The sequence below is a fragment of the Gossypium raimondii genome, chromosome 1 (genome assembly GCF_025698545.1).
Source record: "Gossypium raimondii isolate GPD5lz chromosome 1, ASM2569854v1, whole genome shotgun sequence".
Classification (NCBI taxonomy): domain Eukaryota; kingdom Viridiplantae; phylum Streptophyta; class Magnoliopsida; order Malvales; family Malvaceae; genus Gossypium; species Gossypium raimondii.
The window spans coordinates 23,809,753-23,881,841 of record NC_068565.1 but is presented as its reverse complement, the minus strand read 5'-3'; the positions used below and the strand labels follow the sequence as shown (position 1 = coordinate 23,881,841).

General features: G+C 32.8%; 1 non-coding gene across 1 annotated transcript; it reads right to left on the bottom strand.

Annotated features, from left to right (window-relative positions):
* Positions 1–18,077: 18,077 nt before the first annotated feature.
* LOC128032776 (small nucleolar RNA R71) lies at positions 18,078–18,184 on the bottom strand. Its single transcript, XR_008189096.1, has one exon. It is a non-coding gene; the product is annotated as a small nucleolar RNA R71 (small nucleolar RNA).
* Positions 18,185–72,089: the final 53,905 nt, after the last annotated feature.

The following is a 72,089-nucleotide window of genomic DNA, read 5'->3' as shown; positions in this document are numbered from 1 at the left end:
AAATATTTTTTTTTTGCTCATCAATAATCTATCAAGTCATGAGTTTTGACTTGACAAAACATTTCTAATGTTAATCAAAATGTTATGGTTGCTTATATATTTTACTTAAGCTCAGAGGTGAGGGTAGAGGTGATCATGCGTTGGGTAGGATTTGTGTTGGCTTGAATATGAGTTTAAAAATTTGTTTAAACTCGATCCAAAATATAATAATTAAGTCCAAGCTCGACCCAGTCCAACCTATATTAATTTTTTAAATTATTTTATTAAATAAACAATTTTAAAATATAATATATCAAATACACTTTAAAACATAAAAATATAACTTCTTTTGTTGATCAATAATCTATCAAGTCGTGAGTTTTGACTTGACAAAACATTATTCTAATGTTAATGAAAATGTTATGATTCATTATATATTTACTGAAGCTCAAATGTGAGGGAAAGTGGGAAATTCGATGTTGGAGGAGCCAAAAATAATATTTTAAAAGTTTGAACGAATAAATGTAAAAAGAAAAATTTAAAGACAGCTTAAATTGAATACTTTATAATAGAAATGAACTAAAATTGCAATTATATCACTTCACTTAAAGGGCCCATGCTCGCTGTGTATCCCTTCTAGTTATGCTCCAGCTCGAAGGTGTAGAATTATAGAAACATAAAAAATATTATTTATTGATGTGTTTAGTAGAAATAATAAAAATAAATAAAAAATTCATTCTATTTATTATTTGGTATATATTAAGGATCGGCCCGTATTAATAACTAAGTAGTAAAAGTGAAGAGGAATGGATATAAATATTTTACGTGGAAAATCTTCAAAGAGGGAAAAACCATGAGCAAATGAGGTATCGACTTTTCGCTAAATGAGTAAAAAAATGAGACTACAATATGGAGAAAATTAACATAAATGTACTAAAGATACATTACCCAAAACCCCAAATACAAAGCTCAAAATCTCAGAGAAGAAACTGGTAAACAAAACCCTAAATCTCATAAAACATTCACAAAAGGGATATAAAATTATCTCCATAATTACCATGAAACTCTCACCAAAACTCATATGCGATTACATCTTGTCGCCCTCAAAGAAAATCCCTTTAAATAGGTTTAGATTTCTAATCATACTAAAATATCCTTAAAATAATTAGAGTCCAACTAGGAGAAGTAGTCTTACTTGAAGTCTAAAACGCGATTGCCAAATGGGAGACCACGTCATGACATCATGATGTCTTTTTCTCCTCATGGTGACGTCCCGAGTCGTGTTGTCACGATGTCTCCATCTGTTTATTCGGAAACACTAGGCACACCCCACAAATCTCCACCTTGACTCTATTTATCACGCCTCCTTTTCCATGCCTCGTTATGGGTATAACTCGATTTTTTTAAAATGTCGAACAAGCCTAAACTGTGCTCGAACTTGGAAACTAAAAGACTCCTAGTCTTCAAATCAAACTTGTATAACGCAACAAGGGCCAGTAATATCCGAACAGGAGAGACTCTCTCACCTGATTGTAACCCCTCTGCGGCCAGCATTGCCTCAAACGCTCTGTGAACAACTCAAGTCTTAAAGAAAAAAGTGAATGAGGTTCTTCTCTAAATCAGACACATGTTTGATATCTGACACGACTCCACCTTCAGTCGGATTATATGTGGAGAACAATGAATCATCACCCTTGTCCTTAGGCACATCAACTACCTCTGTAATCATCTGAAACTACCAAAATTGAAATTTTTGATCCAATCGAACTTCTCGATATATAAATTCTTTGTTGTGTCACCGAACGAGTTGATCTACAAAAGCTAAATCCAACTCAGATACCAATTTGTTGGGGATCAACTAGTATAAGTAATAAGCAAGAAAAGGTAGAGAAGATAGAACACAAATACTTACGTGGAAAACTACTCTGAAAAGGATAAAAACCACGAGCAAAGAAGGTATCGAATTTTCACTAAATGAGTAAATAAACGAGAGTACAATACGGACAAAATAAACCTAAATGTACTAAACGTATAATACCACCAAATTGTTTAAAATAATTTCTATGCAAAACTTTTAACCCAAAAAAAATAGCCTGAGTTTTGAACCTGGCTTTGATACCACCAAATGTAACACCCCACAGCTAGCCTAGACATTACGATCGAATTTTGAGAAATTACATTAATTTATTGAAGACCCGAAATTGATTTCAAAACATAACATTACTTTTGGCAAATCACTTTCCATTTCTTTAAGAAAATACTCGTTTAAACAATTTATTTTATTTCAAAAAAACACTTGAGTGGTTACCTCATTTTGTAGTAGAATCAGTTATAAATATTGAAAACCATGACTTGGTTTGTAAACAAATACTTTTCTAGTTTAAAAGTATAATGATAACTTTTGAAAAGAGTTATATTTCAAGCTTTTAAACCTAGCTAATTGTTTGTACTTACGTACATTTTGTTGCATTTTAGGATATTTTAGTTAGCATTTTTAATATTGCATTAGGACTTGGACTGTGTTGGAATTAGGTGCTTTTAATCACATACGGTGGAGTTTTTTGTGTGTTAGTGTGGCAGGAATAGGCTTTGAACAAGGAAATAAAGGAGTGAAGTTTTGTCGGGGGAAAGTGCAGACAGTTTGCCAGCACGGATGTCATGGCAATACCGGGAAGGCTAAGTTAACACTCAACACATACCAGTTTCAGCCCAAATATACATGTACCAAAAAAATCTACCTAAAAAAGAGGAGAAGATAATCCTGGGTTGTTGGTTTTTATCCCAGAAAAAATAATTTAAAAAGAAGATAATCTTAGGTTGTTGAAAAAATAATTTAAAAAGAGGAGAATATAAACATGGGTTGTTGGATTTACCATGGGGAAAAAGGTTATAAAAGGAAAAAGGAGGAAACCCAAAAAGATGAACAAAACAAGACGAAGAGATCCTTAGGCAAAAATAGAGGCTAGCGATAGGAAGAAGAAGAAGAAAAAGGCAGTCCCTCTAAGCTATTGCTACTAGAGTGTGAACTGGACACGCAGAAGATGTCTTCCCGAAGTTTTTCGTATTTCTTACTTTGTTCTTTCGTGAATTGAATTATGAAAATGGTGTTGGATGTTATTGGTTTTGAATTTTATGTGCTAACCTATGAGGTAAATCTCATCGGGTTGGGATTACATGATGACGCTTTTGTTTTCTTTAATGGTTGAAGCATATATCTGATTCACTTTACTGTTTCACTCAATTGTTTTATTTCTAAATTATATGCGTGCAAAATCCCTAGACATAGATGACTATTCGACATGCCCATAAACTAAATCTAATTTTGAAAAGCTTGGATTAGTTGGGTCACTATTGATTGATATGAGCAAGTACTCGACTGATACTTGCAGTAGACTCTAGACATAAAACAATGTTCATACAGAAGGAAAATAATGCAAGGTACCAAATTAAGGCCTATGGACACTAGCAAGGTAACTTGAGGTTTTTACTCTTGAGAGAAGCAAACCATTTTAGAACTCTTCTGAGTAGTAAACTGAGTATGATTTTGCCCAAGCATTATTGATAGTAAGGGTAGATTCTTAGTAATCTCGAGCTTCCAAATCAACATCATATATCCTTTATTCTTTGCCAGCGTATCTTTACCATATCATTCTTAGTTATTTACTTGATTATTTACATAATATTCTCATAGTAATTCTCATAATTTCTATTACATTTCTACTCTCGTTTTGTCATAGCATTTCTAAGTATTCATTAATTCCACATATTGCATACATCATTATTCCTTTTAATTGCCATTGCACACTTACCATAGCTTTATCATAGCATTAATCGTATTTTATTATAATAACTTGACCACTGTTGTGCCTCAATTCGATCCTCGTGGGAACGATACTCACTCATCACTTTATTACTTGATTTGACATGTATACTTTCAAAAATTGCATGTCATTTCACACGCGACAAGTTTTTGGTGCCGTTGCCGCGGATCGACAATTTGTTGCTAATTGGTTTTGTTATTTACTTAGTTATATTAGTTTTATTTAACTTAGTTATATTTTTCTATAGGTTTGCCATCAATGCATGATAAGAGGCATCTTTGCTAATAAAAATATCCTTTTGTAATTCAATTAAAGTTAGTTGAGTATTAGGACTAAATTGAATTAAGTGTGAAAGTTAATTATAGAATAGAGAAAGGTGAAAGGAATAAACTAATAATTAAACCATAAAAAGTGACAAGTGTGTGGTAACTGTAAATACATATGTAATAAATATATGTATACATTTGTAATTAATATATATACATACTTATTAATTAAGTAAAAGATATTTATATATTATATTATTATATTTTAAATAAACCAAAAAGTTGACAAATGTATGGTGCATATGAAGACATGTGAAAAATAAAATACATAAATTAGTAATTATTACATATTTACTTATTATCAAGTAAATAATATTATTTTATTATTTTATTGTTATTATTAATTAAACAAAAGAAAGAAATGAAAACAAATAGAAACAGAGAAGTTAGAAACAAAATTGAGGAAAGAAGCAGAAGGCCATTCGAAAGTGGGAAAAAGAAAGGAGAAATGGAAAAATAAAAGGAAAAACTAGGGTTTAAGGTTTTAAAGCTTTAAAAGACAAGTCAATTAAGCCCTTCTTACTAATTTACATGTTTTAGAAGTTTTAGAACAAAGTTTTGATGAAATTAAGTTGAGATTTTGGAACTTTATTGGTTTTTAAGTATAGTTCATGTTCAACAAATGTTTGAATTAGGGGTTTAATTGATAGAATTATTGATTAGAATTGACTAAAGGATTAAATTGTAAACTAGGCTATAAGTTTTGTGTTGTAGGGGTTAAATTGAAAGAAGTTTTAAATTGGGGTTTTATTATGAGCATTAGATAGTTAAGTAGAATATGGAAGGAAGTTGAATAGAAATAAAGTATGAATTGAATTAGAAAAGTAAATGAGCTAATTAGGATTAAATTGGAATTAAGGTATAAATGAATAGAAATTCAATTATTATTATTATTATTTAGTGTTGTAATTAATAGTGTAAGTAATTATTATTATTTTCGTAGCTAGCAAAGAACCTGAGGCATCGGCACAAAAAGGAAAGAAGAAAGTTATCGAGGAGTAATTACGAAATCCGGGTTAGTATTACCATAACTCGAATTTAATTATTAATTGTTAAAATTTAAATTAATATACATGATAAGTAAATTGAGGTAAGTATCGCGATTGAATTGAATGATAAATACGTATTGATATTGAATTTATTAATAGCAATTGTTGAATTTTGAATAATATGTTTAGTAAATAAAAATAAGGTGAATATTGATATTTAATTAAATGATATTAAATTGTATGTAAATTGAATGAAAATTACTAGTGATAGGATTTGAATTAAAAGAATTAATGTGGTATTGAAATGCATATTGGATTGAATAATTGATTTGAATTGTGAACATGAGAAATTGTGAATTGAATGAAATTGAAATGAAGTATGAATATGTATGAGCATTTGATGGTATATTGTTTGGAAAGTGGAAAATGTATTGAATTGAATTGTGATTAAATTGGAATGATTTGAATTGAAAGTATGAGAAAGTGATTGAATTGAAATGTGATTCGGAAGCCCTATTAACTAGTCGGGCTAAGTCGGATATAGTTGGCATGCCATAGGTTTTGGAAGAGTACGAGATTTATCAGCTCTGCCGATCAGGTACTTTATGTGTCGTATTTCAGGTAGCTCGTGTGCCGTATCAGGCACCTCGTGTGTCGTTTCAGGCACTTATGTGTCATATATTGATCAGGTATTGAGTACCGTTTGAGGCACAATGTGCCGTACTGATGTGTTTGGTTGGATCCGTGTATCCGCCAAGGTCCGAGTCTTGTTAACAGGGGTAAATAATTGAAATGAGAAAATTTGAATAATTTTGATTGATTGAGATATGGAAAGAAATGAGAAAGTGAAATTGTGAATTGATATGTGAATTGGAAATCGAGATATGAGATTTGAAGACATGAACCCAAAGTTCATGATTTGATTAAGAGTAAATTTTTGTTATATGATATTAATGAGTACAAATTGCAATAGAATTGATATTGAATATATTGATAAATTGAATGAATTGTATATGAATTGAAATGAACTATTGGAATAAGATGTGGAAAATCTAATGAAATTGAGATAGTGAAAATTTGCCTATTGATATTAATGATCAAGTTGATTTAAAGTATGAGATAATTAATGAATAATTGTAGGCATAAATTGAATGTATATAATTTATTGATTAATGTTATAAATTTGAATTATGGCAATACCACTGAGTATACCCATACTCAGCGTACGGTTGTTTTCATGCGTAGGTTAGTAGAAAGCTAGTGTCTGGTCCAATATCCAGAGCAATCCCGACCTCAGATAAATTTTAGTGATGTATCTTTGCTTTGATAATGTGGCATGTACCTAGGTGATGTATAGGTTATGGATATGAGTTTTGTGATTATGGTTGTAGAATGATGTTTAAATTGGTTATAAATATGAAATGGAACTAATATGACATTTGATACAGGTATGAAATGATAATAACCCGATCCACTTTTGAAACGAAGTTTGGGCCTTGAGAGTCTAATAAACTGACTTAATGATTAAAGTATGCTATGTCTGTTATTTATTTGTGAATTAGTTATAAGTTATCCGATATGTCTGGTAATGCTTTGTAACCCTGTTTCGGCGACGGTTTAGGGTTAGGGGATGTTACACCTTCGAAATAGATCAAGAATGTAGTTCTTTTGATTGAGGAAAAGACCATCATAAGGATAATTAACTTTAGTTCCCAAGAATTAACCCAGCTTTCCTTAGTCCTTTAATGGAAGCTGAACATCGAGCTTCTTAACAAACTGATCAATTGGACTAAAGTCATTCCCAGTGACAATAATGTCATCCACATATACCAGAACATAAAGCAACTGGGACCCCTCATGATGAAAAAATAGAGAATTATCAGCCTTTGACACTTCAAATTTAGCAGCAACAAGAAACTCTTTTAGCTTATGAAACCAAGCTCGAGGTGCTTACTTAAGGCCATACAGAGCCTTTTTTTAACCTGTATACCAACTGCTTACCATTACTCCCTTGGTGCTCAAAACTTGGTGGTTGCACCATGTAAATTTCTTCATGTAGATCACCATTTAAAAATACATTGTTGATGTCCACTTGCCTGAGAGACCATCACATGGAAACAACAAGTGCAAGAACCACCCTAATCATTGTTCGTTTGACCACAAGACTAAATGTCTCCTGGAAATCAATACCTGCCTCTTTAAGGTAACCCTTAACCACCAGCCTGTCTTTCTATCTAGCCACTGAGCCATCATCATTCCTCTTTACTTTAAATATCCATTTACAACCTACTACCTATGGTCTTCAGGCAAGGGCATCATATTCTGTCTGTGCAGCTGCCTTCCAAGTAGTACTTTTGAACGTTTCTTCAATAGACACTAGCTCATTCTCAGTTAAAATTGACGAGAACACCTTAGGTTTGAAGATTCCATTCTTCCATCAAGTTTGCATGGGATGTGAATTCAAAACCATACGTAACGGTGAGCCAAACCTTTTAATACTGTCAAGACTAGCAAGTTGGTCACATAGAGAAGGAACATGAACACAAGTTGATGGTTTTGGATGATGACCCTCAAGAGGAGACCTAGCTACATTAGTTGGTGTGGAAGGAGAACTTGCTATACAAGAAACTCGAGGTGAAGGTGCCAAAGGGAAAGCTCTAGTTGATCTCAATGAGGAATTGGAGGTACGAGTACACAGCTGAGGTACAATCATAGGGACATGTGACTGTTGGTGCAATTGCACAATAGAACCCAATTTAGAATGTTAAGTGAAGCCATTCTGAAAACGAAATTTAAACTCATCAAACATTATATGCCGAGACACGAAATTTCAACCGCCTTCAGCAAGACACTTATAGCCTTTTTGATTGGCACCAAATCCAAGAAAAATACACTGTTGGGATCGAAACTAAAGTTTGTGGTGATTGAAATGCATCAAATAAGGGAAACAAGCACACCCAAAGATTTTTTGTTGGGAATAAACAGTTTTAACTTTGTAAAGCTTCTTACAAGGATTACTTCCTTGTAAGACAGTGGTAGGCAACCTGTTGATCAGATGAACTGCATGAGAAAAGGCCTGTGACCAAAATTCTAGAGGCATAGATACCTGAGCCAAGAGAGTGAGTCGCATGTCAATAATCTGTCTATGTTAACTTTCAGCGACTCCATTCTATTCAGATGTATGAGGACACGTGACCCTCTGCTAAATACTAACTTGAGAGAGACCAATACCCTTCTCCCAAATCCCTTTAAAGAATTTTGATGGAACAACCAAATTGAACCTAAACAAGTTTCTATAAATGAGAAAAGCAGTTGAAAACCTAAGACTTACTCTTGATAAAGTACAACCAGGTATACCTGTTATACATGTCCACAAAGAAAACATAATATAGGAAATCATTCGATCACATATGTGCAGGTCCCCAAACATCGACCACAACTAATTCAAAAGGTAATGAATACATTGTTTTTGAAGAACCAAAAGGTAATTTGCGAGCTTTGCCTAATTGACAAGCTGAACACATATAAAGTAAGTTGTTGTTTCTAAAAGAAATGTTACAATCACACAAAACATGAATAAGAGTGCTAATGCAGAGATGGCCAAGTCTGTCATGCCATAACTCTACAGAAGATACATGGTGAGCATTGCACACAAGCTTCAATCCCAGTCCTCGAACATCAGTATTTGAGTTGAAAGTGGCACGAGAATTATCAAACCTACATGTGGCCCACTAGCAGAGTTTTCCTTGTCTGAATATCATTCACAAAGCAAAGAAATGGATGAAACTCAAAAAAAAAACTCCATTTTCTCTTGCAAACTGACCTATAGATAGCAACTTCTTATACACAGTAGGAACATGAATCACATTCTTAAGGTGCAAAATCCTAGGACAAGTTAATAAAGCAGAAGACCCTATGTTAGCTATAGATACAGACTCACCATTTCCCATAGAAATCTGACTTGTACCTGTATAGGGTGATGCATTGGTGAGATTAGCCATGTTAGGAGTAATGTGATTAGTTGCTCCTGAGTCAGGATGCCATGTCTGATCACCTGTGATAGAAGAAGGATCTTGAGGAGTGTTCTAAGTGGATAGTGAGTGAGTCTGTGAAGATGAAGGATTTGAGCCATAACAATGAGACATGGTAGAGAAAGGAGGTGCTTGAGTATGAAAACCTTACCCATTAAGGTGATGATAATTTATTGTCATCGAATAGCCCTGATCAAAACCAGAGAAATTTTCATCAAACTTGTAATAATAGTTTTGAACCACATGACCAATTTTTCCTCACAATTGGCACTATGGTTAAGAATGAGACCAACCACGACCATTACCATAAGGTCTGCATGAGACTAGCTCATTCCTTATCTTCTATGTCCATGCCTAAACTCCTGAGAATAGCTTTTGGAGTCCTCAGTATGTTTTGGTCTAGTCAGTTCATATTATTTCTAGCGAGATGCCAAATTTGCCAGTAAAAGGACTACTGTTAGGAGAGCCAACTGTCTTGCTTCTCAATCAAGAAGCATCTTACTCAGTAAGTTAAGTGACACAGGAGTTACTGAAGCTATCACACGGATAGATTCATATTCCATCGAAAGACCTGCTAGAATGATGCTGACTTGTTCCTAGTCAGTTACCATACTTCTAACTGCAATGAGACTATCACTCATATCCTTTACTTTGAGCAATACTCTTTGATAGTAAGATTTGCTTTCTTAAAAGAATATAAAGCATGACACATGCTCGAGATTTTGACATTGGACTTTGCATCAAACCTTATTTCAATGGTTGTCCAGACTTCAAAGCTAGTTTTACCCTTTGTGAAATACACCAATACATCATCTTTGACTGTAGACAACAACCAAGAAGCTAGAAGACAACAACCAAGAAGCTAGAAACTTATCTTGTTTCATGTGGACGAGAAAAGCTGGATTTTCAATTAACTGGCCCTCGTTCCAGGTACAAATTGAAAAGGAACAACAACCGTGCCCAACATGTACCCCTCAAGATCATATCCTTCAATAATCAATAAAATTTGATGCTTCCATAAAAAAAATTATTTTCACCGAGTTTGATTGTGTCATGTTTTGAGAAATAGCGAATCGTCTGCAAAGCCATACCACCATTATCTTGAGAACGAATTGCTTCCCCAGTGTTAGAGGAATGACGAGGAGTATCAACAACTGGAACATCCTCTGTAGCCATGAAATCAGGAAAGAAGAAAAAAAACTGTTAGATTGAGAGAAACCTAACTCTTTACACCATGTTAGAGTTGGAAAACAGAGAAGAAAAGAAGAATTCTTTATTATATCAAAAAAAGTTTCTACTTCAAATGTAGTATTATGGGTATTTAATGCAATCACGTACTCAGACTAGAAGTAACAACTTCAACTAACGATTAATTGCTTTACTTAACAGCTAGCTAACTTCTTTAACAAACTGTATACTCATAACACATCAAAATATTTATAAGGGAAAAAAATTGCATCACCTTTGAAATGGTCAACATCGTGTCTCAACACCATACATTAAAACTCCTGAACAAAAATAATAGCGTATTTTATATTATATGGTTAATTATTTGATACATCACATATGGAGTTTAAATACAAGCGAGTTGAGAGTGTGACAAGTGTCATATTTATTTATATATTTTATTTATTTATTTCTTATTATACCGATAATACACTTGTCAAACACTTAACCCATTTATGATGTCCAAAAACTCCATAGGGTCCTTATTATATTATGTAATAGTACATAATCTATTCTATTAAAACCAACTTAATCAACCAAATCAAGCTAATTCAAGCAAATCAGTTGATAAATTTAGTTCCAATTTTGGACCAATTAATTGTTATATATGTATTAATAGTTTTCAATTATATTATTACATTATGTAATATTATATCACATACTATAATAGTAATATATAATATATTAATTATTATGTATTATTGCTCATTATTATATTGGTTGAAATATGTTATAAGTTTTATAATCTTTTAAATTTGAAAGTTACCCTTCTTTCTATATTATATAATGCTATATCATATCATATCTTATAATATATAATATGTTAATAGTTTATATATATGCATTAATGATTAAACATTACAATATTATGTAATATTATATCTTTTATTATAATTTATAGCATAATAATAGTTATATATATTAATAGTTTTAGTAATAATTATATACTATAGGAGGAATCCACTTACATCGATTTAAAGGTTTAAAGCTAAAATAGTTTTACACCATTTTCTATCTATTTGTACGATTAATATTTTAACGAACGATCCAACCATTCATATAGATCATTCATGTCAAATTTGAGGCAAATTAAAATTTCTAACAATTTATTTTATGTAAAAAAATTTAACCGTTCAATATGATAGAGATATCAGATCAATTTGAAAACTTACATGCACAATAGGTACAATTATATCGATAAATTCATCGGTTGCATTGTACAAATATTAATCGTACAAAGAGATATGAAAGCACATAGTTTAGCGTCGATGTAAGTAGATCCCTCACTGTATACTATATTATTATGTAACAGTGTATCATCTATTATTGTTGGCAATTAAAATCGAATTAACGGACCAAGTCGACACAATTCAAGCTAATCAATTGGTAAATTTGGTTTTGGATCAGTTAATATTTATGTGTGTGTGTTGAGGTAAGATGAGATGATTGTTGCCGATTGACACTCAACAGTGCCCATTGTAGGCTTCCACTGAGGCAATTTATTACTTGTCTTATTTGATTTAACAATTTAATGAAGAAAATCTTTTAACTATTAATGTGTTGTTATATTGAAGATTCTATGGTCCATATTTGGAAACCAATCTTTGGATTTTGAAGGTTAGATTGGATATGAGTGAATCAATTCAACACTTAGAATGTGAAGAATCGATCAAGATTGAGTTGTTGATTTGGAGATCATATCTTCGATTCATTGCACTTTGATTGTTAATGATGTAATAATTATTTTCAAGGAGTTACTTGGTATTCACTTAAAGGCTTTGTCAGCAAGTCAAAATTGATATATGCTTTGAGGTTACTACCCAAGTTCTTAGGGGGAGGATTTTGAGGTGAGTGTTCTAGTCTTTAGGTACAAATGTGAGAACTCTATACTTGGGGAGTAATAGAGTTTGAGTCACTTGTTGCATTTGTGATTAAGGATAGTAGAATTACTCACTGAGCTAGGCTTCACATAGAGAAATTGAACTACAAAAATAAACCTTGGTATTCATTGTGTTTTTATTTGCACAATTTTTGCTGAGTCAAGCCGTAGTGGTCATTGCAGTTTAGCACTTCAATTAAAGTTTTTGATCTTAGCAAACAAGAAACTTAAGGTAGCAACAATATGTATTAATAGTTTTAAAATATATGATTACATTATGTAATACTATTTCACATATTGGAATAATAAAACATAATATATTAATTATCATTATATATTATCGTTGATTATTATATTGGTTGAAATATGCTCTAGGTCCTTATCTTTGTACATTTGAAAGTTAGCACTACTACCATATAATATAATATAATATAATATATAATATATAATATATAATATATTAATAGTTTATATATATGCATTATTGACTAAATATTATAATATTATGTAATACTATATCTTTTACTATAATCTATAATATAATATTAGTAATATATATGTATTAAAGATTTAGTAATAGTTATGTACTTGTAACACCCACACCCGACCTAGAAGTTATGACCCGAGTGTGAATGTGGGATTGATAAATTTTAAAACTTAAACCATTTGTTCTCATACCACATCTTATTTTGGAAAACGAAGATGCAAAAAACGAATGGTCAAAAAATAATAATATTTAGCTAAATCTTTTGTGTATTGTTTAGAAAATCTCATACTGAAAAACTCCTATTTTATAGTAAAATCACTTAATCACTTTCTTAGTTTAGCAGCGAAAAATTTTCAGAGTTTTAGTTGAAAACTAATTTCAATTTGTTAACACTCATATGTGTTGCAGTTTTATGTTAAAAATACCAAAAATCGACGAACAAAACAAAAACCAAAAACAAAGTCTAAAAACATATTTACAGTCCAAAAGTCCAAAAAAGTTAATAACGTAAACCACCATATTTTAATTAACCGAGAAAACAGTCAGAACTCCTACACGCTGTTCGATCCTAAATTTGTTGATTACTTGATAAGTCTAGAAAACTAAGTGAGTTTACAAGCTCAGCGTGTAACACAACCTATACAAACAGATCAGATACAGATATAGATACAATTTCAGATTCAGATACAGATACAATTTTAAATACAAATACAGATACAGATACAAATTCAGATACAAATGTAGACACATAAAAATATAAATTAATTTATTAAAAATTTTACGGAACTTAAATAAAAAATTTTCATTTTAAGAATTTTGAGCCCATGCCAACCCTTTGAATTCGCAACGTTAAAGCATATGCTACCTTAACCACGCTGATCACATTAACCAAATAATATTCATATGGTATCTTGGTCAAGCTTAGATTAATTTAAAAAGATTAGATTCATCTAAATGTCATCTTAGATATGATTTTAAATTTAAGATGCTAAATTCCGACTTCGTATTTTATAATAAATATTATTATACAATTTCATTTTTGCATGTGCCATGATTACATAATACTCCTTTAAATTCTATATTTATAGAGATAAATTAAAAATCTTAGTCGTAAAAGATTTAATAACTATTCGTCATCGATGACGACTTTCATATAAAAAAAATTGTCAAACCACATGCTGACAACTTTTATGGTTAGAAAATAGATTGGTAATCAAGCACGTTTTTCACAGGCATTAGTTTTGCTTGGGAAATTACTTGCCGTAGTTCTTTTTCATTCATCAACTTCGACTATTTAATTGGATAATTATCAAATTACATACATCATTACGTATTCAAATAATTACATATTATACTATTTTTGTTTCATCAATAATCTATCAAGTCATGAGTTTTGAATAGACAAAACATTATTCTAATGTTAATGAAAATGTTATGGTTCATTATATATTTACTTAAGCTCAAAGGTGAGGGTAGAGGTCACGTGTCGGGTCAGATTTGGGTTGGTCTGACCCATATTAATTTGTTTGGATTATTTTATTAAATAAATAATTTTAAAATACAATATATGGAATACACTTTAAAAACATAAAAATGTATTTTCTTTTGTTTATCAATAATCTATCAAGTCATGAGTTTTGACCTGACAAAACATTATTCTAATGTTAATCAAAACATTATTCTAAACATACATTTCCCAAAACCCCAAATACAAAGCTCAAAATTGCAAAGAACAAACTAGTAAACAAAACCTTAAATCTCATAAAGCATTCACAAAAAGGGATATAAAATTATCTACATAATTACCACGAAACTCTCACCAAAACTCATATGCGACTCATAGTTCTAATCATACTAAAATATCCCTAAAATAATTAGAGTCCAACTGGGAGAAGTAGTCTTACTTGAAGTCGAAAACGTGATTGCCAAATGGGAGAACACGTCATGACATCGTGATGTCTTTTTCTCCTCGTGGTGACGTCTCGAGTCGTGTTGTCACGATATCTCCATCTATTTTATTCGGAAATACTAGGCACACCCCACAAGTCTCCACTTGGACTAGTTTCCATGCCCCGTCATGGGCATAACTCGATTTTGCAAAATGTCAAACAAGCCTAAACCGTTCTCGAACTTGGAAACTAAAAGACTCCTAGTCTTCAAATCAAAGTTGTATAATGCAACAAGGGCCAGTAATATCCGAACAGGAGAGACTCTCTCCACCTGATTGTAACCCTCTATGACCAACATTGCCTCAAGCACTCTGTGAACAACTCAACTCTTAAAGACAAAAACTGAATGAGTTTCTTCTTTAAATCAACACATGTTTGACATCTGACACAACTTCACCTTCAGTCGGATTATATGTGGAGAACAACGAATCATCACCCTTCTCCTTAGCCACATCAACTATTTCCGTAATTATTCAAAACTACCAAAATTGAATTTTGTGATCCAGTCGAACTTCTCGATATATAAATTCTTTGTTGTGTCTCCGAATGAGTTGATCTGCGAAAGTTGAACCTAACTCTGATACCAATTTTTTAGGGATCAACTCGTATAAACAATAAGCAGGAAAAGGTGGAGAAGATAGAACACAAATACTTACGTGGAAAATTACTCTAAAAATGATAAAAGCCACGGGCAAATGAGGTATCGATTTTTCACTAAATGAGTAAACAAATGAGAGTACAATACAGATTAAATAAACCTAAATGTACTAAACGTACAATACCACCAAATTATGTAAAACAATTTCCATGAAAAACTTTTAACCCAAAAATCATAGCCTGAGTTTTGAACCTAGCTCTGATACCACCAAATGTAACACCCCACACCTAGCCTAGACGTTACGATCAAATTTTGAGAAATTACAATAATTTGTTCAAGACCCGAAATTGATTTCAAAAATCATGTGTTATGTTAAATTACTTTTGGCAAATCACTTTCCATTTCTTTAAGAAAATACTCGTTTAAACAATTTATTTTATTTCAGAAAAACACTTGAGTGGTTATTTCATTTTGCAACAGAATCAGTTATAAATATTGAAAATCATGAGTTGGTTTGTAAACAAATACTTTTATAGTTTAGAAGTATAGTGATAACCATTGAAAAGAGTTATATTTCATGCTTTTAAACGTAGCTAATTGTTTGTACTTACGTACATTTTGTTGCATTTTGGATATTTTAGTTAGCATTTTTAATATTGCATTAGGACTTGGACTGTGTTGGAATTAGGTGCTTTTAATCGCTTAAGTGGAGTTTTTTTTGTGTTGGCGTGGCAGAAACAGGCTTTAGAAAGAAAAAAATAAAGGAGTGAAGTTTTGTCAGGGCAAAGTGCAGGCAAATTATACCGTGGCAATACCGGGAAGACTTAGTTAACACTCAACGCGTACCAGTTTCAGCCCAACTATACTTGTACCAATAAAATCTGCCTAAAAAAGAGGAGAAGATAATCCTAAGTTATTGGTTTTTATCCTAGAAAAATAATTTAAAAAGAAGATAATCTTAGGTTGTTAAAAAAAAGAATTTAAAAAGAGGAGAAGATAAACATGGGTTGTTGGATTTACCTTAGGGAAAAGGGTTATAAAAGGCCAAAGGAGGAAACCCAAAAAAACCAACAGAACAAGAGGAAGTGATCTTTAGGCAAAAATAGAGGCTAGCGGCTGAGCAGTGACAAGAAGAAGAAGAAAAAGGCAGTCCCTCTAAGCCGTTGCAGGACATTGTGCTACTGGAGTGTGAACTGGACACGAGGAAGATGTTTTCCCGAAGTCTTCCGTATTTATTAATTTGTTTTTTCGTGAATTGAATGATGAAAATGGTGTTGGATGTTATTGGTTTTGAATTTTATGTGCTAACCTATGAGCTAAATGTCATCGGGTTGGGATTACATGATGACGCTTTTATTTTCTTTAATGGTGGAAGCATATATCTGATTCACTTTATTGTTTCATTCAATTGTTTTATTTCTAAATTATATGCATGAAAAATCCCTAGACATAGTTCGACATGCCCATAAACTAAATCTAATTCTGAAAAGCTTGGATTAGTTGGATCGTTATTGAATGATATCAGCAAGTACTCGACCGATACTTTCAGTAGACTCTAGACATATAGAAACGTTCATACAGAAGGAAAGCAATGCAGGGTACCATATTAAGGCCTATAGACACTAGTACGGTAACTTGAGGTTTTTACTCTCGAGAGAAGCAAACTATTTTAGAACTCTTCTGAGTAGTAAACTGAGTATGATTTTGCTCAAGCATTATTGACAGTAAGGGTAGATTCTTAGTAATCCCGAGCTTCCAAATCAACATCATATATCCTTTGTTCTTTGCAGTTGTATCTTTACCATATCATTCTTAGTTATTTACTAGATTATTTACATAATATTCTCATAGTAATTCTCATAATTTCTATTACATTTCTACTCTCGTTTTGCTATAGCATTTCTAAGTATTCATTAATTCCACATATTGCATACATCATTATTCCTTTTAATTGTCATTACACACTTACCATAGCTTTATAATAGCATTAATTGTATTTTATTATAATAGCTTGACCACTTTTGTGCCTCAACCCGATCCTCGTGGGAACGATACTCACTCATAACTTTATTACTTGATTTGACATGTATTCTTTCAAAAATCGCATATCATTTCACACGCGACAAGTTTTTGGCACCATTGCCAAGGATCGACAATTTGTTGCAAATTGGTTTTGTTATTACTTAGTTTTATTAGTTTTATTTAACTTAGTTATATTTTTCTATAGGTTTGCCATCAATGCATGATAAGAGGCATCTTTGCTAATAAAAAATATCCTTTTGTCCTAGAGATCGAAAGAAATTTACAAGGAAGGTAGAAAGAATTACGAAAAATAGCTAGGAACGGGAATGATCTTGGTCTCACTGATAATCTGAATGGTCAAGATGTTAATCCTCCTATTCATCAGGTGATAGAGGACCAAGACAAACCTATTCGAGAGCATGTTGAGCCAATTTTGGATGATTTGGATCCAGGGATAGTTAGGCCACAAATACAAGCTCAACAATTCGAGTTGAAATAGGTAATGTTTCATATGTTACAAATAGTAAAACAGTTTAGTGGATTACCTACAAAAGATCCAAGACTGCATTTAAGACTTTCTCCTAGAGGTTTGTGACTCGTTTAGATAGTAGGGTGTTCCTGAAAGTGTTCTGCGACTTAAACTATTTTCATATTCTTTAAGAGATCGTGCAAGAGCATGGTTCAATGCTTTGCCTTGGGAATAGTGGTATCATGGAACGATCTTTGCCAAAGGTTTTTGCTACGGTATAATCCACCGAACATGAATTCCAAGCTTAGAAATGACATCACATCCTTTTGGAAATTAGAGGATGAAACACTATATGAAGCTTGTGAACGATTTAAAGACTTAATTTGGAAATGCTCAATGCATGGATTTCAACATTAGACTCTGATGGAAATATTCTATAATGGGATGAATGCATATACAAGGATGGTAGTTGATGCGTCCACCAATGGCCATTTGTTTGATAAAACTTGTAATGAAGCATATTAGATTTTGGAAGAATTTCCAAATGTGATTATCAATATCCGACAACGAGAGTTGGGGTGAGTAAGAGAGCTTTTAGTACCATAGAGCTTCAAGTAATCACTTCATTGACAACTTAGGTATCTTCTCTAAATAATATGATTAAAACAATGAAAAATCTAATTGCAGTCCATAAGATGAAATTAGTTGAGTTATCATGTGTTTATTATAGTGAAGACCATATATTTGATGAATGTGCATCAAACCCAATATAGTGTACTATATGGGTAATTTTAACTGGAATAATAACCCCTATTCCAACACTTAAAATTTAGGGTGGAACCAGCATGAGATTTTTATTTGGAATAATCAAGGTGCGGAGAGTTCACACAATGTTGCAAGACAGAATATCCATAATTCATCTTCTGATTATAATCATCCTATGTAGAGGAAAAATGCTTAACAAGGTCAAGTATCATCTTCAAATTCTATTAAATCTTTGCTAAATAATTATATGCCCAAAAATGATATTGTAATCCTACATCTTTACGAGCTCTTCAGAATCAATTGGGGAAAATAGGGAATGCTTTAAATTTGATCCATATGGAGCATTGCCAAGCGATATCGAGAATTAAAGAATACAAGGAAAGAGCATTGCAAAGTGATCGATCTCAAAGGTGGAACTCAATTGAATGGTGTTGTTAAAGATGCCATGACAGAAAAGGACAACTCAAGACTCGATCATGAAAAGATCTCAAAATCAACTAAAAACCATACAACATATGAAAAGGATAAGTAGAAAAATGTTATGGTAAAATCAGATCATGTTGCCAACAAAAATGCTACAACAAAAGAACATCAGCAACCTGAAGGAAGACCACTTTTACTTTTTTTTCTTAGTGATTCCATAATTCCTAACAGAATGTTTAGTTCAAAAGATTTTTGGAGGTTTTGAAGAAACTCCATATCAATATACCACTAGTAGAAGCTTTGGAGCAAATGCCCAATTACGTAAATTTTATGAATGATATACTGACAAAGAAGCACATATTGGGAGAATTTGAAACCGTTGCTCTCACTGAAGGGTGCACCAAAATATTGATGAATAAACTACCTCCGAAGCTGAAGGATCCAGAGAGTTTCACTATCCCTTGTTCAATTGGAAATCATTATATTAATAAGGCGTTATGTGATTTAGGAGCAAGTATAAATCTAATGCCTATGTCTATTTTCAGAAAGTTGCGAAGTGGGAATGCAAGACCTACTACAGTTATGTTGCAACTAGCTGATCAATCCTACGCTCATCCGAAAGGTAAAATTGAAAACATGCTGGCAAGAGTAGATAAATTTGTTTTTCCTGTGGGTTCCCTTATTTTAGAATTTGAAGTTGGTCTGGATGTATCGGTTATCCTTGGAAGACCTTTTCTTGCTACAAGTAGAACTGTAATCGATTTGTATAAAGGTGAACTGGCCATGAGTATGAATGATCAGTAGTAGAAGAGTTCATGAGATTTTGCCACAACAATTCTAATAGTGATGAAGATTCATTTCAGCAAAGACCCTTGGGCACTTTGCTGGAGAAAAATAGACCTTTCAATTTTGATGAAAAATGTTTGGTAGCTCATGTATATCCACATAAAGCTATTGATGTCAAGGAAATGAAAACGGGGGACACATTTAAAGTTAATGGACAACACTTAAAGCACTCTGGGGTGCTCATTTAGAGCAAGACAAATAGGCCATTGATCTTCGAGATGTTTAACTTCAACATCTTGAAAATTCTTTTTATTTTTATTTCATTTTGTCGATTTAAAATTCTCTTAGTTATTTCATTTCCCTTGTTTAATAAACTGCAGGAAGGGAAGGGGTCGGTGACTGATGCGATCTGGCTCGGTGATGTGAGTCGAGTTGTTAATGTGCCCGATCGTTAAAATGAGAAGTATCGCTCGATTTAAAATAAATGGGTTAAATTATGCTAAGTGTGGTATTTAGCTTCCAAAATAGGTTCAAGATGGCTAAGTAAGGTATGTAATGGATTTGGTTAAGTGAATAGGCTAAAGGTTATTTGAAGATGGATCTGCGGATGGCTCGAATAGCTTTAAGGTCAAGAACGAACCAGTACTAAAATGGAGTACCAACCCGATTCTTATAAGACACTTAAAGGTGGTGAAAAGGACCTTGACCTGCTAACTATAAGAGTTAGGAACCAAATGTATCAAATGGTTGAACACCACACTCGGGATTGAGTGATAAGTTTGAAGAAACAAGGACGACGCCACTAGCAAGCTAGATAAGTCTACTTGAGTCTAAAACGAAATAAGAGAGTTGAAAAAACTCACAAAATGTATAAACATTAATCAAAAGGTTCAAAAGTCCTTTACAAATTGAGATAACATCTATTTATAGACCAACTTTAAGCTAGCCGAATAGTCAACTAAATGCTTAAGAACTCAGTAAATAAAATCATTGAATAGTCTTAGCAAGATTCGGCTAAATGAGGCAAAGCCTAATGGTCAGCTTAAGGCTTAACCAAATGTATTTGAGAAGATGAATGTATGGAGAAGACCATTAGCCATGTCTAGGTTCGGCTGGACATTGATGGAGGGCTTTATGGACTAGTCTACATTCGGCCTAGGTACTTTAAAGTAGCTTAAATGCTTCTTTGGAGAGTGGAACGTTTAGCCTTGAAGAAAGGAAGCACCAAACATGCTTGTGGCCGAATGTTCACTTGGAAATACCAAACAGCAACCCTTTGATGTTCACGAAGCAGCATCAGCTGCAATTTAATTCTTTGTGCTTTGATCTCCACGAAAAAAGATGTCAAGGAGGATTCAACAACGTTTAGATGCTGTTCTTGCATTCTCTCTTCAACAGCTCATTAAATGGACGTCCATTGCATGCAGAACAACTCCTTAAATACTTTTTTTCTGCACATTTAATCTGGCCAGCATGTTTCCATTAATGCTGCTATTGTTCACGAAAAAAATGTCTTTAATGGCTGCACATTTTTCATGCCGTCCAAGGGAATTAAACCTACATCAAAGAATTCAGCTCATTAATCATTTTTTAGGATAAAGTAAAACAAGACATTTAAGCACATTAAATTCGGCAGCCTCTTTTAGCACATAGTTAACTCATACATGAACCAAGACAAATTAATTAACCATATTAATTTCGGCTGGAGTAGGACACATTAAAAACATGCAATAGACTTAGACAAATTAAAGCATGTATTAAAAATAAATAAAACACATTTAACATAAAAATTAATATGTCTAGATTTTAACAAAATAAATACTCAACATTTATTTGAGCTGAACACTAATTAATTAAACTAACTTAATTAATTAATTCCAGCAGCTGTAGAAATTTCATAAATTAAATAAATTAAAATTCAAGCTCAATGAGCTAGAATTAACTCGAATTAAGCTCCATGGAGCTGGAACAAGCTAGTTCAGCTTGCAAAATTTTGCAAATGGCGCCTAATGAACTGAACCAAGGACATTTCCAGGACGGGGTCATATCAGTGACGCCGTGCTCGTTGAGATGAATCCTGCTAATGAAGTGATTGCACTCAAAGCACCAAAGGAAGAACCAGAGAAAATAGAGTTTGTCAGCATTGAGACTGACCATGAGGACGAAAAGGAAGCAAATTCCTCAGTTGCACCACCAATGGACAACACTGTACCGTCACATATATCGATTGATTGATAAGCTCACAGAGACCAACAAGGATGGGGCTGAATTGACCCCAATGAAGAGGAAGCAGAGGTACAAGGTTTCTACTCGTAAATCAACCCGCCAGATAGAATGAAGTATCTACAATACAGTCCAAGTAACAAAAGTTTTATTTTTCTTTCATACATATTGCATTGCATATATTTTGCCATGACATTGTCTGTATATAAATAGTTTGCATATATCTATTCACGCATTAAGGACAATGCATCCCTTAGGTTTGGGGGTGTATTGTGCATTTAGGTTGCATTTTATAGAATATGGATGTTTTGCCACTGCATTGTAACCATTGAAGTATTGTTTTGTCTATAAGAAGTACAATTTATACTTATGATGTTCGATGATGAGTTTATATTTTTTAATATACATAGAACTTGTGACAGTGGATTGGTGAATTTAGCTTAGGTTAAGATGCTTGAAAATTAATTCCTAAAAATATGATGTTTTATATTTAGTGTGTTTGCTTTTTTGGGGGGGATATAGTAGCTATATTTTAATGAACTTAGGGATTTCTAAAGCCAAGCATTAGTTATATTGCCACAACATTATTTAAATAAAGGACAATAGACACTCCACTATTTAGAATTGCTAAGTAGATCAGCATCACTTGGTTTAAATTGTGACATGATTGAGTACTCAGCAATTCCGTGTATTCTCCACTGTGATTATCAAGCCAAAGAATTTTGTGACATGCTAAATCCCCTAATAATAATACTACTGATTCAAAAAAAGAAGAAGCATAAATATGATTAATATATTCCTAAGTAGGCTTAAAGCAAGTAACTTATGTTTAGGTAATAAATGAACTAAGTAAATTAGAATATGATTGTTATAGGCCAAAATAAAAAATACATGAGTACTTAGGAGATTCTATTTCTAGGGACAAATTTTATGCACTGCCTTTGTTAAAACGAACCTTTGACATTCAACCAAGTTTTTAGAGAAAGAAGATTGTTGAGAACTGATGTATATGTTGTTCTTTTAATAGATTAACAGTACAAGATAGTTATATGCAAGGGCAAAAAAATTGTGCATTCATGCATTCATATGTATTTTGCTTAAGGGCAAGCAATAACTCAGGTTTGAGGGTCTCATTAATTTTTAAAAGAGTTATATTTCATCTCTTTAGACCTAGCTAATTGATTGTACTTAAGTACATTTTGTTACATTTTAGGACATTTTGGTTAGCATTTTTAATATTGCATTAGGACTTGAACTGTGATAGAATTAGGTGTTTTTAATCGCTTACAATGGAGTTTCTTGTGTGTTGGTGTGACAAGAACAGGTTTTGGAATGAGAAATAAACGAGTGAAGTTTTGTCAGGGTAAAGTGCAGACAGCTTGCCAGCACGGATGTCATGGAAATGCTGGTAAGACCGAGTCAACACTCAACGCATACTAGTTTTAGCCCAACTATACTTGTACGAAATAAATTTGCCTAAAAAAGGAGGAGAAGATAATCCTAGGTTGTTGGTTTTTATCCTAAAAAAAAGTTTTTAAAAAGAGGAGAAGATAAACATGGGTTGTTGGATTTATCCTAGAGGAAAATCTATAAAAAGCCAAAGGAGGAAACCTTAAAAGAGAAATAGAACAAGAGGGAGAGATTCTTAGGAAAGAATAAAGGCTAGCTGCTGAGCAGTGACGGGAAGAGGAAGATGAAGGTAGTCCATCTCAGCCATCAAAGGATATTGTGCTGTTGGAGAGTGAACTGGACACACGAAATATATCTTCCCGAAGTCTCCCGTATTTCTTACTTTGTTCTTCTATGAATTGAATGATGAAAATGGTGTTGGATGTTATTTTGGTTTTAATTTTATATGCCAACCCATGAGCTAAATCTCATCGGGCTGGGATTACATGATGATGCTTTTATTTTCTTTAATGGTTGAAGCATATATTTGATTGACTTTACTATTTCATTCAATTTTTTTATTTCTAAATTGTATGTGTGCAATCCCTAGACATAGATGACTGTTCAATAGGTCCATAAACTAAACCTAATTTTTAAAAAGTTGGATTAGTTGGATCGATATTGAATTATATGAGCAAGTACTCGATCAATACTTGCAGTAGACTCTAGACATAGAGCAGCATTCATACAGAAGGAAAAAATGTAAGGTACCATATTAAGGCCTATAGGCATGGGCAAGGTAACTTGAGGCTTTTGCTCTCGAGAGAAGCAAACCATTTTAGAACTCTTTTGAGCAGTAAACTGAGTATGATTTTTCTGAGGCATTATTGACAGTAAGGGTAGACTCTTAGTAATCTAAAGCTTCCAAATCAACATCATATATCCTTTATTCTTTGCCATCGTATCTTTACCATATCATTCTTAGTTATTTACTTTACCGTTTACATAATATTCCCATAGGAATTCTCATATTACATTTCTACTCTTGTTTTGCCATAGCATTTCCAAGTATTCATTAATTCCACATATTGCATACATCATTATTCATTTTAATTGCCACTGCAGACTAACCATAATTTTACCATAGCATTAATCGCATTTTATTATAATAACTTGACCCCTTTTGTGCCTCAATCTGATCATCATGGGAACGATACTCACTTATCACTTAATTATTTGATTCGACGTGTATACTTTATAAAATCACATATAATCTCACATGTGACATATAGCAGTTGTTAAAACTGTTAAAGTAAATAAAAAATGGAAATTAAAATCCTAGAATAATTTACAGTCCAAAAAGTCCGAAAAGTCAATAATAAACACGTAGCCTTTTATTAACCATTTTATTTCAGAGAAACCAACTTGAGCTCTTGTACACCATTCCATTCTATGTTTGTTGATTACCTGAGAGGATAAAAGTAAAGGGTGAGCTAACAAGCTCAATGTACAACTCAGTGTGCCTAATCTTAAATCGCACCTTGAATACGACCTTAAAAAAATTTACAGAAAATGGGCCCACATGACTATCTGGCCCAAACGACTTATCACGCGGTCGTGTGGCTCACACGGTCTGGCACACGACCCTATGGCATTGGCAATGAATTTTCGGCATCGTGTCGTTCATTATTTTTTTGAGATTTTCGTTACACACCTGATCATTTTTAACCACGATTGTATGAAAGACTTCTAGACCCTAAATGATATTAAAATTAATTAATTAATAAGGATTTACAAATCCCAAACCACTAATTTGACTTTAAACATCGACAAAATGACTTAACATGGAAAAACTAGCCCCTAGCAATGACATTTAGTCACTTACCCTTAAAAGAAGTAGCGACCTAATAACCCCTAATTCGTCGAAGTTCACCTGCTCCACAATCGTCACCTATTAAAAACACAAAATCAATCAGAACCGATACTAAACCATCAACCAAAAGTTCTCCCTTACAACCATGAGAGCCATAAAAATACCACAACCTTACTAAAAGATAAACAAGCCATACTTACTGAGAAAGACAACGCCATAGAGTTTGGAACGACAAAAAGAGAAAGAACAAAATAGTTGAGAAAAAAAGATGGAAAGGAAAAAACTAAGCATAAAACACATTAGAGAAAGTTTAGTAAACAAACCAAGTGGAAAATAAAGAGAAAAAGGTAATGGGAGAAGTGGGAGGAATTGACCACAGAATTGGGGAGAACACTTTGGGGATTTTTCTGTTATTACTATTATTTTCTTAAAAATATATATTAAAAATCTTAACTCACCAGATTTATTGTTATCCTATCAGCTTAACTAAAGTTTCAATTCCACCCAAATCCAACCACATGGTCGTACAAGTAGGGAATTGGAAAATTATTTTTGTTTTACACGACTAGCGGGCTCATTCTTGTCACAATTGGGTGAAAATAATGTATAAGCCTAATGTTCACAGATAAGGGTTGAAATAAAAATGACAAATATTTAAGAGAAAGGATTTGAACATAGGTGTAATGCCCCCAAAATCCCTTATATATTTATTTTTGTATGATAGTGATACAAATATTTGTTTGCTTTAGTGGTTATATGTTCTGGGAGTGTTTGGGAGGTCCCAAGTTCAAGCTTTAGCTTGGGCAAAATTTTTGTTTTCATGAATAAATCCCTACCTCTAGTCAGTAGGTTCTTAATTAGTTGTTGGTAAATTATTGTCAGAATGGGTCTGCTGGTCTGATGGCTATGGTGTTAGTTGGCGTGTGGGAGGTCTAGAGTTCAAGTCCTTGCACTAGCAAAGGGGATATATTTTTGCTAGTGGCGTCGTGGAGAGTTTGAGTGGAGCTAAAATACCGATGTGGCAGAGGTGTAGTGGGAAGTGAGGACAGAAAATTAAGGGATTTTGGATAGGGAGAGGAGTGGTGGACGGTTTTGAGGTGTTTGAGTTGTAGTGGGGGAGTGTGGGAGCAGATTGAGGGATTGAGGGGTTATCTGATTTTGGAAAATTTGTTTTTTCTCTCCCCAATTCCAAATTCTAATTTTTTTTATGTGTCACCTTGTATATTGCCGAAATTCTCTGATTTCCCTCTTCAGTCTTGATTTTCTTTTCTTTCACTCTTGTCGAAATTCTCATTCAATCCTCTTTTGCCGACTTTTATTTTCTTTTTTTTTGTTTGTTGTCGACTGCTTGTTGAATTTTTTCTTCTCTTCTCTCTGCTTTGGTTTCTCCATTAGTCCATTCCTTCTTTAACATTTGTTGCCGCATTTTGTCATCCTCATTTTGCTTTCGTGCGTTGGTGGTAAGTTTCGTAACTCTGGTGTATTTTGATTTATGGATTCTTGTTAAATCGATCGACCGTTTCTTTGTTGAAGTTAAGGGCTGGAGCAATTCGGTTAGCGTTGGAGCAGAGTGGTTCTACTATTACTCGTTTAGTAGGTAAGGTGGTTATGTTTTGTGAATTAGGGGAATTTTTTCTATTCTCTTGATTATGAAGATGTAAATTGTTGTTAACATTGGGTCTTTTAGAATCATCAGTAGTGAATTGTGAGAGTGGTGACCTATCTTGCTCGGATTTGTAGTTGGGGGTTGCTCGGTTTTGAAGGTGCTAGTGATCTCGGATGTACATTTTCATCAGGAACAAATCATGTGTGTAAACACAACTCTGGAAATGAAAATCAGTGAAAAGCTAAAAAATGTTATTGCCAATGCTACACGGGCGTATGGCCGCCTATGTGGTAGGCCGTGTGATTGACGAGGTTGGCCATATGGGATTCATAGGCCCGGCCGAATTGGGTCGTGTGGGCCACACGGATGCGTGGGCCCTACATGGGTGAACCATACGGACGTGTGGGAATATTGGGCCAGCCATAAGATCCAGACGACCAAGACCATTTTGGGTAGTGTGGGCCCACATGGGCCGTGGGCCCATTTTCACTGTTTGACTGCTAATGTTGCACGGGTCGCCTGAGTCGACTATGGACCTACTGTAGGGTCGGTAAGTTTACCTAAACCCCTAATTGACTGAAATGATTGAAAGAATGTTATATGCGTATATAAGATAGCTATGTATGCCTGTATGTTGAGCATGCTATATACACTATACTGATTATACATGATACCATGACATGTCTGTATGATGCATTGCATTGGGGTGGAAATTGATATTGATTGGAGGAAGTGTATTGAAAGGCTTCAAGCCTAACTTACTGGTAGCTCAGCTGCAACTACTGTCTAGTGCCGCATTCGGTACTATTTGGAGTGTAGGGATGGGTGGGTTGATTATATCTCCACATGGAGTGTAGGGTTGGACAGAGATGGAGTGTAGAAACTGGTTGGGTAGGATTTTATAACTGCATATCTGTCACGTTACTGTACTGTGATGGGCTAAGGCCCTAATGCTTACTGTTACTAAAATGGGCTAAGGCCTAAACTGATACTGATACTGTTATTGAAAAGGGTTTAGGCCCAAACCGAGATTATCTGTTATTGTCTGTTTGTTTGCATGGGGATTACACACTGAATTTATGTAAACTCACCCCTTCTATTTAATCTGTATAGGGAATCCCCAGACATAGGCAGATCGGTGCGGCGGAGGACTCAGCGGTGGCCACAAACTCTTTTTTGCTATTTGATACTTATTTAAGATTTTATGTTTTATATTGTGGTATTTTTCTGTAATAATGACCTCTATGGATTTTTACCTAAAATTTGGATTTCATACTATTTTCTGGTATATCTGCTAGAAGTAGGTAAAACTCGGGTTTTCAGAAGAGATAAATGTTTTATCAAAATACCACGCGCACACAAACTATTTTAAAAGCTTCTGTAAAGTATAACATTTTGGAAATGAATCACGATTTGAAAATTTATGAAAGATAATGATTAGTTCTAAACGGAAAATGATTTTAGCAATGATACGATTTTCAAACGCACTATCATGTGACATCGCCAGATTCGGCCATAACGTCCAAGCCGGGTTTGGGGTGTTACAATAGGAATTCAAGCACACTAACACAACACTTTACCATTAAACCAGATGAATTTACTTGACAAATTTTAACAATTCAAAAACAAGAAATTTGAGGCTTACAGTTGGGTCGTTGATAGTTTTGACAATATGCAAATTGGTCCCCTCTCAATTTTTTTAAAAATTCAGAATATTTATATTTTTTTCAAACTTTTATAATATATAAATTAAAAAAATTGAAAATTATTAAAAATCTTTAATAAAAGCTAAATTATATATATTTTAAAAATCCAAGTTAACAAATTTAAGGCCTTAAATAAGTAAATTATCAAATCAAGTTTATCATACTAATTATCTTGTTTTTTCCCACATTTAAAAAAAGTTTTCAAATATATGATATTTATGTTCTTTAACTCGAACTCAACCATATTTTGAACATGATTTCAATATGGTCGTTTTTTTTAATTTAGCTTAATCAATTTTCTTCAACTCGACTCAAACTTTATTTCACTTGACTCTATTAAAAAAAATTCAAATCAAGTTAAGATTATAAAATAAAACTCATCAGCTCAACTAACTCAAAATTTTTTCACTTGATTTGATCCAACACTCACTCTATATAAGAATTCAAGTAGAATTATGCATGTTCAGCGTGTGTGTGTTTTTTTGGCAAATAATATTCTATATATGTCGAATATATATAAAAAAATTTCACTTGATTTGCTTTCGGTCTCTTCCTAGGCATATTTTCTCCATCAGGTCTCACCGCTTGGCACAAGTTTATACTTGTAAGGATACCCTTCCAGTCTCAGTTGTCTAGATATTCTACTAGGGGTTTCACTTCCTAATATACTAAGTACTTTTGAATAAACACTCAATTTTAGATAAACACTAACTCAATTAATTAATCAATTCCATAACCAAAATATCCCATATATAAATAAAGCACAAGATTTTACCCCAATATTCAGACAACAGTTAATTGATCAGGTTAATGATGTATAAATAAAAGTATAGAAGAAAAGGATAAAGAAATTGCTCATGAATAAATATATAAGCGCAATTCCGGAGCAATCTCCTCTTGCAATCATCTTCACATCAAAATAGAAAAGATTTTGACTACAGGAACATAAAAAGAAAACTAAAACTAAAAACTAAATAAAACATTTCTGTCACATCCAACCACTCTAATGAGGTTATAGAGTTGTTTAAATAGGCAAACTTTAGTGTGCTAGGTGCCTAAAATACCCTTGAAGTAATTAGGGTTTAATTAGGGAAGGTAACCTTAAGTGATTGTCCAAAATTTGACTGCTTCTTTCCATATTTTTGTTGCACCGTCGTGACGTCGAAAAAACCCTCGTCACAATGTCACCATCCAATAGTACAATCGGATCTTTCCAAATTTCATCGCGTTGTCGTGACGTGGGAGAAGCACTCGTCACAACTTGGAGTCTTTTTTAACCCTGGCATATTCGAAGTTCTATGTTGCAACACATATCACCCTATGTCATGGCACGGTTGTCATCCTTTATGCTTCTTGGCCTGAAATGGCACCCTACACACTCAACTAGCCTATTATCGTTCCTGAGGCCCAAGTTGGCCTCACGGGTCGTCGAAACACTAAAAAATGCATAAAAATACTTATTTTGTAATAATTTGAATCTAGACTAATAAAACCAATAAATGAAATAAATGATACTAAAATGGCTAGAAAAAAAAGCTCTTTAAGTACAAAAAAGTACTTAAATTGCCACTACAATTTGTGATAGGCCAGCCCGTAATACAGGGCGATTGTTGGGATTGACTGCAGCAAAGTGTGAGATTGTTCGAATAGTGGTTTAATTTCTTATCCAAACTCCATGTTTCGTCGATAGAAATTATTCATTGGATTGCCTACTAAAAGCATGGTGCATATGTTGAAGGATGTTGAAAATGCTCAAGGGTGGATATTTGATCTTTTTTCTAAGTTCTCGATGGTCTCTTTTGTGTTGTCTGCTGGTGGATCAAACCGTTTGCTAGAGTTGATGGCGAAGAAAGGTTCATCTCGTTCTGATTTGTTTTGGGCGTGGTTCTAACGAGGCACTCATTTTTATGTTTTTGGTGCCATGTTGATATGTGTCATGGTGTTGGTTATGGCCATGGTTGGGTATTATTGTTGAGTCTTTTCTTTCCTTTTTTAGGTGTTTTATTTTAGGTGTGGGCACTTTGTGTTAGGGATAGTGTTTCTTGTTTCTAATGTCTTGGTTGGGTTATCTTATGTTGTCTCTTTTCTAGGCTTTGGTTCCTTTGGACCAATTGCCTTTTTGTATCTTTATATGTATGTATTAATAATTATATATGTATTAATACTTACATTATTTAATACTATATTACATAATACAATAGTAATACATAATATATTAATTATTAATTATTGTTTTACTGGTTGAAATATGCTCCAAGTCTCTATACTCTCCATACATCTGAAAGTTAGTTGTCCTACTATATTATATAATGTTATATAATAAAATATAATACAATATATTAATAGTTGATATATGTATTAAGGTCGGGTTAGGTAATTGGATGATTTGATATTGTTAGTTCAATTTCAGCTTTTGATAACCATTTAAACCAAATTAACCAACGTTATATGTAGTAAATACTAGAAATTTTATCACACATGTATTTTGAATATAAACTTGTGTTTAAAATTAACATGCAATAAATAATGAAACTAATGTTTTGAAACTAATTAATAATAACACATGAAATATAATATATTATATAAAATCAAACTTAATACCATCCAAACTGAAACTTAAAACCAATTTAAATTTTATTCAAAATCCAACGTAAATAAAAATAAACTCATTCTAAATTAAAATTAATAATAAAGATAATAATATTAATAAAAACATTAAACACTAATCAATAAAAAACTAAAAGTAAAACTTAATTAAAATAAAATTTATTAGAAATAATATTATTATTAATATTGTATAATAAATCATATTTAATTTTTATGATACGTATAACACTAGTTATCATATTGTTAAATTAATATGTTTAAAAACTACCCCACTAACTCTTATTAAATATCCACATCAATTTGATAATAAATAGATAAATATCCACATCAAAATTTTCTTCTGAGTTTGAAATAAAATAAATATCCACATCAAAATTTTCTTCGAGTTTGAAATAAAAATAATCTCCACTTTGCACACATAAGATTTGAACATAAGACTTTTAGGTAAGCTAAAGCTTTATCACTAACTAGCAAGCTTATTCTTATCCTCAATTGAGCGAAAGTATTTATGTCAGATAATCAAGGATAGGGGTTAGAACAAAAATAATAAAAATTCAAGGGAAGGATTTGAACAAAAGACCTCAAATGCATAAAATTCACACTGAGCCACTAAACCAAATCAATTTACTTAACATAATCTTCACAATCTTACCTTAAAATTAAAATATGACCACTCTTGGTTTCACTAACTCAATTTGTACTAACCCACTTTTTGGGATGTGACAATATTATATTGTTATATTATGTAGTAATATATCATTTATTATAGTTAGCAATTAAAACTAGCTTAATCGCCCAAATCGAGTCAATTCAAGCAAATTGGTTGGTCAATTCGGTTTTGATTTTGAACCAATTAATAGTTAAATATATGTATTAATAATTTAAATATATTATTATATTATGTAATACTATATCACATGCTATAACAGTAATACATAATAAATTAATTATTATATATTATTGTTTATTATTATATACTAGTTGAAATATGATCTAAGTTCCTATACTCTTCGTACATTTAAAAGTTAGTCCTTCTACTATATTTTTGATGCTATATCGTAATATAATATATAATATATTAATATTTTATATATGCATTAAGGATAGGTTTGGTAATTGGTTAATTTCATATTGTTAGTTCGATTTGATTTTGATATTCAAAACCGTTTAAATCAAATTAACCAACTTTACACTATTAAATACTAGAAATTTTATTACACACAAATAAGTGAAAACTATGTATTTTAAACACAACAATATTTTTAAAAATAATATACAATATATAATAAAATGTGTGATTTAAAATTAATTAATAATAATACATAAATTATAATATATATTTAAACCTAAACTCAACACTATCCATTGTTGATAGCATATATATATATAAATTTAATAACATAAAATGTAAATTTTATTTATTTATTTTAAAATGGTCAAAGTTAATATTATGCACGTTGCATTTAATGGCTTATAATATATGGTGTCCAAGGATTTCAATAGTATATATTTTTTAAATGAAATGATTTCACTCAACTAAAATAAATGAATGAAGCACAAGCATATAACACATGTTATATATACCTCCTATTTCTTGCTCCAACTCTTCTCGTATACTTTGTCAACCTTTTATATAATTGACATTTATCTTATTATACCGATCCATCGTTTAGGAATAGAAGTGCCCAGAATTCAATTATTTTTTTTAAAATTTTAAGTTAATCAAATTAATTTATTTCAATAAACTTCAATAAGTAATTTGGCAGTTCGAGTCGAGTCAAGTATAATAGCAAATTGATATAAATACTCCATGAGTCCTTGCTAGGTTTGAATATGTATAAATTGATCCTCTCAATTTTTTTAAAAAATTTAAAAAATTTTAATTTTTCAAAATTATAATATATATGTTCAAAAAGTGAAAATTATTAAAATTAGTAATAAAGAAAATAATATTAATAAAAACATTAAACACAGATGAATAAAAAACTAAAAGTAAAAGTTAAATTCCGAATCATTAAACTTAAATTCATTAGAAATATTATTAGTATTGCTAGTAAATCATATTTAATTATTTGTGAAACGTATAACACTAATTATCATATTGTTAAGCTAATATGTTCTCATTATATATTTTATATTATCATTAAATTTAAATTTAAATTTATAGTTTTAATCATTATTAATATTATATATTTATTATATATATAATCATAGTATTAAAAATACTTTATATTCAATTAATGTTTTTAAAACTTATTTGACTTTATAATTTAAGGTAAACTACACCGTTAGTCATTAAATTATGAAAACATTTTTGTTTTGGTCACTTAACTAAAAAAAGTTACAATTTAGTTTTGAACTATTTAAAAGTTTTCATTTAAGTCATTGAACTATTTAAAAGTTTTTTTTAAAGTCATTGGACTGTTAAATGGTTTTTTTTTAAATCGTCAAGGGAGCTTTAGGTGACAATTCAATGATCGGTATGGTGGATCAATACCCATCGACGAGTGGAAGAACATATCTTAGATCTAAGTTGATCTGACGGTCAATGTTAGAGATCGGAGAAAAAAATATTTGAATTTTGACTCATAGATTCGTGACGTCCAAAACTATTTCATGAAAAAATTTAAACTGTAAAAAAAAAAAGAGAATGAGAGTTTTCAATTGGTATAGGCAATATGAATAAAGAAAACTATATAATATTGATTTTAACGGTTTAATAACTTAAAAACTTTAAAATAATTTAGCCACCATATTATAACTTATATGGTTATAGGCGTCTTTTAGTTTTTGCATTGTGTTTAGAATATAATCATGATGCGACCAGTTTCGCACTAGCTTTACTCCATTGATATACGAAGCCAAAGAAACTTTTTTTTCTTCTTTCAATTAACTTTTTCTAGTGGAAATACATTGCTGAGGTTATCCAACCGGCCGAAACCGTCACTTGTTCTTTGACACTCTTATCTTCCAAAAGAAAGGATTATAATAGTGGTAAAAAAAAAAAAGGGTAAAAGGTTACCCAACTATATTTAATATTTTTTCACTTCAATTTTAAAATTTTAAAATCATCACCCAATTAAATAAGTTTAATTATTTTATTTCATTTCCGTTAAATGTCATTAATATTTAATGAAAAGTGATATTGTTGTTCAAAATTTAGTATAAAAACAAATTTATTTTTATATATTATATTAATTTTTAATGAAATGGTGATGTAATATATATAAATTTATTAACATAAAGACTATAAAATTTTTAAATATAAATTAATATTATGCACGTTGCATTTAGTTGCTTATAATATTTGATGTCTAAAGATTTGAATAGTATATATTTTTAAATGAAATGATTTCACTCAATTAAAATAAAAGAATGAAGCAGAAGCATGTAACACATGCTATTTATACCTCCTATTTCTTGCTCCAACTCTTTAGGTATATTTTGTCAACTTTTATATTTATATCTTATTATACCGATCTATTGTATAGAAATGAAGGTGAGTAAAATTCAATTTCAAAATGAAGTCGAATAGTTTTTTCGAATTTTAAGTTAATTGAATTGAGTTATTCAATAAATTTGAAACGGTAATTTTGTGAGTTCGAATCCAGTTAAACTTTACAACTTAATTAATTTGAACAACTATTATAACAAATTGATATTAATACGCTTGGTTCTTTTGAGAATCTGCAAATTGATCCTCTCAATTCTTTTTAAAAGTTCATAATATTTATAATTTTTTACAAATTTTATAATATATATAAATTCAAAAATTTAAAATTATAAAAATTATTTAATAAAACTCTAAATTATATATATTTTAAAAATCCTAAGTTGACAAATTAATCAAGTTTATCATACTAATTATCTCTCCCTTTCAATTTTAAAAGAGTTTTCAAATATATGATATTTATGTTCTTTACCTCAGAACTCAGCCATATTACCAACATGATTTCAATATGGTCGTTTTTTTTTTAAATTTAACTTAAACAATTTCTTTTCAACTCGACTCAAACTTTATTTCACTGACGACTCTATTAAAAAAATTCAAATCAAGTTAAGATTATAAAATAAAACTCATCAGCTCAACTAACTCAGAATTTTTTCAATTGATTTGATCCAACACTCACTCTATATAAGAATTGAAGTAGAATTATGCATATTCGGCGTGTGTCTTTTTTTTTTTTGCAAATAATATTCAATATATATCGAATATATAGAGAATTATTTATTTTAATCTCAATTATTTAAATAATATGAAAGAATTAAAAGAAATTAAGAAGCTGTGATGGAGTTCATAATTTTCATCCCAAACATGTGTAAATACGAAAATATTAAAAGAAAAAGAAAACATAAGTGTTAACGTCATGAAACCAAAGAATTGTATGTGTTTCCTCTTAACATGGCATTTAGAAGATTACAAATTTATCATTCGTGTTTATCTTTTCCTTCACAGAACAAGTTTCTTATTTAATTAACAAAGAAAAGTGCAAAAGTCATACCATAATTTTATATTATTTGCCTAATTTTCATTCATGCTTTCTAAAGATGGGTACAAGTAGAATTTGATTCGTAACTATAAAATTAATACCATTTGAATAAGTATAAGCAAAATTCATCATTGTAAAGCATAAAATGATTGTACGAGTTGAGATTTGAATAAAACTCTCATATTATTCATAAAGTAAAATTCAAATTTGAGCACTCGAAATCAACCTTACCAACACAATAATGGCCTCATTTACTGGTTCGAGCACTTAAACAAATTACTTCCAAATATAGACAATATTAGGTTGGGATTTATGGGAAGAGGAAGACGAATGCAGTCCATCTGGGCCATCACAGGACACTGTGCTATTGGTGTGTGAACTGGACACACGGAAGCTATCTTCCCGAAGTCTTCCGTATATCTTACTTTATTTTTCCGTGAAATGAATGATGAAAATGGTGTTGGATGTTATTTTGGTTTTGAATTTTATGTGCCAACCCATGAGCTAAATCTCATTGGGTTGGGATTACATGATGACGCTTTTATTTTCTTTAATGGTTGAAGCATATATCTGATTCATTTTACTGTTTCATTCAATTGTTTTATTTCTAAATTGTATGCATGCAATCCCTAGACATAGATGACTGTTCAGCATGCCCAAAAACTAAACCTAATTCTAAAAAAGTTGGATTAGTTGGATCGTTATTGAATGATATAAGCAAGTAGTTGACCGATACTTGCAGTAGACTCTAGACATAGAGCAGCGTTCATAAGAAGGAAAAAAATTCAGGGTATCATATTAAGGCCTATAGACACGGGGAAGGTAACTTGAGGTTTTTGCTCTCGAGAGAAGTAGACCATTTTAGAACTCTTTTGAGCAGTAAACTGAGTATGATTTTGCCAATACATTATTGAAAGTAAGGATAGATTCTTAGTAATCTCGAGCTTCCAAATCAACATCATATATCCTTTATTCTTTGCCGCCATATCTTTACCATATCATTCTTAGTTATTTAATTGATCGTTTACATAATATTCCCATAGTAATCTCATAATTTTTATTACATTTCTACTATTTTTTTGTCATAGCATTTCCAAGTATTCATTAATTCCAAATATTGCATACATCTTTATTCCTTTTAATCACCACTGCAGACTAACCATAGTTTTACCATAGCATTAATCACATTTTATCATAATAACTTGACCACTTTTGTGCCTCAATCTGATCCTCGTGGAAATGATACTCACTCATCACTTTATTACATGATTCGACGTGTATACTTGCATAAATCGCATATCATTTCACACATGACATATAACAGTTGTTAAAGTTGTTAAAGTAAATAAAAAATGGAAAATAAATCCCAAAATAATTTACAGTCTGAAAAGTCCATAATAAACACATAGCCTTTTTTATTAACCATTTTATTTTAGAGAAACCAACCCGAGCTCTCGCACTTTGTCCGATCCTATTTTTGCTGATTACTTGAGAGGTTAAAAGTAAAGGGTGAGCTAACAAGCTCAGTGTGCAACTTATCCCAAACAAACAGAACAAAACAGATATAATCACACTAATAGATTCAGGCACAGTTACAGATGCAGATACAAATACAAATACAAAAATAGATACCAAAACAGATCCTACCCCCATTCGTTACACATCATCTCTGTCTATCTTTACACACCAATTAGGGTAAATTAAATACCCATCCAACCCCTCATACCTATGAGTGAGTGTATGCCACTTTTCAGAATAATGTAATCAAGCTGCCAGAAATAATGTGATAAAGCACCCGAATCATATAAGTGTGGTCAAGCCACTAGAATAGATATGTGGTTAAAACCACCATATAAGACAAATTATTAAAGTACAACACTTCCTCCTTCACATCATTGTTCCACCCCAATGCACATGCAAACACTAATCAGATAACAGATGCATATATATCATACATGCTATACATAACAAAACATACTATCATGCTTTCAGAATTTGTAATAACAAACGCAAAATATCTTATTTCATAATTTAATGACATACAAAACACGTTACGGAACCTACGAAGTGTCTAACCTCAAATCGCACTTTGAATACAACACTAACTAAATTTACAGAAAATGGGCCCACATGCTCGTTTGGCCCAGACAACCTATCACATATTCGTGTGGCTCGCAAGGTCTAGCACACGGCCCTGTGGCATTGACAGTGAATTTTTGGCATCGCGTCGTTCGCTATTTTTTTGAGATTTTTGTTACACACTTGATCGTTTTTGAACCACGACTATACTGAACACTTTTAGACCCTAAACGACAAAAACATAAATTAATAAGGATTTACAATTCCACAATCACTAATTTGGCCACAAACATTGACAAAACGACTTAACATGGAAAAATCAACCCCTAGCAACGACATTTAGTCACTTACCCTTAAAAGAAGTAGCGACCTAATAACCCCTAATTCATCGAAAGGTCACCTATTAAAAACACAAAATCAATTAGAACTGATACTAACCTATCAACCAAAAGTTCTCCTTTATCACCATGAGAGCCAGAAAAATACCACAACCTTACTAAAAGATAAACAAGCCACACTTACCGAGAAAGATAACAACATAGAGTTTGGAATGACAAAAAGAGAAAGAACAAAAAAGTTGAGAAAAAAAAAGATGGAAAGGAAAAAATTAAGAGGAAAACACGTCAGAGAAAATTTAGTAAACAAACCAAGTGGAAAAGAAAGAGAAACAAGTAATGGGAGAAGTGAGAGGAATGGACCATAGAATTCGGGAGAAAACTTAGGGGAATTTTTTGTTATTACTATTATTTTCTTTAAAAAATCTATTAAAAATCTTAACTCACCAGAGTTATTGTTATCCTATCAGATTAACTAGAGTTTCAATTCCACCCAAGTCCAACAACATGGTAGTACAAGTAGGGAATTGCAAAATTATTTTTGTTTTGCACGACCAGCAGGCTCATTCTTGTCATAATTGGGCGGAAATAATATGTAAGCCTGATGTTCACAGATAGGGGTTGAAATAAAAATGACAAATATTTAAGAGAAAGGATTTGAACATAGGAACTCGAGCACACTAACAAAACACTTAACCACTGAACCAGATCAATTTAAATGACAAATTTTAACAATTCAAAAACAAGAAATTTGAGGCGTTACAACCTGGGTCCTTGATAGTTTTGAAAATCTGCAAATTGGTCCCTCTCAATTTTTTTAAAAATTCAGAATATTTATATTTCTTTTCCAAACTTTTATAATATATAAATTAAAAAAATTGAAAATTATTAAAAAATTTTAATAAAATGCTAAATTATATATTTTTAAAAATCCAAGTTGACAAATTTAAGGCCTTATAGAAGTAAATTATCAAATTAAGTTTATCATACTAATAATCTTGTTTTTCCCCACATATTTTGTTTTAACAGAGTTTTTAAATATATGATATTTATGTCCTTTAACTCAAACTTATACATATTATCAAGATGATTTCAATATGGTCATTTTTTTAATTTAATCGAAACAATTTTTTTCAATTCGACTCAAACTTTATTTCACTTGACTCTATTAAAAAAATATCAAATTAAGTTAAAATTATAAAATAAAACTCATCACCAACTAACTCAAAAATTTTTCACTTGATTTGATCCATCACTCACTCTATATAAGAATTCAAGTAGAATTATGCATATTGTATTTGTTTTTTTGGTAAATAATATTCTATATATGTCGAATATATAGAGAATTATTTATTTTAATCTCAATTATTCAAATAATATGAAAGAATTAAAAGAATTTAAGAAGCTGTGATGGAGTTCATAATTTTCATGCCAAACATGTGTAAATACGAAAATATTAAAAGAAAAAGAAAACATAAGTGCTAACGTCATGAAACCAAATAATTATTTGTGTTTCCTCTTAACATGGCATTTAGAAGATTACAAATTTATCATTCGTGTTTATTTTTTCCTTCACAGAACATGTTTCTTATTTAATTAACAAAGAAAAGTGCAAAAGTCATAGCATAGTTTTATATTATTTGCCTAATTTTCATTCATGCTTTCTAAAGACGGGTACAAGTAGAAGCAAAATTCATCATTGAAAAGCATAAAATGATTGTACGAGTTGAGATTTGAATAAAACTCTCATAGTTTTCATAATGTAAAATTCAAATTTGAGCACTCGAAATCAACCTTACCAACACAATAATGGCCTCATTTACTGGTTCGAGCACTTAAACAAGTTACTTCCAAATATAAACAATATTAGATTGGGTTTTACTTGTTTGATATTACTTTTTTTTTCTTATTGTATTCTATAAACGACAATTATATGGGTTAGACAAAAAATATAGACTCGTTTAAAATATAGGTCAGGGTCAGATTTCAATGTTCAAACTTGAGTCTGGCCTTAGTTGATTTCAAGTTTATAATGTGTTATTTTTCTTTTATTTTTATATTATGTAATTTATGTCATATGAAAATATGTTAAGTTGTTTATATTTAGAAATTTAATAAAAGAATATATATAGTTTTAACTCTCCAAAATTATTGGTTTTGAATTGTTACAATTTGTCAAGTGAATTGATCTGGGTTAAGTGGTTAAGTGCTTTGTCCTCTGTCAAAGCAAAATATGAGTGTGAATGAATAATAAACGCACTAGCTATCACGTCGGCCGCAAGTCTATCCTTGTGGTGCCTTATGACATACACTAAAGCAGGATGTCTCGCCTCTGTTTGATTAGCACCTTTGCCTAGTGCCCTCTGTCCTCGACCCAAACCATTACCACCCCGAACCTAACAACGGCCCTTAGGTGGCTGTTGTCCTACCCTCTTTAGTCGAATCAGACCCTGAAATAGAGCTTGTATCTGATCAACTCCGTACAGACAATACTTAACGCGATGTTCCATATACCCGCATCGAAGACAAGCTCCCAACCTCCTCCAACACTCGCCCAGATGATGTCTACCATAGCCACCGCAAATCTGAATCCTAGCAATACCAACCGTGGCTTCAACCTACTGATGCCTATCAAACTTGGTCTGTTTCTTAGGCCCTAGACCTGAACCAGAAGGACTCAAATCCCTTTTATTATTATTCTAACCTCTCTCCTGCTCCCTCTTCTTGCGCTCCATGCATTTAATTTTCTCAGTAATTTTAGCCTTCTCCACTAACGCTTAAAAGACTCGTTCATGTTGTAAAGCTACCAATACCTTCAGATCATAATGTAGTTCATTCTCAAAGTGGACACTCTTATCGTAATCAGTGGTCACTAAACTCGAGCATACTTGCTCAGCCTTAGAAACTCGGCCTCATACTCGGCCATCGATCTATCACCCTTCTTAAGCTCGATGACCTCCAACCTTTGAGCCTCAATATACCTTACCCTCATGTATTTCTTTTGGAAGGCACTCTGAAAGAAATCTCAAGTCACACGCTCAGCCTACGTGCCCCGCACCAATGACTGCTACCACTTATATGATTCATCACGAAGCAAAGATATTGCACCCTTCAATTTCTGCTCAGGGGTGCAGTCCAAATCATCCATGATTCTCTCTATGACCTCAATTAATACTCGACCATAGTCGGGGTAGTCCCATCGATACCCCAAAATAGTTTAGGCCCATTAGATCGAAGTCGTTCAGTTACCGATTGTAACACCCTAAACCCGACCTAAACGTTAACATCGAATCTAGGAGTGTTACAAAGAAGGGTTTGAAACTAATGATCATTTGATAAAACGTCCAAGTTTAATAAAACATATTCCTTTATATAATTATTACTGACCGTTACATGTTATCCTTTAAGGTTAACCAAATCATTTTGCAGCGGAAGTTGAAAAACTGTTAAAAATAAAACCACACTCGTGTTTTCAAAAATAAAATTTGTTCGCGTAAAATTGATATTTTGCTAAATCGTCACAGTTTAGAAATCATAACGCACCTAGAAAAAAAATTTAAACCAAACAGTCCAAAAAGTCCGGAGTGTCCAAAAATTACAAAACTCTCATGAAAGCAAGAAATTTTAGTAAAAACCATTAAATAATAAAAATAGAATCAGTTTCCCGTCACGTGGTCACCGTTGAGCCTCCGTCGCATCGACTCGCCTATGTCTGTGGATTACCTGAACAGAACAGACAAACATATGTGAGTTTCCGTAAACTCAGTGTGTAACCCAACAGAAATAGCTATGCAACAAATACAAAATTTCACACACAGTCAGATACAGATTAGGACCTAAGTCCATGACAGATACAGATAGCAGAAACAAATAAGCAGAGCAGGTATACAGAATCCTACCCCCATTTTCTACACACCATCTCCAACCATCCCATCACACTATGTGACAAAATAATATGCAGTCAAGCTGCTAGAATATAGGTGACAGATCACCGTACAGATCACTTCCTCCACATATGCAAATTCCAACCTAAACATAGATACAAAATACAAAATTAAAATGTTTAACATCCTCATATATAGATAACATATAAATACACTCAAACAGAACAGTCGGACATACATACCAGTGTCCTACTCACAGCAAACTTTCAGAATATCCGATTACAAGAATTAAGGTTTGGTTAGCCCTTGCAAACCCTATGATAGGCCCACAATAGATCGGATTAACCCGTGTGGCCCTAGGAAAATTTTTAGAATTTTGGGCCCACATACCCGTGTAGGCCCACACGCCCAGATTGGTTTTGCCCGTATGGCCCACACGGCCTAGCCCAAAACCCACACGCCCGTGTGGCCCACACATCCATACTCACACTGTCACACAGACGTGTCAAGCGCACGACCACACCTTTGTGAGTCATACTGTCGTGTCTCGCACATGCCTGTGTGGTGTTAACAGACCCCAATTTTGGCTTTCACCGAATCCCCTATTTTTTGTGTTTAGGGTACACACCTGGTTTAGATTTGACGCAAATGCTCCCACAAGATAACTGGAACCAAACGCGCCCAGCAAGTGTCCCTAAATCGCAGAAGAAATGCCTCCTCCCCTTGATCCTTTCCTTTACGAATTAAGCCATCTACCGAAATAATTGAACCAAACCGATACTAATGAGAATGCAATAGAGTAACGCTTTCACCCAAGAAAACAAACTTCAAAGGATGGGAAAATGACAGACTTGTGAAATTGAGACGAAAAAGAAAAATAGAAAATAAAGAAAAAAATGAAATACTAAAATGAAGTAAAAGAAATTAAAAAATTGAATTAACTCATTCCCTCACAAACCCCTAACTAAATTGTGGAAGAGAGAGAAAATTAAAAGTAAAATAGCTATTTAATTTCAAAAATATTTAAATCCAAACCCTTAACTAATCAGATCTTTTTCGAATCTAAACTTAATCCAAACTCCATCACCAGCTTACTAGAAAAAGAATAGACCAAAATATTTCTTTTGCACATATGGAGACTCAAACAAAGAACCACAAGTAGACACACTAGACGCTTAACCACTTAGCCAAACAAACCCATACAACCACAACTACAAAATCAAACATATGTTTTTGGTCATAACAACGACCCTTGACTTTCTAATATAGATTAGGTCCCAACGACCCTTTGTGGAACCCTCAACATAGCTTAAGACAATGCATCGTCCCCTACATTCGAGTTTAGGATTCTATCTCAACGGTAGGTGTCTTGACTGTCTCACTAGTCTCTATGTTAGGCATGTTGCCCAACGATAAAAGCTCAATTCAAGCCCTTCTATGACGTTTGCCACGCCCTCGAGTACCAGGACCTCGCACCACGTGTACTCATTTTTAGTTATCTATAGTTACAAAAGTTTTATGAATTAGCTTAGGTTATTAAAAACCCTAAATCTAGAGTTTTATTAAAGTTTTTACATAGTTTTCATAGTCTTTAGCTAGAGTAGAGTAATCCTAGCACTATAGTTTTGCTAGTTTGTCTAGTATTAGCTTAAGTAAAAGTACTTGCAAGATCGGCGCCGGAGACTCTGATTTTCTTTTCTTTTTTTCAAACCAAAATATCAGAATTAATCAAAATCCAAATTTTTACAACAATTTCCATGAAAAATTTTGAACCCAAAATTACAGCCTGAGTTTTGAACCTGGCTTTGATATCACCAAATGTAACACCCCAAACTCTACCTAGACATTATGGCGAATTTTGAGGAATTACTTTAATTTGTTGAAAACCCAGAAATTGATTTCGAAATCGTGTCTTATGTTACATTACTTTTGGCAAGTCGCTTTCCATTTTTTAAGAAAATACTCGTTAAACTATTTATTTTATTTCAAAAAACACTTGAGTGATCAACTATTTTTGCAACAGAAACTTTATTAGTTAGAAATATTGAAAACCGTGGCTTGGTTTGTAAAACATATAATTTTGTACTTTAGAAGTATAGCAGTTGCTAAAACCGTTAAAGCAAATAAAAAATATGAAAAATAAAATTCAAAAATAATTTACAGTCCAAAAAGTCCATAATAAACACATAGCCTTTTATTAACAATTTTATTTTAGAGAAACCAACCCGAGTTCCCACACAGTGTCTAGTCTTTTGTTTGCTGATTACCTGAGAAGATAAAAGTAAAATGTGAGCTAACAAGCTTAATGTCTAACGCAACCCAAACAAGAAAAACAAAACAGATCCAGTTACAATAACAAACTTAGACACAGTTACAGATACAAATACAAAAACAAATACAAAAATAGATTCGACCTCTATCCGCTACACACCATCTCTATCAATCCCTACATAATAATTAGAGTAATTGAATTGAGTTAGGATGATAAAATAAGACTTAACAACTCGACTAGCACAAAATTGATTATCTCGATCCAATTCGATTCAATCAAACACCTACTCTATATAAAAATCAAGTATATATTGATATTGAAAACACAAATTATGCATATATTCAAAATGATAATGCTTATATACCAATCATATAGCTGAATTATTTATTTTTAATCTCAATTATTTGTGGTTATATATATGAAATAATTAGAAGAAATTAGGAAGTTGTCATCGAATTCATAATTTTCATCCCAACTTAAGCATAAACATGTGTAAATACGAAAATATTAAAAAGAAAAAAGAAAACATAAGTGCTAATGTCAAGAAACCAATTAATTATATGTGTTTGTTCTTTGAATATAACTTAATGGTTTTATTATTACAAATAATTCCCAATGGTTTCTATATACCATCAACCATATACAATATAGTGTTGAAATTTTGCAGTCATATTCCCTGATTTGATGTCTCATAGCAAGCTATAAATTCAACTTCCATGGTGAAAGGAGCTATAATGTTTGTTTGACACATTTTCAAGAAATAGCGTCTCTAGTCATCTTGAACATATAACCTATAACACTTCTTGCCCAACCTGATTGTTAGGTCCAATCTATAGAATGCTACGCTTATTGCCAGAGAAACCTCAGATAAATATATATCATATAGTTATACACATATGTAAAAAGTATATTATCGAATAGATAAGCAAATATTTATGAATTTTATCGATATAAGGGAGGTGTGTCTCATCTCTTCTCTGTGAAATTGAGCATCCCTCGCATCTCTTCCACATTGGAATCAAGAGACTCTAACACCACTTCCTTGAGTTGTTCTTCTTTCGAGTCCAACTCTACAGTGCGTCCCCCGACTGTCTCCTTCACGTCCCCCATAGACTCCTCGAGATTAACCACTCGTTCCTCCAAATCCAATAGCATGTTCCTCGATTGACTTACTTTCCTAGCCCACCCACGGGTCACCATTGGCTCATTGTGATAGGAAACTACTTTCGATATCTCAGTCGGCACATTCACAGTCTTAGCTCGGATACCAACTATAATGGGGATAGACTTTCAGTCTCATAATCTGTTCAGACTTGAGTGATTCCTTCGCTCCAAATAGACCTAAGTTTGCCTACCTCTCGCAAAGTGAGAATTCTCATAGAATTCCTCCAAGGCACCAAATTATAGTGGAAGCAACTTAAGCCAAAAGAATTATCAAAATAATAGAATAGCCACAAAAAACAATGCACGAGTGGTGTTTGAGTAAATGCTTTCAATATACTCCTTCTCTCAAAGAATACAGTATTGGAAAAAATCTAATTTGAAAATAGCTTTCTTGCACAACAAAAAAAAATTTAAAAATCGAGCCGGTTTGTGATCTTTATAGGAATAAACTTAGACTGAAATTGTACTTTTGTTTTTGGATAAGTAGATCCTTGATGTTTTTGGCTTTCACCCTTGATGTTTTTGGCTTTCACCCAAATGATCTTTTATGTTATTCTCGTACTACGAACTACTTCGAGTTTAGGCTCAAACCAATTGAATCAAAACACACAACTAGAAAAAGTTTTCTTTTCTTTTTGGCGTGAACCATAAATTCTCCTCTTCTTTAATAGAAACGAATAGAATTGTTATTCTAGAAAAATATATTTAATAGTTGAGAATAAGCTCTCTATTTTGACAAAGTAACAATCTCTCAAAATTTTTGTGAATAGTTCTACCGATGTCATCTGTTTATAGAAAAAAAAAGTAGAACCCTTGTTGAGTTTTAATGGTTTATTTCAAATAGGAAAATAAATTCCTACTTAAAGTAGAAGTATGGTGGACGGCACACCCTAGTATTACTACTAGTATTTCTCAAACTTTTTGACCCAGTACTTTGTAATTTGATCCAAGGCGAATTTGTTTTTTATTTCCCAATATAAACTTCAATATATTTATTTTAAATAATTTTCTCACCCTAATTTTACCCTCAGTAAAATTATGACAATTTTACCCCTGATAAAATTTCGAGAAAATATGTTTAATATTTCACCATTCAACGTGTTCACTATGACCAAATGGTTTATTTTCAGGTTGGAGCTTACAAAAAGTTAAAAAAACATAAAATCAATATTTCGATCATTTCTGAGTAATCCATGTACATTTGTAAAAGAATCATTTTTATTTCTCATTTTCATTTCTATTTCCATTTTGAGAAAACCACATTCATTTACAAAGGATTCTATTTCTCCATTTCGAAGAAAACCATAATCATTTCTAAATGTTATCCATTTTTCTATTTCAATTCCTTCTTTTCATTTTGATACAAACACGCAATTCATTTTTGGTTTCAATGAGCTTGTAGAAAGACCGATTGGACATATGTAATCAGGGCTCAAATGATTTATAATTAAGTTTTGGCCTTTTTCCAATTAATTATAAAATCATTTAGTCACGAAGTCATTCCACTATAATTTTGTGACTAAGATCTCCCTAACGATATACCATTACGAAAGCAACTACCAAGACTCGTCCAATGACCTTGTCATAAGTGTGTTAACCTTATAGAATATCCTTAATCTCTTTGGGATAATATCCGCTCTAGCAATATGATCCTATTTTATCTCATGGTAACCATTATATATTTCTTCATGACAAGTCAATTACTATTAAATAGTAATCAAGTCATTCATCAAAAGAAAAATTCTCATTGCCACGTTTGCTTTTCATCAACCATGTAATGCCATTGAAAGGATATCATTGACCCTTATCTCAGTCTATGAATTCCATTATTGTGAATGGCACTACGTACTACAAAATTCGTACATCCAACACATTAGTTTTTGGTTTCTTATCTATTCGAACTAAGTGATGTGATTCAGCCCGGGTTAATCGAGTCGTTTCACGTAGTTGCCCGATCGTCGACGAGGAGTTTCGTACCAAAAGGATGGTTTGTTTGTAATCGGCTAAAAATATGTAGTAAAGTGATGGATATAGGTTCACAAAGGGGTAAGTAGGATATGGATAGGTTTGACAACAAGGGAATAGAGAAAGATAGCTAATTTGTTTTTCTCGGTTTAAGGATAAAATAATAAAGATAAAATATAAGATATTCGGTGGGGATGGATAAGTGAACTTAAACACCGAAACGATTCAACACTAAAGAGTGTCACCCGATTTCTATTTGGTTAAGGTGGATTTATGAATTGTAGAAGGGTTGAACGCCACACCAACGCAAGGTGATAAGTTCAAAAGAGAACGATAGACGCCAAGAGCACGCTAGATAAGTCGATCGAAACTCATTTAATTTAGAGAGGAGAAAAACTCACTCTTTGAACAAAGTTCATTCAAATGATCCAAAAGTCAAAAGTCCTTTTACAATGAAAATGAACAACTATTTATAGTGTTCAGCTAGGTAGCCGAATGACCAAAACAAATAATTAATGTCTAAATAATTAAATAGGCTAGAAAATGCTAGAAAATTTTGGAAATAAAAACTAAATTGCTGGAGCTAAATTCATTGAATTTGAAGCTCAAGGACGATTTCTAGAAGAGCAAATGCACTTGGAGAAATGGCGCAGACTAGGTTCACCAATTGAGCTTAAATGAGCTCATTAAAATGTAATTCTTGGTGAAAAGATACCAGCATTAAAGGTGAACGTGAACAGCCTTGAAGGTGTGAAAAAGGAGTTGGAAAAGTCTTTGGAAGTGTGAACAATGATCAGCCAAATGGTCATTGGTGTGAACTCCAAATGTGAACGCATAGGTGCTGTTTTGGGAAGTGCATCGGCTAGCTTTTGGAGAATGAATTTAGTTGCTCTTCTTGGCTGAATAAACACCTTGAATTATCATAAAATGAGCCATATCCATGAATCCAACCATTCATGTATTCAGCCATTCATGTATACTCCCATATGTTGTATTTGAACCATTCATGCACTTGGACTTTAATGCTCCTTCATGCATTCAGCCTTCCTACAAGAAAAACATGAACTAAATTAAGTGCAAATGTATATTTGGCTGAACTAAATGGTATTAAGACAAATTAAATATAATCCAGCCACCTAATTAAATTTGGCTAACATAACATAATTATAACATGTAATAAGTTGACAAGTAATTAAGAGCTGTAACTAAATTAACTAATTAACTTAAATAATTAATTTATTCCAGCAAATAAAATTAATTTAGCTAAAGATCTAATAATGAGCTAAATTGAATTTAAACCAAGCTCAAACGAGCTGAATTAAGCTCATGTGAGCTAAAATAAAATTCGGTGAGCTGAACCAAGCTAAAGGGAGCTTGAGGAGCTGAATTCAAGCTGAAATCAAGGGCGTCCTTGGCCAGGGTCGTATCACTAAGGCTTTTACTTACATCAAAGTATACGAGTCACGCGTACATAGTCCACAGTCCACTTAGGATTTAGTTATGCCATACTACGAACATCATAAGTAAATAAATCTGTAAACAGATTCAAGATCAGTTCTGCTTGGGTCCTGTCAGATGTACTATCAGCCGAGTCAGTCACATCTATGTCCAAGATAAAGTATCTCCCCAATTTGACTTGATGGACGACATATTAGTCTTTCAACTTGTTTCCTAAGTTCCTATTAGAGTAATGACATGTTTAGGTTTGTCTACTAATATAAGTTGTGTTTTTGTATTACATCCGACCATGTAATATCACTTAGTATTAGTTTAAACATTAGAAAACCAATGAGGAACATTTTCTATCATTTTGCTTTGTGTGCAAAAATCCTATGAGGACAATTATAGAAAGCATATTAATGTAATCAATGTATGTGTTTTATTAACCAATTTGTTTGAAAAATTACAAGTGTACATTGGTAAAAATCCTACATTTAGGGTACTAGATCCAACATATAGTGATACAATGTATTACAATGGATGATTTACAAATTAGGGGAGGCTCTCTAGTTATAATTAAACTCCCCAAATCGACGGATGAAATAAAGTCTATCCCTACAATTAAGGGATTTACAAGATTACACAATCAAATCAAATTTAATCATATCATATTTTATTCCCCTCAATCTTCTAAGATTAATTTCCTTTTTCCGAAGGTAGCCTAATATTTCATATCTACTTCATTGGGTCACCCAGGCTTCAAATAGGCAAGCTTCTCCATAATTTTTTTGAATCGGGCTAGTTCTCGTCTGTCAAGTGAGCCCCATCTAATTGATAGACCTCTATGGACGTCATTTTGTGCAATGGTCATAGGCCTCGAATAGAGGCTCGCGAAAACAACTCAATGAACCAATGCTACAACACACCAAAAAAAATTTAATGTAAGCAAATTGTAAACAAATTTGGTTTCAAATTTATTCTAAGAAAATAAAAATTAATGTTTTTAAAACCCAATATATATAAGACCTTTAATCTTTCAATAACTTTAATCAAATAATTACTTTTAAAAAAATTCAATCAAATAACTAAAAAAGATCCATGAAACACATATATAATAATCACACATATATAATTATATAAATTAATGTTTTCTCTGGTGCTATCGATGTTACACCCGATTTTACTGAAAAATTGGGAAAACTTAGTGGTTGAGTTGGACATAGTTGAGTTCTAATTCTGGTTTGGTTAGATGGAACCAACTGGTTAATTAGTGAGAAACAAAATGACTACCAATGAATGGTTTTATAAGGTTGAAGACCATGTCTGAAAGGCTATAAATAGCTAAGAAATGAATTCCCAGGGTGAATTATTCTTAATTCTGTTTAATTTTCTTCTCTTTTTATCTTCTTCTTTGGTTCATCTAAAGAAGATATAATTACAGGGAAGTTATGCATAGCGTGATGATCATGAGGTTTGAGTCAAAAAAGTAGGGAATCGATGAGTTGGTAAGGTTCTAAGTCCTTTGGTGTTCGAAAATTTAAGAAATGAAGTTAAGAAATTTCAGAACCTTTGAGGAGTTTTGCCTCTTTTGGGAACTGAGTTTTAAGCAAGAATGTTAAGTTTAATTTATGACTTTGGTTGTCATTATTAGTTGCTAGGAGGATGAAAGCTTTTGCATTTAGAAAAGCAAAACTAATGAGGCAATGAAGCATCAAGTGAGTTTAGTACTCCGCGTGCACGACGCACCTCTTTCACGTTTTCCATGTACCTGCAACGAACCACTAATGGCAAATAAAGGCAGAAAATATGACGAGAATGAAGAAGAGTTTTTTGTTTTGTTTGTAATTTTTCAGCTATATAAAGCCAGTTAAAATTTGTAAAAAGGGGGAAGGAAAAAGGATTGTATCAAGAATTTCGAAAATAAGGAAAAAACAAAGAATCAAAAATAAATTTGAAGGTGATCAGTTTATTCCGTTTTTCCTTTTCTTCTTACTGTTTTGTTTCTTTTTTTTATTTTCTTCCTTGTTTTTAAAATAAATAAACGAAGTAAAGAGAAAGAGGGGAGATTCTTACCAACGGTGGCGCGTCGTTGACATCTTTGCTTCGCTTCGTTCCAATCGAAGTTGAAAGAAGGGAACTTCAGCGTGAGGAGCAAAGGAGAGGATGAAGCAACCCATGCGGCTGCTGTTGCTGCAAATGGAATGGGTTTTAATTGGGGTTTGAAATGGGATTTAAGCATTAATGGGTTATTTACATTTTTAACCCTTTTCATTTTTCCATCATTTCAAAACCATGGTTTTTGTTTTTAAATTTTTCTATGAAATATTGAATTTTTTTTATTTTAATCCCATTTAAACGTAGTGTTTGAGTGGTTTAGGTGAATTTTCCTTTTGGGCCCTCCTCCTGTTGCGCGCATTTTAATTTGGTCCTTTTTGATGTTTTCTATCTTTAAATTCGGCCCTGAAAGTTTGTTTATTTTTAATTTAATCCTTAATCAGTGCTTTTAGGTTTTTTAATTTTTTAATATTATTAATATTGTTATTGCATCATTATTATTACTATTATTATAATTGTTATGACCACGTTTTTATTCCAAGTTTCTATACATATACATGCATATTTTTTAAATTTAATATATATGCCTATATTTTTTAGACTTTATAAATACATGTATATATTTTATACATATATATTTATTTTATTTTATAACTTTTATATACACATATATATACATTTATATTTTATAATACATGTGCCTTTTCCTTATTTATAATCCATTCACATATACATGCATTTTTTATAATATATATATACATACTTTTTTTAAAAATTATTTATATGTTTTTTTGTTTTATATATTTCAATTTTTATATATTTTATATTTTATATGTGAATACTTATATGTATGTATTTTAATATATGCATACACATATTTTCAAAATTTACATATATATTCACTTATATATCATCCTTATATAAATATTTTGTAAATACATATACATGTATAATTTAAATTAAAGTATTTGTTTCATATTGGACATTATTTTTTTAACATCCCTTTCGAAAATATATATCTTGGTTTCGTCAAAACACTAAAATCATTTTCTTTTGATTCAAAGGCTTTTAAAATAATGCAATATTCGGTATTCAGGATTTTCGAGGAAATTGTGCCCTAACGTATTGGGTTCCGATTTTCTTTATTAATCCTAAATAACCGAGAATATTCTTTATTCAAAATGCATAAGCATAAAAATCATTTTCGGGAACTTAACTTGTTGTGTCCTAATGTATTGAGCATGACATATTGCTTTCTCGAAATGAAGATTTTCTTATAAAATAAAAGCGGTATTCAAAGTTTGGGGATTTTGAGAAATTGTACCCTAACGTATTGGGTCTCGATTTCTTCGTCTGACTTAAACAATTGGTTATCCTCATCATTTGAGTTTTTAAAAAAAAATCTTTTTAACCCTAGACACTAAGACATTAAATAATCAATTTGGTACCGATTTTGGGTGTTACGAGGGTGCTAACCCTTCTTCGTGCGTAACTGACTCCCGAACTCATTTTCTCAAATTTCGTAGACCGAAATCATTTTTAAGGTGAGCTGATCGCACCACAATAAAGGATCGGTGGCGACTCTAGTTTTTTGTTTTTAAAGTCGAAAACCAAATTTTTGTTTTCAAAAAATGGTTTCGACAGCTTGGCGACTCCACTGGGGACTTTAGAGAGTCGAGCCATGAATTGATTATTTTTGTGTTTTTTGTCAAAAATCAAAAGTTGTTTTAAATCGTGATTTCCCATTTGCATTCATTGGTTTTCATCATGATATGCTTGCTTAATTGGTCTAAGTCCATTAGTTTATTTGCATTTTGCATTTCATGGTCAATTTTACCCCTCTAAGTGGGAGTGAGAAAGTAGTCCTTCGTGAGGTTTTCACCTCCGTGTAGGATAGTGGTTCGTTTTCGGGATATATCCGTACCTATGTCTTCGTGAGATTTTCATCTCCGTGTAGCCATAGGGAAATGTATCCCCCTGAACTGAACTCGGTCTGTATGAGCCTATAATGGGTGAGGATCGAGGAATCTACTAGTTCGGGTACCTTTGCCCTAGAAGCCAAACCTCACATAGTGAACCTTAGGAACTTGCCCTAGGTAGAATTATACCAAACCCTAGTAGCTACCCGAGTAGGTATTTTATAATTTTCTGTTTGTTTTTTATACCTGATATTGACTTTGTTTTTTTTTTTGACTACATGGCATTTTGATTATATGTCATTTCATCATAGAAAAGAGGTGTTGATTTACGTTCGGTTGTTAAATAGATAGCTTGTCATGGAAAACAGATTTCTTGATAAAATGGAAGCCAATGCGGTTGTCCGAATATGGTCCAAGAAAACGTGACAAGAGAAGGGTGATAATGGAGAACCACATGACTTTACTTCGTGGCCCGAGGATTCAAGTTGATTATTTGAGAGCTATCGACATTCCAACTTCCTTAAAGAAGTTGGTAAGCCTTACGAGAATGGGCAGACGATGCATTGCAACCAAGATCAAGCAAAAAGGAGCTAGTGGTGCTATTCATTGGAAATTTGCGAGATTTATCTTAAACATTCAGATGAAGAAAGAGGTCGATGTTTCTTGGAGTATGAGGATGAGGCCGTGCATGCATCCGTTTTATGTAAAGAAGTTTGTTTTCTAGTGAAGTTTTCTAAATGGAATTGAATTAGAATCAACATCTCTTTATGCATTCATTTCATGCATTCGCATTACATGACATCATGTGCATTAAAATCCATTGAAAGAGCCTAATTGAGTCAAATTATTTCAGTTAATTTGGAAAACCAACACCCTCACGGCACTCAAGCAAAGACTAGAGAAATGGACCAAAGCTTAGAGAAATTAGAGCAAATGCGAATACAGATGCAGGAGCAATTGATCAAATTTCAGCAAGATATGATGGATCATTTGTTAGAATTCCAAAGAAATATGATGTGCCAGTTAACCCAGTTATTGGCTAGAGGGTTAGAAAGAGGAGAGAGCCCAGTGGTCCACTTTGGCGATGATAATAAAGACCCTACATATCTCCAGGCTTCACCCCAACAAATACCCAAGCACAACCAAATACGTATCCACAAAGGGTAATTGTTAACATCAAACCCCAATATCAGACCAGCACCTCGACACTGATGAATTCCCAGACTGGCTCAGGTTTCAACCCGAGGGGCAATTTAACTAATCCTATTGTCCTTGTTGATCTAGCAGAAACAGAACAGGCGAGGATGGAGTTCCCAAAATAATTTGAAGATCGTTACAAACGAAAAGGGCGAGAGTGGAACTTCCAAATCAATACTTTAAAGTCCCCAAGGAAAAGGAAAAATGAGGTGAATAATGCAAGTGGGTATAACAAGGGTTATTCGAAGTTGATTACCGCAAGCCAGCCAAAGACGGTTACTAATAGCTATTAGAGCCCTTAAAGTGAGGATCTTACATGAAGACAAATACAGAAGGGCCTCAGCTCACGCCTATACCGATGTCATATAGCGAGCTATATCAAAGCCTATTTAATGCACATGTGGTGCCCCCTTCTATTTGAAACCAATATTGCCCCCATTTCCTAAATGGTATAGTTCAAATGCTCAGTGTGAATATCATGCAGGAATTACGGGGCATTCTATAGAAAATTGCACCGCATTCAAAAAGATAGTTGAAAGACTCATTAATATAGGCGTTGTCAAATTTAATGTTTCATCCAGTGTAGAAAATCCGTTACCCAATCATTATTGATAATGGAGTGAATGCAATGTATGAAGAAGTATTGGGAAATGTTCATATCAATGCCATATATGAAGACACAATTAAAAAGGGTCCTTGTTAGATATTCTCCCTTATCAACTTGGAGATGTTTTAAATAATTGGATTGCGGAAGAAATTCCTATAGTTTTTAGAGCTTACTCAGAGTAATGTTAAGAACACTCTTATTGCTTTTAGCCTAGAAGTGATAAGAACACCTTTGTGAAATAGGCTCATGTCTGAACGTTATTATTTTAAAACATCATTGCGATTATTTTTGAGCTAATACTCTTTTATTCTTTACGATTCTTTCATTCTTTTATATTTTTCTTCTAAATCATTCTTTCATTCATTCATAATCATATTGTACAAATAATTATTCATAAATTCATACATTATTTGTATATTCTTTGGTACCTACATAGGTCCTTGGATATCAATGACATGGGTGACATTACTACAGACTCTGAATCTTCTTTTAAGCGAGACATGTGTTAGGGAGAGCTCGTGACTTTGAAGATGACATAGATCATGGCCTATCTCCGGACTTGTTGAGGATGGTAGAACAGGAAGAGGAAAAAAATTTACCTCCTGAGGAGACAATGGAGATTGTGACCTTAAGGGAACGTGCATAACTGGAGAAACAAAGCAAGACCTTGTTGAGTTACCTTAAGGGTTCAAATATGTCTTCGCATGGTTATACTAGGACATGCCCGGGTTAAGCACTGATATTGTAATTTGCAGTATGTTCAATATTAACATCATGAACGTTGCAGTTAGAATTCTTTGCTGGGGCAATGCCTTATTCTTTGGCTCATCATAGTTTTTCCCGTTGAAGTCAAGTTCCCATTTCTCCATATTTTTTGGATTTCAACCTAATTAAACAGGAAGATCCAATGTTTTTTCATCATAGTTAAATTTTTCCCCAAATGGCTCTATGAGAGAAAGCTGATACCAAAGAAGATCTTTTGCATACAAAATGAAAGTGGAAGATTTTATGTGGAAGACCTTATCTGGAGTAACATTGATTCTAATCGAAAGGGATGACCAAGACTTGCCTAATCCTATGAGTGCAAATTCCAAAAAAAAAAAAAGAACAAAAAAAAAGGAACAAAAAAGAAGAACAAAAAACAAAAAAATAAATAAAAATAAAAACAAAAAGAAACAAAAACTTCTACCAAGGTAGTGCCTTTCTCTTTAACTTATCACGGTTTTTTCCATTGAAGTTGAAATTCTTTCTCTCCGGGTATTGGCTGAGCTGAAGTAGGATAAAGATCCAATCTCGATACGATCAGTTGAACCTAATTGAAGGAAAAAGGCTAAAAGCTATTTGTCACGGTCAGATGTACCAAAAACGGATGATGTGAGCTTACAACAAAAAGGTTCGTCCCAGAGAATTTCACGAGGGAGATCTGGTATTAAAAAAGATCATTCCTCTACAAAAGGATTTTAGAGAAAAATGAGTGCCAAATTGGGAATGTCCTTATGTTGTAAAGAAGACCTTTTCCGGAGGAGCACTGATCTTGGGTGAGATGGATAGTAAAAAACTTGTCTAATCTTGTAAACTCAGATTTAGTAAAGAAATACTTTGCTTAAAGAAGGAGAGGACCAAGGTAAAAACCCGCAAAGGGCACTTTGAGTTGCAAAAAAAAAAAAGATGATGTAAAAAAATGAAAATGAAAATGAAAAATGAAAAATGGAAAAAGTAAAAATAGAGAGGCTAAGGTGAAAACCCGCAAATGGCGCCTTAGACCAAATGGGATTTGAGTTGAAAACTCGAAAAGGGCGGCTCAAATTTTGATTAGAGTAGGGCAGGAAGTGATGAGAGTTACTCAAATGTTGATAAAAATGGGGCATGCGGTGATCTTGCTATGCCTGAATCAGTAGGAAAGGGTACGCGACATCTTGGAGCATTGACAGAGTACTGTAGATCTCCTAAACACATGTCAAACTTAGAATGGTCTTCAGAAAGTTTGTACAGAGAAGTTTAAGCTGCAATATCTGGGGCACCTAGTCTTCATACTATTTATTTTGAATTTGTTGTTCTTGGAATACTTAATTCTTTTTCAAGATACGTGTTCCCAATCAATCCCTCTTTTATTCTTAATATCCTTGATAATTTACTTCAAGATATACTCTCAAATTAATATTATTTTATCCGTTGTTATATTCTTTTCGCAAACATGTTGCATTAGAATAATGATTCATGGACTAATAAAACTTTCACAAGGGAAGTTTTGCGTATTACTCTAGAGGTTTCTAAATAATACGGGAACCTGAAACAGGACTATTGTTTAGAACGACCAAGTTTAAAAGTTGGAAATCTGATAAGAAAGGGTCTAAATTAAGACTTTCTCTTTGGATTTTATTGTCAAAAACATTGATTGAACAAAATGACAAGATGACAGGTTGGCTGCAGGGCTTAGATGAACAAGCAAGCAATAATCACAAGCAATAAAAAGGGGTTTCCTTAGAGAAGAGAATCCTTTATTCGTGTATAGGCATTTGGTATAATACCCTGAGATTGGTATAAAAGACCAAAGAGCTTCACATTTCGCATCCTTGAATTGCGATAGGAGACGATTGAGAAAGGGCTAGATTTTTCTACCCTTGGGTTACAGTGGGAGAAAAATGGTACAAATGTTGCATCCCAGTGGATTGAACTTTGAAGTTCACAGTGGGGGGCAATTTGATTAAGTGTTTTTTAGAGATGCTAGCCGAGCAAGAGGACGTTGTAGTGCGTCAGTGATACGGCTTTAATAAACTTTGAGTAATGATTGCTTAGTGATAAAGAAGGATCATTCTCAAAAAATGACATTCTGCATTCATCCAAATGTCATTCATACATGTCTAGTTAGGAGCATTTGATTCATATTAATCATGTCATCCTAATCACTAGGCATAATTAGGTTCATAAAATGGATTATAAAGGTCATGTTCCCCAGAGAACAGATCAGTGAAGATAGCAGATCTTGCCTTCCTATATTGGCAACAAAGTAGACCAAAGATACAAGCTGTACAAACCATTTTTTTGAAAAACAAAAAACAAAAAAATTTAATTGGTTGTCGACTTAAAAGATGAAAATTTGGAGTCACCACCAATCCTTTATTGAGGTGTGATCGGCTCACCTTGAAAATGATTTTGAGTTTACGAATTTTGAGAAAACAGGTTCGGAAGCCGGTTACGTACGAGGAAGGGTTAGCACCCTTGTGACGCCAAAAATTGGTACCGAACTGATTGTTTAATGTCTTAATGTCAAAATTTTGAAAAGATTTTAAAATACGATCATTTCTTTTTATTTATGTTAATTTTATAAAAGATGCTTGGATAGATCGAGGAGAATGCTAAAGACCCTTTCGTCTCGGAGTAATAAAATGTCATACCAATACATTAGGACACGACATTTTAGTTCTCGAGAACAAGCTTGTCTTTTGATTTTCAAAAGGCTTACTATGAGGTTAAAAAGGGATATTCAATTGCTTGAAGTGAGATGAAAAATTGAAACCCAATACGTTAGGGCACGATTTTTCAAAATTCCTAGCATTGAACATAACCCTTATTTTTTTAAATCTTCATTTCGAGAAAATGACATGTCACATCCAATACATTAGGACACGTCATACCAAATTCCCGAGAATGAGTTTTTATTTATGTGTTTTGATTATAGAAAAATTTTCGATTATTTAGATTCAATGAGGAAAATTGGAACCCAATACGTTAGGGCTCCATTCTCTCGAAGATTCCAAATTTTGAGTATTTGCGTTATTTTTGAAAACTTTTGTAAAAAAAAGTTATAATGCTTTAATAAAACTGAATATTTTAGATTAAAATGATGGGATGTTAATATACAACACAAAACAATAATTGACGAGCTAAAGTATATACTAATAATCATCAATAACCAACAAATACTAATAAATAATATAATACATATGCGGGCAATAATCCAACACACATCATGCAAACACAAATATCAACATTCAACAACTAAATGAGTTAATCATCAAATTTGGAAGAAGAGCTAAGCGAAATAACATAAATAAAATGTGATAAGTTTTGGAATAAATAAAATGAATATTGAAATATATCAAAAGGTTAGAAATGAATACTATGTGAAATAATAATATATAAATAAATTTTAAGTAAATATTTCATGAAAAGAAACTCAAAATATATATACGTATGCTAATTTAAATAAAAGATACATGCAAAATGAAAAAAACTTTATAACAAAGATTTGTATGCTAAATTTATTTAATACTAATTTAAAATAATAGTATATTATATTATTAAAAAATTCTAATGATGAACTTTAAAACTATATTAAAACTTTAATATTAAAATAATACTAGGTTTATAAGTAAATATATATACTAAAGACAACAAAATCAAAATAAATTTTTTAGAAAATGAATAAATTAAATTATGGATTAAATTAAAATAAAAACGGAATTAAAAGGAATAAATGAAAATAAAATAAAGCAGAGGGGGCCGAATGTAACATACGGATAACTTGGGGACCAAGTGGGAAATAATCCCCGTCCCTCCAAAACGCAGTGCATAATTTGGGCCCGGATGAAACAAAAGCAAAATGCAGTGTGAAATTCAAAAAATAAAGAAAAATTGATTTGAAAACGCCATGGAAGAAGGGGGACCGAGTACTCAAATAACCCTACCAAGGCCACAGCACGCGGATCTCAGCCGCCTCAGGGTCGGGTCATTGGGTTGGAGATTAAACGGTGCCGTTTTGAGGGTTATTAACCCTAGCTCAAAACGATGCCGTGCGACTATACTATTTAAACTAGAAAAATTTTTTGTATCTCAGTTTGCTTAATAGAAAAATAAAAAGAAAGGGCCGCCCCCTTCTCTCGTCTATGCTAGGGTTTCAACCCTAGCCTCATATCATCGAAAGCTCCGCCGATTTCGGCCTCATAGCCCTCGCCCAAACTTTGATTGAGATGAAATGAGCGAGGTTTCGGTCGATGCCAACACAGAGGTCAGTCTTTCTTCCCCTATTTTTTATTTTACAACCGTTAATAGCAATAAACGAACATCGAAGAAATATAAACGAGGAAAGAGGAGGAAGGAATCACCTTCAGTAAACTTTTTTCTTTTTTGATTTCTTTTGCTATATTTTTTGTATTTTTCTCTGTCTGTCTATAAACGTTTACAAAGGTTTCGGTCTTTGCTTTATAGGCCGAAAAAGTAAACAAAATGAAAAAATGAAAAAATACAGTTTTTTGCTTTTTCTGCTACGTTGTTTGCGTCCCATTTACAGGTGTACGAGGGCAGAGGTCGACGTGGAGGTACGGAGGCAGAGGCGCAAGCGTACGGAGGCCTATCACGTGTGAAGGGGAGGGCCGAAAGTGTGTGCAGAGGAGATGCACGTACGCAGAGGCACAGCACGCGTAGGGGAGCCATGGATTCGACTGCAGCGCTGGAAGGAGGGCTGATGCTAGGGTTTCTTTTAGTTTTTGGGCCGGGTGTAGTTGGGTATAAGCTTGGGCTAGGTTAATTGATTTGGGCCACGTTGGGCCCATGTATTTGGACTGTGGACTGTTATTAATCTTTTGTTAGGTTTATATTTTTTTATTTTGATTTGATTTTTATATTATGGGCCGGGCAAATTGGGCCTATTACACCAGCCTTGTCTCCTTGAGCAGCAGTGGAGTAGGTTGAAAATAGCAGATCTTGCCTTCCTATACTGGTAACGAAGCAGATTGAAGACACCAGTCTTATCGCCTTGACGTTGCAATGGAATATATTGAAGCCAAAACGGCGAATCTTACTTCCCTGGCATTGCAGCGGAGCAGATTGAAGCCACGACGACGAATCTTATCTCCCTAGCGTTAAGGATTGAATTAGCTGAGGTGGAGCAGATTGAAGCTGTGCACAGCGAATCCTATCTCTTTGCCATTACAGTGGAATAGATTGAAGCCACAATGGCGAATCTTACTTCCCTGGCGGTGTAGGGGAACAAATTGAAGTCACGACGACGAATCTTGATTCCCCGACATTGCAATTAAAGAGATTGACGCCACAACAGCGAATCTTACTTCCCTGGTGGCGTAGGGGAACAGGTTGAAGTCACGACGATGAATCTTATTTCCCCGACATTGCAGTTAAATAGATTGAAGCCACAACTACAAATCTTACTTCCTTGGCGGTCTAGTGGAACAGATTGAATCTACGACGGCGAATCTTGTTTCCCTGACATTGCAGTTAAATAGATTGAAGATGGCGAATCTTATCTCCCTGAAGATGCAGTGGAGCAGATTGAGGACAATAATCCTATCTCCCTGAAGTTGCAGTGGAGGAGATTAAAACCATAAATCTTATCTCTCTGAAGTTGTAAAAGTAGATCGCATACAGTCTTATCTCCCTGAAGTTGCAGTGCAGTAGACAGAAGAAACCAATCCTATCTCCCTGAAGTTACAGTGGAGCGGATTAAAACTACAAGCCTTATATCCCTGAAGTTGCAGTGGAACAGACTAAAGATAACAAATTTTGTTCTTTTGAGAAGCTACAAGGCGAATCATATTTCCATGAGGTTGAAGTGGAGCGGGTTAAAATTACAAATCTTATCTCTTTGAAGTTGCAGAGAGCAGATCATATCCAGCCTTATTTCCCTGACGTTGCAGTGGGGCAGACTGAAGATAGCAAAGCTTATCTCACTGAAGTTACAGTGGAGTAGATTGAAACATCAGTTCCTATACCTTTGAAGATGCAGTAGGAAGGAATGAGGCTATTTGAAGAAAAAGAAGAGTACCAAGGTCCAACATGACCGGGCAAAATTGACAATTTTTTTTAGTCTTTACTCTGTTCCCATTACATGACAACGAGCAAAGAGGGGCAGCTGTAATACCCAATTATTGCCCGGGGCCCAAAATCATTTACACAAACCAAATACTAAAAATAAATACATTTAACCCAAATAACCCAAACTACAAGCCCATTAACCTAAACCCAAGCCCAACTACAATATAGCCCAAGGGAGAAACCCTAAGCAGTTAGCAGCAGATAGCGCCGCATGCCCCACGTTCGACAGCCTCCACATCGCCCACGTTCAGCCCTCCGCGTGCACGACGCACCTCTTTCACGTTTTCCATGTACCTGCAACGAACCACTAATGACAAATAATGGCAGGAAATACAACGAGAATGAAAGAAGAGTTTTTTTTGTCTGTTATTTTTCGTCTATATAAAGCCAAATAAAATTTGTAAAAAGGGGGAAGGAAAAAAGATTGTATCAAGAATTTCAGAAATAAGGAAAAAACAAAGAATCAAAAATAATTTTGAAGGTGATCAGTTTATTCCGTTTTTCCTTTTCTTTTTACTGTTTTGTTTCTTTTTTTTATTTTCTTCCTTGTTTTTAAAATAAATAAACGACGTAAAGAGAAAGAAGGGAGATTCATACCAACAGTTGCACGCCGTTAACATCTTTGCTTCGCTTCGTTCCAGTCGAAGTTGAAAAGGGGGAACTTCAGCGTGAGGAGCAAATGAGAGGATGAAGCAACCCCTGCGGCTGCTGTTGCTGCAAATGGAATGGGTTTTAATTAGGGTTTGAAATGAGATTTAAGCATTAATGGGTTATTTAGATTTTTAACCCTTTTCATTTTTCCATCATTTCAAAACCATGGTTTTTGTTTTTAAATTTTTCTATGAAATATTGAAATTGTTTTATTTTAATCCCAATTAAATGCAGTGTTTGAGAGGTTTAGGTGAATTTCCCTTTTGGGTCGTCCTCCTGTTGCGCGCATTTTAATTTGGTCCTTTTTGATGTTTTCTATCTTCAAATTCGGCCCTTAAACTCTGTTTATTTTCAATTTAATCCTTCATCAGCCATTTTAGGTTTTTTAATTTTTTAATATTATTAATATTGTTATTGCATCATTATTATTACTATTATTATAATTGTTATGACCACGTTTTTTATTCCAAGTTTCTATACATATACATGCATATTTTTTAAATTTGATATACATGCCTATATTTTTAGACTTTATAAATACATGTATATATTTTATACATGTATATTTATTTTATTTTCATAACTTTTATATACACATATATATACATTTATATTTTATAATACATGTGCCTTTTCCTTATTTTATAATCCATGCACATATACATGCATTTTTTATAATATATATCCATACTTTTTTAAAAATTATTTATAAGTTTTTTTGTTTTATATATTTCATTTTTTATTTTTTAGTTTATATGTGAATCCTTATATGTATGTATTTTAATATATGCATACAAATATTTTCAAAATTTACTTATATATTCACTTATATATCATCCTTATATATATATTTTGTAAATGCATATACATGTATAATTTAAATTAAAGTATTTGTTTCATATTGTACATTATTTTTTAACATCCCTTTTGAAAATATATATCTTGGTTTCGTCAAAACACTAAAATCATTTTCTTTTGATTAAAAGGCTTTTAAAATAATACAATATTCGATATTTGGGATTTTCGAGGAAATTGAGCCCTAACGTATTGGGTTCCGATTTTCTTTATTAATCCTAAATAACCGAGAATATTCTTTATTCAAAATGCATAAGCATAAAAATCATTTTCTGGAACTTAACTTGTTGTGTCCTATTGTATTGGGCATGACATATTGCTTTCTCGAAATGAAGATTTTCTTATAAAATAAAAGCGGCATTCAAAGTTTGGGGATTTTGAGAAATTGTACCCTAACGTATTGGGTCTCGATTTCTTCGTCCGACTTAAACAATTGATTATCCTTTTCAGATTTCATCATTTGAGTTTTTAAAAAAAAATCTTTTCAACCCACGATACTAAGACATTAAATAATCAATTTGGTACCAATTTTGGGGCGTTACGAGGGTGCTAACCCTTCCTCGTGCGTAACTGACTCCCGAACTCATTTTCTCAAATTTCGTAGACCGAAATCATTTTTAAGGTGAGCCGATCGCACCACAATAAAGGATCGGTGGCGACTCCAGTTTTTTGTTTTTAAAGTCGAAAACCAAATTTTTGTTTTCAAAAAATGGTTTCGACAATATGTTTTCAATTTACAAATATTATAATTATGATGGTTGCTTGTATATATATAAAATTATATAAGCATGGTAACTTAAATGCCTAAAAATTTGTATTTTAATTAAAATGATTAAAATATACATAAAATTGTTTAATATTAAAAAATTCCATATAATATTATATATATTTAGTAAAAGTAAAACAAGTAATGTTGGATTTATATTATTGTAATAGTTTAACATATATATTTAACATTTTATTTTAATATTATATATATGTAATATTGCATTAGTGTTAATTAGAGATGGAAAAATTCAAATTAACTTATAGAATTCAAATAAAATCGGAGTTCTTTTTTCTTTTTTTTGAAAAGTGTAGGAGGAATGGTGATCATGGGCCGGGCCAGACCCAGAAAAAATTTAGGCCCATTTTCTAGGCCCGAGCCCGGCCCAACCTGAAAGAAAATTGCTAAGTCTGAGCCCGGCCCGACTCGACCATATTAAATTTTACAACACCAAAATAGAATAAAAAAATTTAAACATGAAAGTTAAAAAGTATATTTGATTAAAAACAAAAAAAATTATATATATTTAATATATAATTCGGGAAGGGTCGGGCCCGGACCAAAAAAGTTTTACCTGAGGCCCGGTCCATTTTCTAAACGGGCTTCATTTTTTTGTCCAAATCCATATTTCAGGCCTATATTTTTACCTGAATCCTCCCATTTTCTGGGCGGGCCGTCGGGCCGGGCCGGATAGCCTAACCCATGATCACCTCTAGGAATGGGTTAGATGGATTTTTCTACAGGAAAAAATTATGATAAAATTTAACTAAATTTTTTGAGTGATGAAATATAAAGTTGTAAAAATTTACGCCAAGCATAATTTTTAATTTTTTAAATTAAACATTCAATACATAAACAAAATTCTTAAAGTATATAAGGAGTGGGGTCACCTGCCTACCCCATTGGTCTACTATGTATACATGATTTAATTGCTGAAGTAATGCAAACCTATAGCAATGGGGTTTACCGTAGCATTGAGCATAAAGTGGTACCGAATTCAAAGAAAGAAAGGATGTCAGTAGCCTTTTTCATCAACCCTAAATTAGAAGCCGACGTTGGGCCTTCGCCTAACTTGATCAATCCAAACAATCCTCCATTGTTTAAAAGGGTTGGAATGGAGCAATACATTCAAGGTTTCTTCTCTCACAAGCTCAATGACAAAGTATACCTGCAACACATGAGGATCAATGATGAGGGAAACGACAACCCTGCTTGATTGATTTGAGTTAAAAACTCTAAAACTACGTCAATATGTATAATGAACAAGTTATGCGTGGTGTGAAAATAAATGCATCTTTGATGTTAAATATGTGATGCGAGCCAAGCTGCTTCTATCTTTAGGGCTTCCTCAAGAAAATATGGTATTTTTGTGTGTATCATTATAAATAATATGTGTCAAAAGTATGAGTATCTTTATGTATTTGATTGTATAATATATTTTATAATAAAATGAGTAAAGAATATGGTTGTTTGGGTATAATTGTGTATAGCAAATAACATACGATGAGCGAGCTCCGATTTAAAGTTTTATGACATTTTTTAGCTATAGTTAGAGAAAACTAAGAGTGATGATTAGTGGGTAATTAACCTCGATGATTTTAGATTTCTTAATCATATATATATATATACACACCAGCAATATAAGATTATAATATTTATATTCACTTTATAGTTTATTTTTACACATGCCACTTTATTTAAAGTGTTTATTTACAATTTAGGTAGATTACTCATTTACTCCTTAACTTTTAATATTTTCAAGTTATTCTGTGTTTTTGTTTATAATTTTTTATGTTGGATATAAAGATAATTTTAAATAATTTAATATTTTACTTAATTGAATTAACTTTTAATTTTATGATATTAAAATTAATAAATATTAAATTGCTAAGGTTAAAATATAGTTTTAAAAAAGACACATATTAATAATATTTATCAAATTAAATTTATATTTTAAATATATTAATATTTAATTGCATTAATTAATTAAAATAGAGCAAAGATAAATATAAAATTAAAAAATCAAAATTAATAATTTTACCATTAAAAAATTAATTTAATAATATATAAAATAAAAACATGTAGAAAATATTAATAATATTAATAATATTATTTAAATTATAATATATAAATATTAATATTCAAAACTTTTTTTTTGTGTTTGGTTTGCTTTTTGGGTGATTCTTTGTGAAAGAGTTTTTGGATAGGTGAAGAATTATGTCTGATTGTCGGTGTCTTGTTTCTTTTATTGCTTGTTACTGATTTGATAATTTTTGCCTTCTTATATCTAGAAAATGGATCGGAAAAAAAATGTGAAAGAGAAGAAAATATATAATTATTTTTATTCTATCATAGACTAAATTAACTTATTTAATTACGTAAAGGACCAAATTAACCCTAGTAACACCCTCTGAGGAGTTATTTATATATATATATATATTGTGAAGGCAAAATATTTATCAATGGAAGAAAAGTTCAAATACATTATGTTAGAGTTGGCAAAGAGAGAAGAAAAGAAGAATTCCTTATTATATCATAAAGAAATTCTACTTCAAATGTAGTATTATGGGTATTTAATACAGTCATGTACTCATACTAGAAGTAACAACTTCACCTAACAACTAACTGCTTTCCTTAACAACTAGCCAACTTCTTTAACAAACTGTACACTCATAACATGCCTCGTGCTTGGTGACTTTCTTTCCTTCCGTATCCTCATAACTGTTGGTGAGAACTTTAAGCTAACCTCTGAATTTGATGAATAATCCTATAGAAAATGGTTTAGTAAATATGTCTACAATTTGATCTTGACTAGGAACATGCCCAATTTAAAGTGATCCACTTGCAACTTTCTCCTTAATAAAGAACAAATCCAACTTGACATGGTTGAACTTAGAATGCAAAATAGGATTCCCTGCTACTACAATAGCAGCTGAACTATCGCACCATACCAATGCTTTGCTCTTAACTGGTACATACAATTCAGACAACAAGGACTGGATCCAGATTATTTCTATAGTGGCATGAGCAAGACTTCGATACTCAGCCTCAATTGTGGACCTTAAGAACACTTTTTGTTTCCCTCCAATAACACACAATATCCTGAAATTGACCATTAATCATCAACATCTGATCCCCAACTCGCATATGAATATCCTTCAAGTAGAAGTTTCAAAGTTTGAGTGAACCTTAACCCTTGATCTAAGGTATCCTGCAGGTAAAGCTAGATTCTTTTGATAGCTTTAAAGTGAAGATCTAATGGCTTGTGCATAAACTGACATACTTTATTAATAGAGAAAGCAATGTCTTATCTAGTGATCACAACATACTGTAGAGCACCTACTATGCTTTTACAAAGGTGTTCACCTTCAACCGGACTTCCGATGTGAGCTGACAAATGACACGTAGTTATCACTGGTGTAGGAGAGCCTTTCGTTCTGTCCATGGAAGCCCTTCGAAATAGATCAAGAATGTATTTATCTTAATTGAGGAAAAGACCATCTTGAGTATAATTAACTTCAATGCCCAATAAGTAACTCATCTTTCCTAAGTCCTTTAATGAAAACTGAACATTGAGCTTCTTGGCAAACTAATCAATTGCACTAAAGTCATTCCCAGTGGCAATAATGTCTTCCACATATACCAGAACATAAAGTAACTGGGACCCCTCATGATGAATAAATAGAGTACTATCAGCCTTTGACACTTCAAATTTAGCAGCAACAAGAAACTCCTTTAGCTTGTGAAACCAAGCTCAAGGTGCTTACTTAAGGCCATACAGAACCTTTTTTAACCTGCATACCAACTACTTACCATTCCTCCCTTTGTGCTCAAAACCTAGTGGTTGCACCATGTAAATTTCTTCATGTAGATCACCATTTAAAAATGCATTATTGATGTCCACTTGCCTGAGAGACCATCACATGGAAACAACAAGTGCAAGAAACACCCTAATCATTTTTCGTTTGACCACAAGACTAAATGTCTCCTGGAAATCAATACCTACCTCTTTAAGGTAACCATTAACCACCAGCTTGCCTTTCTATCTAGCCACCGAGCCATCATCATTCCTCTTTACTTTAGAAATTCGTTTACAACCTACTGCCCTATGGCCTTCAGGTAAGGGCATTAGATCCCAAGTGTGATTGGCTATTAAGGCATCATATTCTGTCTGTGCAATTGCCTTCCAAGTAGTACTTTTGAATGCTTCTTCAATGGACACAAGCTTATTCTCAGTTAGAATTGACAAGAACACCTTAGGTTTGAAGATTCAATTCTTCGATCGAGTTTGCATGGGATGTGAATTTAAAACCATACGTAATGGTGAGCCAAACCTGTTAATACTATCAAGACTAGCAAGTTGGTCACATGGAGAAGGAACATGAATAAAGGTTGATGGTTCTGGAAGATGACCCTCAAGAGGAGACCTAGCTACATCAGTTGGTCTAGAATGAGAACTTACTATAGAAGAAACTCAAGGTGAATGTGCCAAAGGGAAAGCTCTGGCTGATCTCAATGAGGAATTGGATGTACGAGTACACAGCTAAGATACAACCACAGGGACATGCGACTGTTGGTGCAAATGCACAATAGAGCCCAATTTAGAATGGGAAGTGAAGCCATTCTGAAAAGGAAACTTAAACTCGTCAAACATAATATACCGAGAAACAAAAATTTGACCGCCTTCAGCAAGACACTTATAGGCTTTTTGATTGGCACCAAATCCAAGAAAAACACACTGTTAGGATCAAAACTAAAGTTTGTGTTGATTGAAAGCCCTCAAATAGGGGAAACAAGCACACCCAAAGACTTTTAGTTAGGAATAAACAGATTTAACTTTGTAAAGCTTCTTATAAGGATTACTTCCTTGTAGGACAGTGGTAGGCTACCTGTTGATCAGATGAACTGCATGAGAAAAGGCTCGTGACTAAAATTCCAGAGGCATAGATACTTAAGCCAAGAGAGTGAGTCCCATGTCAACAATCTATCTATGTTTCTTTTCAGCGACTCCATTCTATTCAGATGTATGTGGACACGTGACCCTGTGCTGAATACCAAGCTGAACGAGACCGATACTCTCCTCCCCAGTCACTTTGAAGCATTTTGATGGAACAACCAAATTGAACCCAAACAAGTTTTTAGAAATGAAAAAAGCAGTTGAAAACCTCAGACTTACTCTTGATAAAGTACAACCAGGTATACCTGCTATACATGTCCACAAAGGAAACATAATATAGGAAATTATTTGATCACATATGTGTAGGTCCCCAAACATCAGACACAACTAATTCAAAAGGTAATGAATACATTATTTTTGAAGAACCAAAATCTAACTTGTGAGCTTTGCCTAGTTGACAAGCTAAACACATATGAGGTAAGTTGTTGTTTCTGAAAGAAATGTTAGAATCACGCAAAACATAAATCGGAGTGTTATTGCAGAGATGGCCAAGTTTGTTATGCCATAACTCTACAGAAGATACAAGGTGAGCATTGCACATAAGCTTTGATCTTAATCCTCGAACATCAGTAGTTGAGTTGGAAGTGGCATGAGAATTATCAAACCTACATATAGCCCACAGCAGAGTTTTTCTTGTCTGAATATCATTCACAAAGCACAGAAATGGATGAAACTTAAAATAAACTCCATTTTCTCTTGCAAACTAACTTATTAATAGAAAGTTCTTACACACAGTAGGAACATGAATCACATTCTTGAGGTGCAAAATCCTAGGACAAGTCAATAAAGTAGAAGACCCTATGTTAGCTATAGATACAGACTCACCATTTCCCATAGACATCTGACTTGTACCTGTACAGGGTGATCCATTGGTGAGATTAGCCATGCTAGGAGTAATGTGATTAGTTGCTCCTGAGTCAGGATGCCATGTCTGATCACCGGTGATAGAAGAAGGATCTCGAGGAGTGTTCTAAGTGGATAGAGAGTGAGTCTGTGAAGATGAAGGATTTGAGCCATAACAATGAGACATGGTAGAGAAAGGAGGTGCTTGAGTAGGAAAACCTTGGCCATTAAGTTGATGATAATTGATTGTCATCGAATAGCCTTGATCAAAACCAGAGAAATTTTCATCAAATCTGTAATAACAGTTTTGAACCACATTACCAATTTTTCCACCCAATTGGCACTATGGTTAAGAATGAGACCGACCGCGACCATTACCATAAGGTCTGCTACGAGACTAGCCTCTTCCTTACCCTCTATTTACATGCCTAAACTCCTGAGAATAGCTTTTGGAGTCCTCAGTATGTTTTGGTCTGGTCAGTTCATATTGTTTCTAGTGAGATGCCAAATTTGCCTATAAAAGGACTTCTGTTAGGAGAGCCAACTGTCTTGCTTCTCAGTCAAGAAACATCTTAGTCAGTAAGTTAAGTGACATAGGAGTCACTGAAGCTATCACATGGATAGATTCATATTGCATCAAAAGACCTGCTAGAAGAATGCTGACTTGTTCCTAGTCAGTCACCATACTTCTAGCTGCAATCAAACTATCACTCATATCCTTTACTTTGAGCAATACTCGTTGATAGTAAGATTTGCTTTCTTTAAAGAATATAAAGCATGATGCATGCTCGAGATTTTGACATTGGACTTTGCATCAAACCTTCTTTCAATTATTGTCCAAACTTCAAAGCTAGTTTTAGCCTTTGTGAGATACACCAATACATCATATTTGACTGTAGACAACAACCAAGAAGCTAAAAACTTATCCTATTTCATGTGGACAAGAAAAGCTAAATTTTCAATTAACTGGCCCTCGTTCCCAGGTACAAATTGAGAAAGAACAACAACCGTGCCCAACATATACCCTTCAAGATCATATCCTTCAAGAATCAATAGAATTTGATGCTTCCATAAAATAAAATTATTTTTACCAAGTTTGATCGTGTCATGTTTTGAGAAATAATGAACCGTTTGCAAAGCCATGCCACCATTATCTTGAGAATGAACTGCATTCCCAGTGTTGGAGGAATGACGAGGAGTATCAACAACTGGAATGTCCTCTGTAGCCATGAAATCAGAAAAGAAGAAAAAAACTATTATACTGAGAGAAACCTAGCTCTTGATACCATTTTAGAGTTGGAAAAGAGAGAAGAAAAGAAGAATTCTTTATTATATCAGAAAAAAGATTCTACTTCAAATGTAGTATTATGGGTATTTAATGCAATCACGTACTCAAACTAGAAGTAACAACTTCAGCTAACAATTAATTGCTTTACTTAACAGCTAGCTAACTTCTTTAACAGACTAGAAATAACTTCTTTAACTTCTTTAGCAATTAAGTACTCAAAGGTGAGGGTAGAGGTGATCATGCGTCGGGTAGGATTTGGGTTGGCTTGAAATATGGGTCGAAAAATTTGCCCAAGCTTAACCCACAATATAATAATTAAGTCCAAGCTTAACCCGATCCGACCCATATTAAATTTTTAGATTATTTTGTTGAATAAACAATTTTAAAATACAATATATCAAATACACTTTAAAACATAAAAATATAATTTTTTTTGTTCATCAATGATCTATCAAGTCATGAGTTTTGACTTGACAAAACATTATTCTAATGTTAATGAAAATGTTATGATTCATTATATATTTACTTAAGCTCAAAGGTGAGGGGAAGTCAGAAATTCGATGTTGGAAGAGCAAAAAATAATATTTTAAAAGTTTGAATGAATAAATGTAAAAAGAATAATTTAAATACAACTTAAATTGAATAATTTATAATGGAAAGGAACTAAAATTGCAATTATATCACTTCGCTTAAAGGGCCCATGCTCGCTGTTTATCCCTTCTAGTTATGCTCTAGCTTGAAGGTGTAGAATTATAGAAACATAAAAAATATTATTTATTGATGTGTTTAGTAGAAATAATAAAAATAAATAAAAAATTAATTCTATTTATTATTTGGTATATATTGGGGATTAGCCCGTATTAACAACAAAGTAGTAAAAGTGAAGAGGAATGGATACAAATATTTTACGTGGAAAATCCTTAAAGAGGGAAAAACCATGAGCAAATGAGGTATCAACTTTTCGCTAAATGAGTAAACAAACGAGACTACAATATGGAGAAAATTAACATAAATGTACTAAACATATATTACCCAAAACCCCAAATACAAAGCTCAAAATCTCAAAGAACAAATTGGTAAACAAAACCCTAAATCTCATAAAGCATTCACAAAAGGCATATAAAATTATCTCCATAATTACCACGAAACTCTCACCAAAACTCATATGCGACTACATCTTGTCACCCTCAAATAAAATCCATTTAAATAGGTTTAGATTAGAGTTCTAATCATATTAAAATATCCCTGAAATAATTAGAGTCCAACGGGGAGAAGCAGTCTTACTTGAAGTCTAAAATGCGATTGCCAAATGGGAGAACACGCCATGAAATCGTGA